Source organism: Vombatus ursinus, unplaced genomic scaffold (genome assembly GCF_900497805.2).
Source record: "Vombatus ursinus unplaced genomic scaffold, bare-nosed wombat genome assembly UNPS02010639.1, whole genome shotgun sequence".
Classification (NCBI taxonomy): Eukaryota; Metazoa; Chordata; class Mammalia; order Diprotodontia; family Vombatidae; genus Vombatus; species Vombatus ursinus.
The window spans coordinates 1200896-1264531 of record NW_020950417.1 but is presented as its reverse complement, the minus strand read 5'-3'; the positions used below and the strand labels follow the sequence as shown (position 1 = coordinate 1264531).

At 44.1% G+C, this 63636-nt stretch overlaps 1 long non-coding RNA gene and 7 other non-coding genes across 8 annotated transcripts; 6 read left to right on the top strand and 2 right to left on the bottom strand.

Moving 5' to 3' along the window:
- Window positions 1-9723: 9723 nt before the first annotated feature.
- Window positions 9724-9795, top strand: TRNAE-UUC. The gene has a single exon. It is a non-coding gene; the product is annotated as a tRNA-Glu (tRNA).
- Window positions 9796-10783: 988 nt separating this feature from the next.
- Window positions 10784-10866, bottom strand: TRNAL-AAG. Its single transcript has one exon. It is a non-coding gene; the product is annotated as a tRNA-Leu (tRNA).
- Window positions 10867-16136: 5270 nt separating this feature from the next.
- On the bottom strand, window positions 16137-16905 carry LOC114037834. Its single transcript, XR_003568516.1, has 3 exons — window positions 16811-16905; window positions 16473-16579; window positions 16137-16290 (listed from the first exon to the last, which is right to left on the bottom strand). It is a non-coding gene; the product is annotated as an uncharacterized LOC114037834 (long non-coding RNA).
- Window positions 16906-22454: 5549 nt separating this feature from the next.
- TRNAE-CUC lies at window positions 22455-22526 on the top strand. The gene has a single exon. It is a non-coding gene; the product is annotated as a tRNA-Glu (tRNA).
- Window positions 22527-26583: 4057 nt separating this feature from the next.
- On the top strand, window positions 26584-26666 carry TRNAL-AAG. Its single transcript has one exon. It is a non-coding gene; the product is annotated as a tRNA-Leu (tRNA).
- Window positions 26667-32041: 5375 nt separating this feature from the next.
- Window positions 32042-32113, top strand: TRNAD-GUC. The gene has a single exon. It is a non-coding gene; the product is annotated as a tRNA-Asp (tRNA).
- Window positions 32114-36176: 4063 nt separating this feature from the next.
- TRNAL-AAG lies at window positions 36177-36259 on the top strand. Its single transcript has one exon. It is a non-coding gene; the product is annotated as a tRNA-Leu (tRNA).
- A 5959-nt stretch (window positions 36260-42218) lies between these two features.
- On the top strand, window positions 42219-42290 carry TRNAD-GUC. The gene has a single exon. It is a non-coding gene; the product is annotated as a tRNA-Asp (tRNA).
- Window positions 42291-63636: the final 21346 nt, after the last annotated feature.

Here is a 63636-nt window from a genome sequence, read left to right as displayed (position 1 = left end):
CCCCCCCCCCCCCACCAGCTCAACAGAGGGGTAGACCTGGTAATAGCTCATGCCTGGGCTAGGTAGAAGAGTTGGGTAGGTGGTAGTTGGAAACCCCCATCTTTCTTGGGTCTCCTTAGTATCTTAGTCACCATGATTTCTTCAAGACCCTATTTCTGCCATTTTGACTAGCTTAAACTAAGGACCAATGTTGCATTCTTTCTTGGCATGTAATGCCTATTGGTCAGGATTTCTTTTTACTGTTCTAGGGACTAGGGAATGGGATTCAGAAGAGAACTGAGACTGAGCCCTTGGAAACCCTGCCCTCCTTCCTTGCTGGCATCTTTCTAGAGAAGGAAGGTCAGAAATGTATCCTGGCTCTTAATCTTATTATCCCTTTATAATGTGTGAAAGAGCTTTCTACAATGGAATTAGAAAGCCAGCTGGCCATTGGCTGGATGAAGATTATACATACATACATACATACATACATACATACCTACATACATACCTACATACACACATAGGTATATATACATACACAATATGTTAGCTAGATTTTGTACCATTACTCTTGTTAAATACTTGTAGTGTTTATTTTTAAATTTAAAATATTTTTATTGATGTCTTTTTATTTTTACTTCATCATAGTTGTCCCCAGTATCTGTCTCCCTCCTCCTCCCAATGAGCCATCTCATATAACAAATAATATTTTTTAAAGACAGAAAAAGAAGAAAATGCCAGCACAACCAAAGCAATACTGAAAGTATTTGTGACATTTCTGTAAACAATAATGGACTTTGAATAAATTGTGGAAAATATCAGAAGCTCCCAAGTTTAGCTCTGAAGTCAATCAACTATATGGATGAGATCTTAGGAGGGGAGGGTTAGTGTTGTGGCTAGTGAGTTTTGGGCATGAAAGAATACTGGAGGGCTATGTGCCAGAGGCTCTCAAGAAGAGAGAGAGCTGTTTCTCCTGAATGTCTGGCCCACATGAGGGATATGTTTGCCTGTTATTATGTGCCAAAGTCATCTTCTCAATCCTGTCACTACTGATGCAGTTCCCGGATATATTCTTGAAGCTTTCTTCTGGACTCTGTGGTTGAGAGAATGCATTTCCAGGTGGAAGACCTTCCTCAGCCCTTTCATTTTTGTCACTTGGGTTTGCTGCAAGGGCCTGGAAAGCTGTAGAGGTGAATGCTTTTTGGGAGGTCCAATGGATGTGATGCTGACCTTATGTACCTCCCACAAATACTCCTCCAGTCCTGCCGAAGGAGGATAGGAGCATTGGATAAGCTCATCATACTCAGCTGCCTTGCTCCAATAGCCTAATTGTCCTCCTTAAAGGACTCAGTGGGTAGTTGAAGGGAGTTTTGTTTCTTCTAATGTATTGCAACCTTTGTTGATAGCCTAAGATTATTTGATTTAAAATGGGAGTCAGGAAAGATTATTCCTACCTAGGAGAGAATCCCAAGTGCCATTCCACCTATTATTCCCTGAGGATGTATACCTTCCATTGCTTATAGTTGAATAATCAGCACTGCCTAGAATTTTGCAGATAGGACTTCTGAGGGAGGATAATCTGATAATCATGTCTCAAAATATGACAAGTAGGCTTTTTATTAATTGGGACTCTATATGTACCCTGGCCTAGCAGTCAACCAAATGTGTCTTTGCAAAAAGAGACCATGGAAAGAGGGCACACAGAGGGTGGTAGCAGCATCCCTTAAGGAGTTTCTGCTGTATGTGCTTTGCAAATCTTAAAGAGATATTTAAATGTTAGCTATTATTACAATATATACAAACATGGAGGAGATATGTTCTGTTTGACTATGTATGTTTGTTACCAGAAATAAATCATTTCTGATAATTTTTTCAGAGTGATTGGGCATTCTGGAGAGCAATTTGGGACTATGCCCAAAGGACTAAAACTGTGAATACAGTTTGATCCAGCAATACCACTATCAGGTCTGTATCCCAAAGAGATTTAAAAGAAAAAAAATTGGGAGGAAAGACCTATTTGTACAAAAATATTTATAGAAGCTCTTGTTACGGTGGCAACAAATTGGAAATTGATAGGATGTGCATTGTTAACAAGATTCTACTGAGCCAGTCTCTAACCTGAGAATGAGGAAACAGCAGGCCAGAAACAAAGTGCCAGTAATCAGGTAGCTGTTTAAATTATTAGTTTCATTGTGGGAACAGATTTGCAGACCCGGAATTCTCCTGATCAGAATTCCACCTTGCTGAAGTGAAGACAGAGATTATATAAATCACCAGTGAGAAGAGAGAGGGGGGAGTGGATTGCAATCATTCCCAGGGCTAGAGTGGTTTCCCACCACAAACCCACAAATGGAAGGCAATACTGGAGTCCTGTGGGAGCAATACTGCTCAAGTCCTTGGTGGTAGTTACATAGTAGGTCACAGGACCAGAGTTCTGTGATGGGAACAGGTTCTACAGTCTTTGATTTGCTTCACTTCAGGTACACAGGCAGAAGGATCTCGGTGACTGTAAGCCTTGTCAAAGTTTGATTGATCACATCAAGCTGCTTTGTGAGGATGACTCACAAACTGGAAAAGGCAATTCTGCAAAATCTAATCTATTAGTATATTCTTTACACATATCATACTGATTATTATAAAAATCAAAATTCCCTCCACACTCTAAAGCTCAATAATTGGTTACAGATGAATAAAGACTGTACCCTTGCTGAATAACGTTTCTGCCTTGAATATTCTTCCCCTCTTGGAGGTAGATAACTCTTTTGTCAGTTGATATATTGACCAAGAGTCTCATTTCACCAGAAACCTCAAACTAGTTTGGTGGTACCAGCTCATCCTGAGCTAGGCCATACAAATACAATATTTCCCATCCCTAACCTTAACTCTAACTAATGCTTTTCCCACCCTAGCCCTCCGTCAGCAGCAGCACCCAGTGAACTCTTTTCTTCTAACTTAATTTGCCCTCTTGTCCTTCACTTCATGAAAATCCGATGGTCTGTCTTGTCACAGGATTAACAGAGGCTATACTCTAAGCAAGCAGCATACTCCTTTCTTTCCTCTACCTCAGATCACAGATTCCACTATGGCTCAGGCCATGTGACACTCCCAATGGGGAGTTTCTAACACTTTCTAGCAATTCCCTGGTTGCTGGTGCTCCTTCCTTACTCAAATACTCTCTCTGCAGTTTGAATCCCTACCCCCTCTCCAGGCCAAGCCTCACACAGAGCTTGGGGTATAAACATTTCAAACTCAACAAGCTAACAAAAGGGGGAAGGGAATAGGGTGGTCACAAGGGAGGGCAATTCAGAGGAGGAATAGTTGGAAGAAAAATGGGCTGCATATTGAATTATGAAATCCTTTTTGAAAAAGCAGGCTGTATGAAATGGAGAGTCATGCTTTCACATATAATCCTACTTTTGTATATTGTATGCATGTGAAGTTGATATTTTATTGTTTACATTCAGAATTTAAAATGAAGTTTAATTTTTAGAAGTGATCTTTTCTTCCATTGAGAAAAAGAAATAAAATATAACATTTAAACTGAAAAGATAGCAAAAACAAAAGAAATAAAAATTTTTTAAACAAAACTCAACCCCCCAAATTGTGACCAAGGATGAGAGTGAAGACCAGAAATTTTTTATTTTTTCTCCTCTTTTAGAAAGACCATGTCTGAGATCTCTATCATAAGGTCCATGGCATGGGTCATACCCAATGGTGGCATTTCACTGTTGATCTTCTAATGTGAGATATTGACCTTGACTGGAATTAGCACCAAGAATATTAGAGTTACAGCAAAAATGCTGCGATTTCTGTCACAGTCACTGATATTTAACCACAGATAGAGTCATCTGTAGTGAGGTGGCTAATAGGTCATTAGTCTCTTGCCTCCAAACAACCTCTCCACAGTGCCAGTGAAGATCACTAAGAATGGCCCTTTACAATGACTCCCCCCAGGGTTCCCACCGACCAGAGCATCCTCTCTCCTGGGCATTCATTTAGAAGAAAAATAATAAATTTCTGTCCTATTAGAGGTCTATTTGAATTCAGGTCTGCTTGACTCTAGGTCCGGCACTGGATCCCTTTTGAGAACTAGATAAAAGAAAAAGGAGAGTAAACAGAGGAATGTACTAATAAAGAAAGGAGATGTACTAAAGAAAAAAAGGAGTGGGAACTTGCTGTCGTAGAGTTATGTGGTGGAAGAAGAGTATACAGACGTGGAGGGAGGGTGGGGGTGGGGAAAAGGAGTCGGTATTAGAGAAATCTTACTCGGATCTGAAAGAGACAAAGGAGGTTTGAGTATATACTCGGAGTTCAGTGCAGACCCAACAGGGAAACAGTTGAGAATGGCAGTGCGGTTAAGAAGGAAGATTCTGCTGTGGAGGGAATAGCAAAAGCAATAAAAACTTCCTGTTCCTGTGGCAGGTATTAAGGGAATAGGAGGTGGGCGGAGAGGAGAACTCTAAGAGCAAAAGACTAAATTCAGAGGTAAAGCATTCCCCTACGCCCGATGTCCCCCTCACTCAGCCTCCCCTCTGCGCACCCACAAGTCCCTGACAGCAGCCTTTCCCATCCACTCCCAACTTCCACGCAAAGTCCTCAATCACCTGTCTCGCCCCTGAGCTCGGGAAAAGGCTCGGGCACTGTGGGCCAGTGCAGAGGAAGCTTGTCCTGAAAGGGAGCAATGTCTTAGAGGCAGCAGCGAGGGCAGAGGCTGGAAGCTCAAGCGGGTCCCCTTGCTGCCTAGACTGCCCCAAAACAGAGGTCCGGCCTCCCGACTGGGCAAAGACCCGCACAAGCACCTCGAGCCATCCTGTTGTTTGCCCTGACTTCCTGTTCCCTGGGTGCCGGTTGAATGGCCCCAGAGCTGAGGCTTCTCTTTCCTGGAGCTCCTGTAGGCAGAAGCCGAGCATCTTCGGGGTCTCTGTGTTGGAGCGCCCCGCCAATGGAGCCATGTGGAGGAATTGCGTGTGGCTCCCGGATGCAAAACAAGAGAAAACAAAAAAGCCAACACGGAATAAAGCATATACCGTCATGCTCCTCGTCGGGGAATCAAACCCCGGTCTTCCGCGTGACAGGTAGAGATACTCACCACTATACTAACGAGGACAAACTTGTGACAATGTCTTACTTGCTGGATAATATTTATGGAGGCCATCTAGCATAGGCAAATTTTTCCTGTACGTCCTATCTTTGCACAGATTTACCCCAGGCCCTTTACAGCTTCTTACTCCTTTCTTCCCTTCTGTGCTGACACATCCAGGAAGGAGAAACGCCATTCTACTCAAAGCCCCATCACGCCCAGACCCTCCTCCATCCTAAACCCTCACAGTTACCATCAGGGCCAGGCCTACAGTCTTCTGCCAAGATTCACCTCTCCCCTCAGGGAACTCTCCCCGCTTCCACCTGCATCCTCGCCACGGGTGGCCTCTGCAACATGGTCGCCATTCCGTACCCTTACATCGCAGCCAATCCCATTTCATGGCAGAGAAGATTATCTGTGGGACTTTATTCCTCACAATGCAATTCACCAGCCTGAAGTTCCCTCACCTGTCATATCAGGGGCTTACATAACGTGTGACGCCTAAGGCTCGCTCCATCCCCAAAACTGGGAACCCGGCTTTCTAACTGCCTGACCTTGGTTAAGTCATTTAAGTTTTCCGTTCTCCCGGGCAACTCCTTCAGGGTATCAAGTTGGACGGCAGTGGCCAATCAGTCTTAGAGGAAGGAACTTCTCGCCTGGGTCTCCAGTATAATGATGAAGCCACCAAAGGTTCTTGGTTCAAGGGCAACATCGACACTATGACTTGGAAGTCTACAACCCCATAGTAGGAGCATTTCTCAAGCAGCTCTTACTATGCCCGGGGCACTGAGCTACAAAGACAAATCCAAGCCCAGTCCTGGCCTTCAAGGACATTCCTACAGGGGTAGTGGTGTTGATGGTGAAGGGTATGCCAGCAGAGATTCAACCTGCAAACAGATACATAGCGATGGGAGGATTTGAAGAAGGGAAGAGCAGTAATAGGGGAGATGTCGTTCAAGGGTCGCCATAGGAAGTGGCGCAGGAGTTGTGCCTGCACAGAATCTGGGAATTCCAAAAGGTAAAGAAAAAAGATTTTCCCTGCTGATTCCACAAATATCGGTCCTGGGGTGACTGACACTTTTCGTGATCTGTTTGGAGCAGTTTACATTTGCCCTTTCTTTGGAAAAGTGTCTGTTTCTGTCTTTGGACCAGGTACCTGTTGGAGTATGGCTCTTGAAATCCTAGACTTTGTCCCTCACACTGGACGTCACACTGGCAGGGTGTGACAGAGTGCTTGGGTGCTTGTACTGAGACCCCACTTCTAAGATCATACTTCTCCCTAGCCTCAAAACACTATCACTGACAGCTTTCTCCCCAGCTCAAAGATCCTATCTCTGCATAAGTGGTCCAGGTGAGACAAACTATCCCTCCCCATTACAAGAACAAGCTGACCTCTGTAGAATTTCCCTAGTACTATTTTGTATCAACAAAACCATCATGCACTGATCCCCACAATTATCCAAACTGATCCAGAGGTCAAGTTATAGACATCAACTCCCAAGCTATCTTTTTACAGACAAAATAGACCAAAAATGCACCCCTACACCCCTTAGGAACCTCCCTTACCAGTTTCCAGTAGTAAATAACACCTGTGACAAAGATTGTATGTTGTTACCTAATTAGCATACTCCTCACTTAATCTACTGCTTTTCCTCCATAAACTTTAACATCATTCCTGTTAGTTGAAATTTCCCTAAAGAGCTCTGCATACCCTGACAAGTTCCCTAAGGAGCTCTGCCCACCTTGTAGAGTTCCGTAAAGGAGTTCTGCCCACCTTTGTTATTGTAATAAACTTTTTGCCACCTGACTGGAAGACTGCTGGAGTCAGTGAACTCTTTCCAGACAACTCCACCCTGTACCTCTGTATTTTGGGGCCCCTACACCCTTAAACAGCATCAGGTGGGGAGGGGTTGTTAGTGAATGCTAATATTTGTCCCAACCTGCAGTTTCTCTCTTTATTTTATCTTCCTTGATTTGTTTCATGGCAAAGGTTACAAACATTATGGAGTCATTTCTGTCTCTTTGGGCTTCTATATGGGGAATCCTCTCTCGCTCTTATTTGGATAAAAATTCTTCATCTAGCCACAGCTGTGAAAAGCACCTGATTCCTATTCCTTTGTATTCTATTTTTTAAAATAACGTTTCCTTCTTCAATGTTGGCTGTCCATTCTGAGATAATTGCATTACAAAGTGTAAGATGTTGGTTACCAACAAGGTCATTGAGTAACAGAGGGACATGGTCACAATGGTGCTATTGGAAGAAAATTTTGGTAAGCTGTGTCAAGAATTGATTGGAGAGTAGAGGAGAGACTGGAAGCCCAGAGAACAATTTGGGAAACTGTTCCCATAATCCAAGAACACCTAAAGTTGACCCTTGGAACTGGGAGGTGGAGAAGGAAATAAATATGAAGAAAGGTGTAGAAGTGAAGACACCAAGACTTGGAAACTTTGGGGATGTGGTTTGAGAGGAAGAGGGAAGGGTGGAGTATGAATTGTGAGGAGGGGGGGAAGAACCAAGGTGACTGGGAAGATGGCTGTGTCCTTCACAGAATTACAGAATTTCCTCTTCCCCAAAGCCCTACACCCAGTGGGAAGTGGCGGGGGTTGGGAGAGGAAAGAGGAGCTTCATTGTGTACTTATTTAATTTGAGATGCAATGGTTTTATTTTGTAGGAACTCAAGAGTGGTATTGGTCTCCGTATACACACACCTCAGTAATTTGCCAAGAAATGGTAGTAACTGAAACCAGGGGAAGAACTGAAGAGATCAGAAAGAGGATGGGGTGTGAATGTCTGCAGAGTTGGAAGACCAGAAGGTCCAGGAATGGATATCCTGGAAGGACACCCATAGTGAGTGGATCTGGATCATGAAGGAAGAAGCCACAGAGAAATGAGGAGAAGCTGGAGAGCCAGGTTAGGGAAGATGATGGAGAAAAGAATATCCAATCAGAGGAGAAGGCATATTAAGAAGGGTTGGGGGGCAGCTAGGTGGCAGTGGATAGAGTGTTGGCCCTGAAGTCAGGAGGACCTGAGTTCAAATCAGCCTCAGACCAAACACTTGACACTAGCTGTGTGACTCTGGGCAAGTCACTTAACCCCAACTGCCTAAAAGAAAAGGGGGAAAAAAAAGAAGGATGGGAGGAGAGAAAGTTGTGGCAGGTCACCTTTTTTCTAGGAGATTCCCAGTAGAAATGTAGAATTCGGGAGGACAACAGAGAACGGATAGCTTCTTGTGAGCTCTTTTTACGAGGAGGTTCTTGGTAGTCTGTGAATGTAGGGCCTGGTTTGTCTGTGTCTGTCCAGGGGAGGGATAAAGGGACTAAAGTCAGACAGCCATCACTTCCCAACCCCCTATCACCAGCTTGATGGTGCACCCAAATAGGAGCCACCCCAATCAAAAACCAGAGCTTCCTTCCAAAGCCTAATTGGGTCGGGGATCCGGGCTGAGGCTGGTTTCCAGGTTGGAAGTTGGAAAGAACCAGGATCCTAGAGTTAGGGCTAGAAGGGGCCCTTGAGGCCCCTGGTTCAGTCTACGCCCCTCATTTGGCAGATAAGCCCCGTGGAAGAGGAGAGGGGAGGGTGAATCCTGGCAGGAGAATCCAGTGTCACTAGTTCCTGAGGATGAGCATGAAAGAGGTTTAATTGGCAGGTGGAAGTGGGCCATCGATATTCTTAGAATTTGGAAGGGGTGAAGGGGTGAAGAATGGAGGAAGAAGGTCCAAAGGAATGGAGGAAGAGAGTGTGGAAAGTAAAGTCAGGACTTGGCGGGGGCATTTCTCCTTCTCAAGGTGCGAAAGAGGTGTCGTGAGGGAAAGGAGTCCCCTTGTCCTGGTCTTTCCTTTCCTTTTCGCTTATCCTCAGTAGCAAGTGGAAAATCGGAGTTCCGTTTTCCAACCGGTAGCACAGGCCTTTTTAATTTTTTCTTGGATTTTTGCTGTTTGTTTTTATTCTTGTTTAGCACCCTGAGCCATAAAAGTTCCTTCACTTCTGGTGGCCTAAGCGATAGTATCGTCCCAGCCCTTAAGGCCACAGGAAAAGAAAGGAAGGGGTCCCTTGAGCCTACTTGGCTCTTGCGTACTAGGACTTTGGAGGCCACAGAACTGAGAAGCACATGATCTTGGGCCATCGAACAGGCACAGGGGGAAGAGGATGCGGATACAAGGGAGGGAACAGCACAGAACTGTGGAGCGGGTCACTGTTTGCCCTTTGGACCCGGTGCTCAGTGCCCTCCCGCCTAGCCGTGGGGGCTCTGGTGTGTGCTATGAGGGTGAGCTCTTAGGCTTAGTGCTGCAGCCGCTCAAGCATTATCGCTGGCAAGGCACTCCTCCTGAGGTCCAAAGTACTGGTGACTCTTCGGGAGCCTAGATGGTAGGAGAAGGATGTGGAGGAAGGTGTGTGGGAGTTGAGAGCACACGGAGAAGACTGGTGGGGGAGTACGTGTGGACAAGAGAGGGCCCTCTGACCTAGGTGTGAGGTATTCAGAATACGTGACTTGGCCTGAAGGGTCAGGATTGCCGGAGGGGCTGAACCAAGGAGATAGAATGTGTGCGCGTTGTGAAGGTTCCAGAGGCTGGGGAAGGAAGGCAAAGGGCGGTTGGTGTAGTGGGACCTTTTGAACTAAGTAGGAGATCCTAGTAAGGGGGGGGAGGTCAGTTGTTATCTGTCCCTGGTGGTCTAGTGGTTAGGATTCGGCGCTTTCACCGCCGCGGCCCGGGTTCGATTCCCGGTCAGGGAAGCTCTTTTGCTTAGCACGCTTTACCTCTTCCTCTGGACATACCCACAAGTCACAATTTCCCTCTCCACCAGCCAATTGATATACATACACCCTCACCAACCTGGACCTCGACCCTTTCACATCGCCTGTCCCTAGGTAAAACACTATTCAAAGCGTTCTGCAAAGCCTGCAAAAGGGTCCAAGTTCGACTGCCCAGCAATTCAGGCTTGCAAGCCTGCCATCCGCCATCTGTCTCAACTCACTTTCAGCGACACCTTTTCCATTTTGCCAAGAAAATTCCCTAACCCGACGTTTCCCTCGTTTTGGAACTACATAACGCTAAGAAAGTCAAAGCCAGACACCTCCTCTGCACACATAAACACCAAAATCTTCCTACAATCTAGTCTGTGAGGGATGATCCAGACTTGACGGAAACAAAGACGAAGCTCCACGACCATATACTGGGCTCCTGAATCTCGCAACAGATAGATGGTCTAAGGAAGGATTCCTAATGGCCCTCCTTAAAAGGGAGGGCCACTAGGAGGAATCTGGAGAAAGAAGGCAAGAAGAATTGTATGAACGGATCCACAGTGAGTTCAGTAGAACCAGAGAAAATAAGAGATGCCGAGACTAGGAAAATGTCAATGACAAGAACCCAAAAAGGAAGCCAAAGGCTCTTGTCGTTCATTTTAAGGCTTAATCTTAGCTTCTAGAAGACCAAAGAAAGGGGCAGGACACAACCAACGCACCTGCCCCTACCCCAGCTCGGACCTGCACAAAACAAGTAAAAGAAGAAGAAGCAGACGAAAAAGAAGAAGGAGTAGGAGGAGAGAGGAAGAAGAAGAAAGAGGTGGGGGAAGGAGGAGAAGGAGAAGCTATGGAGCAAAGGTGTTTGTGCTAGGAGGAGGAGAGGGAGATATGACTGCTAACTGTTATCAGTTATCAGGAGTACCTGGGGTTAGCCTTTTCTAAAAGGAGCGAGATGAGCCAGACAAGATGAAAAGGACTGTGTCAGAAGTGGGATTCGAACCCACGCCTCCAGGGGAGACTGCGACCTTAACGCAGCGCCTTAGACCGCTCGGCCATCCTGACCGCGACAGATCCCTTCCCGCCCTGACCTGCATTGCACTCACCTCAAACCAACCCTCTTAACCCCTTAAAACTTACAGCAGTTGTTTCCTCTCGCTGGGTCCCCATAACCCTCACTGGTCTCTTACTTTCAAGTTGCCTCACCAGAGGCCGACGTCCCGCCGACGCACCCTTCAGTACACTCCTGCAGCCTCCGAGTGAAAACCAACAGGTGGGAACCCAAGCCCCAAAACCTGGCGCGTCTGCCTCCACACAGTCCTCCTGCCAACACCGTCTGTCTGTCCATAGGTCTGACTGGACCCGTGCGCACCCATTTCCACACGGCCTCCAAGTCTTTGAGAAGCAGACATCTTCCTAGGGCAGGCCAGAGGAGATTCTTTCTTATGAGGCCAGGCTATTCCAATATCGGGAGCTCTCCAAGTCAGTTCAGAAACACTCTGTCCTGCTCCAAGCAAGAAGGGCTGGCACCTGGAGGCTCAGCCTTGGAGAAACCGAGCAAATTACCCAATGGCCTGCCTTCAGGGCCATTAGGCTCTCCCCCAGGAAAAAGTGGGAGTAGGCACAAGCCAAGGAGAAGAGCAAACCCAGCAGAGTCTCTGGGGCCAGGCTCCAGGCTCATTTGGCACCAGGGGTCATTAGAAGGGGGCAGGCAAGTGGGTTTGAGCAGGCTTGGAAGGAAAACTTTCTGGTTGGGGGTGATCACTGCAATAAAGGAGACCTGGGCCATGTGCAGAGGTTTTGGAGTGGCATAAGTTTGGAGTGGAAGAGCAGGGGTGCTTTGGGCTGCAATGGCAGTGGGAGAACCCTTGCCAAAGGTACAGAGGCTGCAATCAGTGCTCTGATTTGTGCAGAAAGGGAGGCCAGGTCTGTGTGTCACCAAGGCTGTTATCAGAGCTTCCTACCAGGAAAGACTAAAGTGCAGAGAATCAAATGGACACTCAGATCTTGCTGGAGCTGCTCTTGTTCCAGTAATGTAGGCTGACTAGGAGGAAGTGTTAGGAAGGCCAACACTCCCACTCCCTCAAGTGAACAGGATTTGTCCATTCCTGGCCCTCACCACTGGGGATCTTGGGAAGGCAGTCCTCAGCCTTGCTAAGGGGCTCAAGAGTCACCTTGAGTGGTGGTTGACTAGGCCTAGGCAGAAGGGGAAGCACCATACAAAAGGAAATGCAGGATCTGCCTCATCTCTCTATCTTCATTCATTCACTTACTCATTCCTTCACTCATTCACTTCTGAATGGACTCAGGAAACTCAAGGTTCCAGGACTTTAATGTAGTTTCCCAGGCTCCTGAAGACCTTGGCTTTTCCAGAGGCTGGACAAGGCCTACTGCAGGCTATTGCCCTAAAGATCAATAATTAGGTTCAGCTGAATCAAGGCTGTACCCTTGCTGAATATCATTCCTGGCTTGAATAGCCTTCCTATCTTAGGGCTAAATAACCCTTTTGTCAGTTTTTTTTGTCAGTTTTGTCAGTGTTATCAGCAGAAACGATGACCCCTCTCTCACAGTGATTGATAATTAAGCAGAGATAGAGTCATCCGTAGAAAGGTAGCTAATAGGTCATTAGTCTCTTGCCTGCAAACAACCTGTCCACACTGCCAATGAAGATCATTAAGAATGGCCCTCTACAAGGAGATCAATAAATTGGGCATACAACTAAAAAAATTAGAAAAAGAACAAATTAAAAATCCTCAATTAAACACCAAATTAGAAATATTGAAAACCAAAGGAAAAATTAATAAAATTGAAATTAAGGAAACTATTGAACTAATAAATAAAACTAAGAGCTGGTTTTATGAAAAAAAAAACAATAAAATAGATAAACCTTTGGTTAATCCAATTTAAAAAAGAAAGAAGAAAACCAAATTACTAGTATTAAGAATGAAAAGGGTGAAGCTACCACCAAGGAGAAGGAAATCAAAACAACAATTAGGAATTATTTTGCCCAACTATATGCCAACAAATTTGACAATCTTAGTGAAATGGATACATATTTACAAAAATATAAATTGCCCAGATTAACAGAAGAGGAAGTAAAATACTTAAGAAACCCCATCTCAGAAAAAGAAATCGAACAAGCCATTGATGAACTCCCTAGGAAAAAATCTCCAGGGCCAGATGGATTTACATGCAAATTCTATCAAACATTTAAAGAACAGTTAATTCCAATACTATATAGACTATTTGGTAAAATAGGTGAAGAAGGAATCTTACCAAATTCTTTCTGTGATACAAATATGGTGCTGATACCTAAACCAGGAAGAGTCAAGACAGAGAAGGAAAATTATAGACCAATTTCTCTAATGAATATAGATGCAAAATTTTTAAACAAAATATTAGCAAACAGATTACAGCAACTTATCACAAGAATGATACACTATGACCAGGAAGGATTTATACCAGGAATGCAGGGCTGGTTCAATATAAGGAAAACTATCAGCATAATTCATCATATCAACACCAAAACTAACAGAAACCACATGATCATCTCAATAGGTGCAGAAAAAGCTTTTGACAAAATACAACACCCATTCCTATTAAAAACACTAGATAGCATAGGTATAAATGGAGTCTTCCTTAAAATAATAAATAGCATCTATCTAAAACCTTCAGCAAGCATAATATGTAATGGGGACAGGCTAGAAGCATTTCCAATAAGATTGGGGGTGAAGCAAGGATGTCCATTATCACCACTGTTATTCAACATCCTACTGGAAACGTTAGCTTTAGCAATAAGAGAAGAAAAAGACATTGAAGGTATTAGAATAGGCAAAGAAGAAACAAAGTTATCACTCTGCAGATGATGTGTTGTTATACTTAGAAAATCCCAGAGAATCAAGTAAAAAACTACTTGAAATAATAAACAACTTTAGCAAAGTTGCAGACTATAAAATAAACCCACATAAATCGTTGCCATTTCTATATATTACCAACAAAGCCCAACAGCAAGAGATAGAAAGAGAAATTCCATTTAAACTTACTGTAGACATTATAAAATATTTAGCAGTCTACCTCCCAAAACAAACCCAGCAACTCTATGAACACAATTACAAAACACTTTTCACACAAATAAAGTCAGATCAAAATAATTCGAAAAACATCAGTTGTTCGTGGGTAGGCCTAGCTAATATAATAAAAATGACAATTCTACCTAAGCTAATTTACTTATTCAGTGCCATACCAATCAAACTACCAAAAATTATTTTATAAAGTTAGAAAAAAATAATAACAAGATTCATTTGGAAGAACAAAAGGTTCAGAATATCAAAGGAACTAATGAAAAGAAATGCAGGGGAAGGTGGCCTAGCCATTCCAGATCTTAAATCGTATTATAAAGCAGCAATCATCAAAACTGCTTGGTATTGGCTGAGAAATAGAGTGGTGGATCAGTGGAATAGGTTAAATACGCAAGACACAGTAGTCAATGACTTTAGTAATCTATTATTTCATAAACCCCAAATCCCCAGCTTCTGGGATAAGAACCCACTCTTTGAAAAAAAAAACTGCTGGGAAAACTGGAAAAGAGTATGGCAGAAACTAGGCATAGACCAAAATCTCACACCATATACCAAAATAAAGTCAAAATGGGTACATGATTTAGATATAAAGGCTGATACTATAAGCAAACTGAGAGAGCAAGGAATAGTTTACCTGTCAGATCTATGGAGAACAGAAGAATTCATGACCAAACAGGAGACAGAGAACATTACAAAAAGCAAAACAGATAATTTTGATTACATTAAATTGAAAAGTTTTTGCACAAACAAAGCCAATGCAACTAAGATTAGAAGGAAGGTAGAAAATTGGGAAAGAATTTTTACAACCAGTCTCTCTAATAAGGGCCTCATTTCTAAAATATATAGAGAATTAGGTCAAATTTATAAGAATACAAGCCATTCCCCAATTGATAAATGGTCAAAGGATATGAACAGACAGTTCTCAGATGAAGAAATTAAAGCCATCTATAGTCATATGAAAAATGCTCTAAATCACTATTGATTAGAGAAATGCAAATCAAAACAACTCTGAGGTACCACATCACATCTATCAGATTGGCCAACATGACAAAACAGGAAAATGATAAATGTTGGAGAAGATGTGGGAAAATTGGAACACTAATGCATTGTTGGTGGAGTTGTGAAATGATCCAACCATTTTGGAGAGCAATTTGGAACTATGCCCAAAGGGCTATAAAAATGTGCATACCCTTTGACCCAGCAATAGCACTCCTAGGGCTATATCCCAAAGAGATCACACAAATGGGAAAATGACCTACATGTACAAAAATATTCATAGCAGCTCTTTTTGTGGTGGCAAAGAATTGGAAATTGAGAGTATACCCATCAATTGGGGAATGGCTGAGAAAGTTGTGGTATATGAATGTGATGAAATACTATTGTGCTATAAGAAATGATGAATAGGCTGACTTCAGAAAAACCTGGAAAGACTTGTATGGTCTGATGCTGAGTGAAGTGAGCAGAACCAAGAGAACATTGTACACAATAACAGCCACTTATGTGATGACTAATATTGATAAACTTAACCCTTCCTGGCAATACAAGGATCTAAGACATCTCCGGAGGCCTTGTGATGGAATATGCTATCCACATCCAAAGGAAGAACTATGGAAGTTGAATTGCTATTTTTTTTCTCTTTTATTGAGTTTTGTTTCCTCTTTCTGAAGGTTCCTCCTATTGGTTTTAATTTTCACTTACAACATCACTAATATGAAAATATGTTTAATATGAATGTAAATGAATAACCTATATCAGATTGTGCGCCATCTTGGGGAGGGTGGTGGGGAGGAAGGGGGAAAAATTTTATACTCAAAAGCATATGGAAGTGATTATTGAGAAATCAAAATAAATTAATAAAAAAATTTAAAAAATAAAATCTAAAAAAAAAAAAGAATGGCCCTCTACAGTGACCCCTTCATGGTTCCCAGGGACCAGAGCATTCTCCTCCCTAAGCATTCATTTAGAAGAAGAATATATCTCTATCCTATCAGAGGTCTCTTTTCAAACCCTACACCTTTCTTTCCCTCAGGTTGTATGAGTACTCTCCCTCACCTTCACTAAGGAACTCAGGATTACCATCAAGTCATTGAGGGGATCTCCTATCTTCTAAGACCCTAAACATTCTGCATAGATATCTAGGGACAACTTAGTGAAACTTCCTCTATAGAAAAGGGAGTGGAATAAACATTTATTAAGTGTTTATTACGTTTAAGTCAGACACTGTGGTAAGCACTTCACAACTATTATCTTCTTTTACGTGCCCAATAACTCTTGGAGGTAGTTATTATTACCATTTTACAGATAAGAAAATTGAGGCTGTGACTCAATTTGTGAGGCGCAGGGTTACACAACTAGTAACTATCTGAGGTTGGATTTGAATTCAGGTTCGGCACTAGATCCCTTTTGCGACCTAGATAAAAGAAAAAAGAGAATAAGCCAGGAATGCAATAATGAAGAAAAGAGATGCACTAAAGAAAAAAAAAAAAGAGCGGGAACTTACTATGTCATAGAGTTGGAATGTGGAAAAAGAGTATAGAGACGTGGAGGGAGGGTGGGGGTGGGGAAAAGGAGTCGGTATTAGAGAAATCTTACTCGGATCTGAAAGAGACACAGGACGTTTGAGTATATACTCGGAGTTCAGTGCAGACCCAACAGGGAAACAGTTGAGAATGGCAGTGCGGTTAAGAAGGAAGATTCTGCTGTGGAGGGAATAGCAAAAGCAATAAGAACTTCCTGTTCCTGTGGCAGGTATTAAGGGGATAGGAGGTGGGCGGAGAGGAGAACTCTAAAAGCAAAGGACTAAATTCAAAGGTAAAGCATTCCCCTACGCCCGATGTCCCCCTCACTCAGCCTCCCCTCTGCGCACCCACAAGTCCCTGACAGCAGCCTTTCCCATCCACTCCCAACTTCCACGCAAAGTCCTCAATCACCTGTCTCGCCCCTGAGCTCGGGAAAAGGCTCGGGCACTGTGGGCCAGTGCAGAGGAAGCTTGTCCTGAAAGGGAGCAATGTCTTAGAGGCAGCAGCGAGGGCAGAGGCTGGAAGCTCAAGCGGGTCCCCTTGCTGCCTAGACTGCCCCAGAACAGAGGTCCGGCCTCCGAACTGGCAACGACCCGCACAAGCACCTCGAGCCATCCTGTTGTTTGCCCTGACTTCCTGTTTCCTGGGTGCCGGTTGGATGGCCCCAGAGCTGAGGCTTCTCTTTCCTGCAGCTCCTGTAAGCAGAAGCCGAGCATCTTCGGGGTCTCTGTGTTGGAGCGCCCCGCCAATGGAGCCATGTGGAGGAATTGCGTGTGGCTCCCGGATGCAAAACAAGGGAAAACAAAAAAGAATAAGATACGTGGCATCATACTCCTCGTCGGGGAATCGAACCCCAGTCTTCCGCGTAACAGGCGGAGATACTCACCACCATACCAACAAGAACCCGTTTGGGAGTGATACCTTACCCACTGGTCAACATTATGAGCTCCATAACTGTCCAGTGGGTAAGGTAGTCTCTTTCAAGAGGGTCTTCCTAAGGGAAGCCATCTAACCCAGGAAGAGAAACCTTTCCTGTAAATCACACCCTATCTTTGCAAAGATTCTACCCTAGTCCCTTTGCACCTACTTCCTCCCTTCTCTGCTGGCACCTCCAGGGGGGAGAAGCGCAATTCTGTGCAAACTCCTGTCACGCCCAGACCCTCCTCCACCACCACCTCCTTCACACAAAACCTTCACAGTTACCATCAGGATCAGGCCTCCAGTCTTCTGCCAAGATTCACCTCTCTCCTCAGGGAACTCTCCCCGCTCCCATCCTGTCATCCTCGCCACGGGTCGCCTCCGCAACTTCGTCCCCATTACCTTTCCTTACACTGCCACCAGCCCTGTTTCCCGGCAGAGATTATCTGTGGGACTCTTTTCAGCACACTGCTACTCAGTGGCCTGAAGTTCCCTCACCTGTCAAATTAAGGGCTTACATAACACGTGACGCCTAAGGCCCCCTCCAGCCCCAAAACTAGGAGCCTGGCTTCCGAACGCTGTCTGATCGTAGGTAAGCCATTTAAGTTTTCCCTTCTCCCGGACAACTCCTTCAGGGTATCAAGTTGGACGACAGTTGCCAATCAGTCTTAGTAGAAGGAACTTCTCACCTGGGTCTCCAGTATAATGATGGGGCCACCAAAGGTTCTTGGGTCAAGAGCAACAACATTGACCCTATGACCTGGGAAGTCTGCAGCCCCACAGTGGGAACTTTTCTCAAGCAGTTCTTACTATGCCTGGGGCACTGAGCTACGTGTTGGGAATACAAAGACAAATCCAAGCCCAGTCCTGGCCTTCAAGGACTTTCCAACAGGGGTAGTGGTGGTGGTGGTGAAGGATATGACGGCAGAGATTCAATCTGCAAACAGATACATAGCTATGAGAGGATTTGACGAAGGGAAGAGCAGTAACAGCTAGGGGAGACTTCGTTCAAGGGTCGCCACAGGGTGTGGCACAGGAGTTGTGCTTTGATGGGGATTGTAAGAGATAGGGAAGAAAGAAAGATCCCTCTGCTATATAGGCAAATTCTGTTTGGAGCAGTTTACATTTGGCCTTTATTCTTCGAATAAGTTCCAGTTCCTGTCCTTGGACCACTCACCTATTAGAGCATTGCTCTTTAAGCCCTCGACTTTGTCAGCACCCCCCCTACACATACACACTGGAGTCACACTGGGAGGGGGCTATAGGGGATGCTAATGTTGTCCCAACTCACAGGTTCTCTCATTATTCTATCATCCTTAATTTATTTCATGCCAAAGATTGCAAATGTTATGTACTCATTTCTGTTTTGTTTTGCACTTCTACATGTCATGGCCTCTCTCTTGTTTTATAAGAATTCTTGATGTAGCTGTTTGGGTTCAAGGGAACCCCAAAATATTGGGGTTCACCAGAATGAAGAGGAATAGATGGAAAGGTCACAGAGTCTGTCCTGAAAGTATTCACTTGGACAGTCTCCAAGTTAAAGAGAGGCATTTGTTGGGGCAATTCACCCAAGGGGCTCCCTTCCTTATAGGAGTCCAGAGCAATTAGCCAGGTTAGTTGTCTGGTCTAAATTCAGTTTGACAGAATAGGGGGAAGGGGAGGGGGGAAGAGGATGAGAGGCAAGCATAGCCCTAGAATACCTGGAATATCAGGTAGTCTGGAGGTGTCTTTGTCATACAGATAAGCAAGGGGAATAGGAAAAAGGGAAGGGGAGCTGTTCTAGAATGTCAGGTATTTGAGGAGGGTGCTTTATGAAAGCACACAGATAAGTCCATGGTGGGGGCATCAATGCATAGTGTATGGCTGGTCACATCCTTCATCTTATCTCATTCCTCACATCCTCCATCCTGCCTGCCCCATCTGCCTCTAACACCCTATCTGCCTCATCATAGCCACAGCTGTGAAAAAGCACCTGATTCCTGTTCTTTTCTATTCTGTTTTTTTAATTACATGTCCTTTTGCAATGTTGGCTATCCATTTTGAGATAAATGCATTATATAAGGTGTAAGATGTTGGTTACCAACAAAGTTCTTGAATAAGGGAATGACATGGTCGCACTGATGTTCTTGGAAGAAAAATTTGGCCAGTTGTATCAAGAATTGATTGGAGAGAAGTTGAGGGACTAGAACCCCAGAGACCAATTAGGAAATTGTCCCAATGATCAAAAGAGTAGTGATGAACACCTAAAGTAGGTCTGTGACCCTTGGAGCTGAGAGGAGAAGATGAGTGTGAGGGAAGGTGTGGAAATGAAGAGGCCAAGATTTGGAAACTGAGTGTCGGTGCTTTGAGAGGAAGAGGGAAGGGTGGAGTATGAATTGTGAGGTGGAGGGTAGGAAGCAAGATGACTGGCAAGATGGTCAAGTCCTTCACAGAATTACAAAATTTCCTCTTCCTCAAACCCCTACACCCAGTGGGAAGGTGGCAGGGATTGGGAGAGGGAAAATGAGCTCCAGTTTTTACCTCTTTAATTTGAGATGCAATGGTTATGTTTTGTAGGAACTCAAGAGAGATATTGGTCTCCATATATATATATATAGCTCAGTAATTTGCCAAGAGGTAGTTGAAACAAGGGGAAGAACTGAAGAGATCAGAGAGAGGATGGGGTGTGAATGTCTGCAGAGTTGGAAGACCAGAAGGCCCAGGAATGGATATCCTGGAAGGACCCTCATAGTGGGTAGATCTGGATCATGGGGTCTCCTGAGGCAAGAGAGGTGAAGGAACAGCCCTAGAAAAAGTCAGAAAAGCTGGAGAGAGAGCCAGGTTAGGGAAGATGATGGAGAAAAGAATATCTAAGAGGAGGGATTGCATTGTCCAAAACTGAAGAAAGGTTCAGAAGCACGAGGGAATGGAATCTCTCTTTTCCCCCAATTCTCACTAACCTGGGTGGGTGCAGTTTCAGTTGAGGGATCAGAGGAGGAGGCACATTAGGCAGGGTTGGAGGTGAGTGGGAGGAGAAAAAGTTGTGGCTAGTCATCTGAAGGGCTTTTTCTAGCAGATTCCCTGTAGAAGTGAGGAATTCGGGAGGGTGACAGAGGATGAATACCTTCTTGTGAGCTCTTCTTGCTAAAGAGGTTCTTGGTAGTCTGTGTCTATAGGGCCTGGTCTGTCTGTGTCTGTCCAGGAGAGGGACAAGGGAGTAAAGTCAGACAGCCACCTTCTCCCATTGCCCTATGACCAACGTGATGGTGCACCCAAGCAGGTTCTTGAAGTCCTGGACTTTGTCAGCACTCCACACATGCTAAACATTACACTGGGAGGCTAGGGAGGGAGTGACAGGGGATGCTAATATTTGTCCCAACCTGCAGTTTCTTTCCTTATTCTGTTCTCCGATTTGTTTCATGCCAAAAATTACAAATGTTATGTAGTCACCTTTGAATCTTAGAGCCTATCTCTAAATGTTGATAGGGATGGAGCAGCTGGGGTGAGGCTAATCTCCTCATTTAAGTTTGGAGAGAGCCAGGATCCTGAACTCACTAAGGTGGAAGGGACAGCCCATTCTCCTAACCAAACCAGTTGGAGCAACCCCACATCCAGGTATTTTCACTCCAAAAGCATTCCTCTATGTGTTTCTGTGCTGTGTGAACTTGCAGGCTTGTATGGTGATATAGCCAAAGAGCACGCATGAACATCTTCTGTTCCCCTGCATAAGCAACCGCCCAAATCTCTATCTGGTTTAGGGGAAGACCAGAATCAAAAAGAGAGAGGCCTGTTTCTCCCTCTTCCCTTTCAAGAACAGACAGCTCCTTCAGGACCCTGTAATAGGATCTAACAGAATTCTTCAGGGATGCCCCAATGCCTTGGAGGGGTGGGGAAACTTTGGCCTTGAGGCCACTTGTGGCCCTCTAGGTCCTCAAGTGCAGCCCTTTGACTGAATCCAAACTTCACAAATCAAATACCCTTAATAAAAAGATTTGTTCTATAAAACTTGGACTCAGTCAAAAGGCCACACCTGAGGACCTAGAAGGTCACATGTGGCCTCGAGGCCGAAGGTTCCCCACCCCTGCTAGAAGGCGATCCTTCCTGCTTTCACTGTTTCAGGTGGGGGCCAGCCCTCCTAAGGGTTTTAGGTGGAATCAGTAGAGAAGTAATCTCTAGATCTAGGTGAAGGAGGACTGAGGCCCCACTCTCTCAGGTCCATTAACTGGCAACTTCAGGCATACTCACCACCCCCCCCCCCACTTCATTCCCTTACCTAGGGATTTGGTGGTCTTGAGTGTGAAAAATTAAGGGTAGTGGTCAAAAGCACAATTCTCAAAATAACAATGATAAACTTTATTAACAATCAAATAAAAGCATGTTCTAAAGAAAATCTCAAGGCAATGCAATGGCGAATAACTGTGGTTTCACTTCACCTCCAACTCTCTGGCAAAGATGAGAAAAGAGGGGAACAATCCAAGGTGAAAGTATTATGAAAAGAATGATCCTGGAGAGGAACAGTTCAAGGTGATAGTGGTATGGAAAGAGTGATCCTGCAGGGGAATAATTCAAGGTGTTAATGGTATGGAAAGAGTGATCCTGCAGGGGAATAGCTCAAGGTGAAAGAGTGATCCTGGATTGTACTGTTGACGCTTTGACTTGATCCAACCGTTCTGGAAAGGGTTCAAAGAAATCTCTAAAATGCCCATTTCCTTTGATTTGGAGTATTCCATTGCTAGATATGACCCTCCAATCCATTGAGATCACTGGCAAAAAGGGAGGAGAGGCATATAAAGCAAAATATTCACTGCTGCAAGTTTTGCGCTCCTCAGGCAGAGGCCAAAAGTACCAGTGACTTCCCGGGCCTAGATGCTAGGAGAAGGGTGTGGAAAGTGTGTGGGAGTTAAGGATGCCCAGGAAAGACTGGAGGCCGAGAGTGTGTAACGAGAGAGGAGCCGCTGATCTAGGGGCGAAGTATCCAGAATGAGTAATTTGGCGTGGAGGGTCAGAATTGCCGGTGGGACTGAGCCAAGGACATAGAATGTGTGTGAAGTGTGAAGGTTCGGGAGGCTGAGGAAAGAAGGGGAAGGGCAGTTAGTGTAGTGGAACCTTTACACCAACTAGGAAACCGTAGTGATGGGGCAAAGTTAACGCTTCCGGGTCCCTGGTGGTCTAGTGGTTAGGATTCGGCGCTCTCACCGCTGCGGCCCGGGTTCGATTCCCGGTCAGGGAATACTTATTTTGCTTAGCCCGCTTCGCGTCTTTCTCGGGCCATCCCCACAACTGACAATTTCGAAATCGCCATTAGAAGGAATCCAAAGAAAGAAGAGAAGTGTTGTATGAACCGGATTCACGGTGAATTCAGCAGAACCAGAAGAAGTAAGACATATGGAGACTAGGAGTTCACGACAAGAATGCAAAAAGGAAGCCAGAGGCTCTGTCTTTCATATTAAGAACTCAACTCCGAGAAGACCAAAGAAACGGACGGAACACAACCAAAACGGACCCGCCCTCACCCACTCGCACTAAACAAAAACAAAAAGAAAAGAAAAAAATCAAACAAATAAAAGAAGATTTAAAGGAAAGGTCTTTGTAATGTATGGGAGGAGTTGGAGAGGAAGAAGAAGATAAAGGAAACGCACGGCAGGGGAGCACTAGCACCTGTTACTAGGTCGAGTACCTCCCCTGACGTATCCTAAGGGCTTATATTGAGAAAGAGACTGATCTATTTGGAAAGTTCAAGAGTGAGGTTGGGGGTCTAGGAATAAGGGAAGCCCAAGACCGACGGTTGCTGGCCTTGGTAGAGCTATAGCCCTAAAAGGGTCTGAGCCGGGATTAGAAGACTGTCAAGCCCAAAGGCCAAAGTGGGAGACTATACTTTTTTAAAATAGTATTTTCCTGATCAGTGACTAAACCCAGTGACTGTTGCCTGGTGCTCATCAGCTCCCATACCTTTTCTTTTCTTTTCTTTTTCTTGTCTTCTTTCTCCTCCCAAACTTCACCCCAGACCCTTTTCCTCTTCCTCTTGTTTGCCTGTTTGTTTGGCGGGTGTAGGAGGTGGGGATGGTGAAAAGGGCGCAAGTGACCATGCAAAAGACATTCCTGACTGGCACCTAACCGGGCAGTGACTCTTTTTTTTTCCTCGTCAAGCTATTTTTTAAAAATTAATTTATTTTTAGTATTCAACAATCACTTCCACATGCATTTGAGTTTTAAATTTTTCTCCCCCTTCTCCCCCTCTCCCCACGACGGTGTGCAATTTGATATAGGCTCTACATATACATTCCTATTAAACATATATTCACATTAGTTATGTTGTAAGGAAGAATTAGAACCAATAGGAGGAACCACAAAAAAAGAGGACACAAAACAAAACAGAAGAGAAAAAAAGAGCAAATAGTATGCTTCGATTTGCATTGTAACTGCATAGTTTTTTCTCTGGATGTGGATAGCATTTTCCACCATGAGACTTTTGAAGATGCCATTGACTCTTTTGACTCCTAACCACCAGACCAGCCGAGAGCATGCACAAACAGACACTAGAGCCCAGCAGTCACGGGACACTTGGCTTTGTCCACAGAAGCTTCAACATAACAACCACCCAGCTCTTAACCAGCCTCCGATATGTTGACTCAGCCAACCTGCTCTAACTTCCCAGCTCAACTCAGCCCACGATCTCAATATGCCACGAACTCTCTTCTCCCTCGCTCCGTGTCCACGCTTCCTGGCACATCCCTGACCACCATTCTCGCCTATCCACTCCCAACTCCCACATACCCTTCCTTTTCCTCCTGGTCCCTAGATTTGTGAAGAGGTACTTTCAGCCTCCTCTAGGAGGCGTGTCCTACCCCGGACAAAGCCTGGAGGGCTGGAATCGCGTTCTTTGAAGCCTGAGAGGTCTAGTTGCTGACCTGGCAGCCTCTCCATCAGAGCTCCACCATGCCCGGCGAAAGGGCGCTGAGCTAGGGACCCGCCTCACACTCTCGTGCTATCCCCTCTCTCGTCCGCATGTCTTTTCCCTTCCTCTCCCTTTGGATGCCCAAGAGCTACAGCTTTCAGGTCTCGTGGCCTTCGAATCTACGTAGGCAGGAACCAAGCAGCCGCAGGACAGCCCACTTTTGCCCCTCCTGTGGGCTTGTGGGCTGAGGTATCCTCGCTACTGGCGCCAGCGTGAGGGAAGGAACTCTCCATGGCTCCCAGGTGCTAAATAGCAAGAAAAGACAAATAATAACCAAACTACCCTCCTCCTGGGGGAATCCCAGTTTGACAGGAGGGGATGCACCACCAACGAGGACCCACGACACAATTCCTTACCCAAGGAAATTCCTTGCTCGCCAAACAACTTTTGTACACATCACTTGGCCCAGGCAAGAAACGCTCCCCACCCTCCGCCCCTTCCAAATCACGCCTTGCCTTTCCACAGCCACTACTTCAGCCCCTATTCCTCACTTCCCCGCGGCCAAATGCAGAGAAGGGAAGCAAATTCAGAAATGCCGGGATTGGCACTCCCCTCCCCGTCATCGCCACCGCAGCCTTTACGGGTTTAGCACCCTTCTGCCCAGTCAACACAATCACGTGATTCCTGCGAAAGTTTTCACCTAGCCACCCAGGAACAGTTTCTCACCACCATGCGTGCTGCCGCTGCCACTCCCTGCAACCTGTCTAGTCCCTGGGCCACCGGTTTTCCGTCATAGAAGATTATCTGGTACTTTATTCGATACTCTTCAATTCACTGGTCTGAAATTACCTAATCTGTCAAATGAGGGGAGTAGACCTCAGAAGTCTCTTCAAAGACTACTTGCAGAGTCTAATCTGAGATCCCAGGTTCACAAAGCCGGTTGACCCCAGGCAAATCACTTAAACTCTTCATTCTCCCAGGCACCTCCCTCAGATTTTCAAATTGCATAGCACTTGCCTATCGGTCTTGGGAAATAGAACTTCTCACCTGGAGTTCCCCAGTGTCACATAGACAAAGACAACGTAAAAGAGTAATATTATCGATCCTGTAACCCAGAAGCTCGCTATCCCACTATGCTCCAGGCACCGTGCTAGGCGATGGAAATCGAAAGAGAAATCCAAGAACAGTCCTTGCCTTTAAAGAGTTTCCAATCTTGCAGAGAGAGAGAGAGAAACTGAGGGAGGGGATGGATGGCCAGCGATTCAACCCGCCAACAGGTAAGTAGCTACAGGAGTATTTAAGGAAGAACACTGCTACCTAGGGTGAGATGTCGGAAAAGATGCACAATAGGAGGTGGCACATGAGCTGACTCTTGAGGAAATATGGGGATTGTAAGAGGTAGAGGGAAAAACGGAGTGCTCACCAGGCCTAGGGGAAGACCTGTGCCAATCTTAGTGAGGAGAGAGATCATCAAATTCCTGTGTAGGGAAGGTCAAGCGGGCAGGTTTTTCTGGGTTCTGATGCTGTGGGGAAGGGTGATTGGGTAGTGCAGAACTGTATTTTTTCAGGTCTGGCTCAACACAGGCTGGTGCCACCAGACAAGTTCTGTTTCACACAAATTAAGATTCTCAGTCCATCAATCAGTTGCCAAAAGGAAGAGTATTTAGTCGCAACAGGAGAAGGCTATTTAGAGCTAGGAACGTATATTCAGCGAAGATAGAGTCTTGATCTAATTGAGCTCAGCTCTCCCGCTTCAAAGCAATAGCCCATAGTGGGTTAGACGTAGATGAAAGGTGCCCTCTGTTTCCTAGTGTCCGACAACTATCCCCCTCCCCGGGTTGGGCCACAGTCAAAGTGTTGGCACCTTTTGTGCCTCCAGGGAAGATGGCAGCTGCCTGGGATTGCCTTTCCAAGACTCCTCCCCTCCTCGCGTTAAGGGCTAGGAGAGCACAGACCTCAGTTCACTTTCGAGCCTGAGAAACTGAGAAGATGGTGTTGTTCCCTACAGTAACAGGGAAGGTAGGAGTGGGGGAGGGTTTGGGGAAAGGTGAGTTCTATTTTGGACATATTAAGTTTAAGATGTTTGCTGGACATCCAGACAGACGAAAAGACGGAGAGACAGAAAGACGACTGTGACAGCAGGGGAGGGTATGTGGGAGAGCCACCTTTTAGATGCTTCCCCCTCCCCCCGGATGAACGGAAGGGACTGGTCCTGTGAATGAAGAGGTCGGTAGGAGTGCGTCTGGTGAGGTAACTTAAAACTAGGAGACCATTTGGAAGGATGAAGACCCAGCGAGAGGAAGAAACTGTTGTAGTCTTCTAAGGGGCGAGGGGGCGCGAGTTTGAGGCAACGGTGAGGAAAATCAGGCTGTAAAAAAAACATTATGTAGTGGTCAGGATGGCCGAGCGGTCTAAGGCGCTGCGTTAAGGTCGTAGTCTCTCCTGGAGACGTGGGTTCGAATCCCATTTCTGACACAGTCCTTTTCATCTTGCCTCGCTCATCTCGCTCCTTCTAGTAAAGGCTGAATAACTTATGCCCCTAGCAGCCAAAGGCAGGCTACCCCACTACAGAAACTCACGCCAATCTCAGGTTGGCTACTTGTCCATCTTTTCACCTCGTAACCTTTCGCAAGGTGCTCTCCGGAGTGCCCCTTCTCTTTCTGGCCCTTCTTCCTTCCACTCTGCCGGGACACACTCCCACATCACCACTCTACAAAGCCCATCGTTCTCTGGTGATCCCCAGACCACCGGCAAAGGCGTTTTGGGGAGTAGTGCAATGCCAGAGAAAAGAAAGGCTGCTCCAGGCCAGAGAAGAGAAAGGCTGCTCTAAACTGGATCCGCACTGTCCCAGAAGATCTGTCATTCTCAAAGCCTCAGGGTACCCCAGGGAAGGGACTCAACCTACTAACAGGAGTCTTATCTCCCTCCCCTCCTGTCAGCACAAACACCTTTCCTCCCCAGCTTCTTTTATTTTTTGACTTCTTTTTGTGCAGGTCCGAGCTAGGGTGGAGGCAGATACGTTGGTTGTCTCCTGCCCCTTACTTTGGTCTTCTAGAAATCAAGACTAAGCCTTAAAAAGAACGACAAGAGCCTTTGGCTTCCTTTTCGGGTTCTTGTCATTGACATTTTCCTAGTCTCTGCGTCTCTTACTTTCTCTAGTTCTGCTGAACTCAATCTGGATCCGTTCATACCATTCTTCTTGCCTTCTTTCTCCTGATTCCTCCTAATGGCGGTTTAGATCAAGGGCCATTAGGAATCCCTCCTTATATCATCAATCTGTTCTGAGGTCCACGAGCCCAACATACGTCCTGGGGCTTCGTCGTTGTTTCCACCACATCTCGGTCATTCCTCGCAGACTCCGAGCAGATTGTAGGAAGATTTTAGTGTTTATGTGCGCAGAGGAGCTGTCTGGCTTTGATTTTCGTAGTGTATATAGGCACAAAAGGAAGGGAGATGTAAGGGTAGGGAATTTTCGCGGCGAAAAGGAAAGGGTATCGCTGAAAGAGAGTTGAGACAGATGGCGCAAGGCAGGCTTGCAGGTCTATATTTTGGGGCAGTCGAACTTGGACCCTTCTCGGGTCCAGGGTTTTGCAGAATGCTTTGAATATTGTTTTTCCTAGGGACAGGCGATGTGAAATGGTCTGGTCCGAAGTTGGGGAGGGTGCATGTATTTCAATGGGTTGGTGGAGAGGGAAATTGTGAGTTGTGGGAATGTCCAGAGGAAGAGGTAAACCGGACCAAGCAAAATAAATTACTTGACCGGAATTCGAACCAGGGGCGCGGCGGTGAAAGCTCTGAATCCTAGCCACTAGACCACCAGGGACCGGTGGTCCCCTTCTTACGGTCTCCTACTTAGTGTAAAAAGCCCCACTACACCAACTGCCCTTCGACTTCCTTCCCCAGCCTCTGGAACCTTCACAACGCGCACACATTCTATCTCCTTGGTTCAGCCCCTCCTGCAATCCTGATCCTTCAGGCCAAGTCACGCATTCTGAATACCTCACCCCTAGGTCAGCTGTCTCTCTCTTGCCCACACTTACTCCCCCACCAGTCTTTTCCGTGCACTCTCAACTCCCGCACACCTTCCTCCACATCCTTCTTCTACCATCTAGGCACCCAAAGAGTCATCAGTACTTTGGACCTCAGAAGGAGCACCTTGCTAGGGATAATGCTTGAGCGGCTGCAGCACTAAGCCTACGAACGCCCCCTTACTTCCCACACTGCCCGGGGGACCAGAGCCCCCACGGCATGGCAGGAGCGCACTAAGAGCCGGGCCCATAGGGCTGACAGTGACCCGCTCCACAGCCCTGTACTGCACCCTCCCTTGCACCACCATCCTCTTCCCTCCCTGCCTGTTCGATGGCCCAAGACCATCTGCTTCTCAGTTCTGTGGCCTCCGAAGTCCTGGTAGGCAAGAGCCAAGTAGGCTCAAGAGACCCGTTCGGTGCTTTTCCTGTGTGCATGTGGGTTGGGGCGAAACCATGACTTAGGCCACCAGGAGTGAAGGAACTCTGTATGGCTCCCAGCTGTTAAACACGAAGAAAAGCAAACAACAAGTAGACAAGAAATAAAATTTTTAAAGGCCTGTACTCCCCGTCGGAAAACGGAACCCCGATTTTCCACTTAGCATGTGGGGATAAGCCAATACAAAGGAGGACCCAGGATAAGGTGACTCCTTACCCTCACAACAACTCTTTCGCACCCCACCTTGAGCAGGAGAAATGCCCTCGCCAAGTCCCATCTTTACTTTACACACCCTCTTCCTCCATTCGTTTGGTCCTTCTTCCTACATTCTTCACCCCTTCATTGCCAAATGCAAAGGAAAAATTCAATTCTAAAAATATCGATGTCCCACTTCCACTTACCACTCTTTCATGTTCTTCCTCAGGAACTAGCAACCCTTGATTCTTCTGCCAGGATTCACCTTCTCCTCTCACATTTTTAGGGGATTTATCGGCCAAATGAGTGGCATAGACTGAAGGAGGAGCCCGTTCTAGCCTTAATTCTAAGATCCTGGTTCTTTCCAACTTCCAACCTAGAAATGAGCTTCAGCCTCGATCACCTACCCAATTGCTTTTGGTGGGAGGCTCAGGTATTCAACTGTGGTGGCCCCTATTTGGTTGCACCATCACCTTGGTTATAAGGAGTTGGGAAAAGGTGGTTGTTTGACTTTACTCCCTAGGCCCTCTCCCGGACAGACACAGATAGACGCAGGCCCGACAGGGGCAGACTACCAAGGACCTCCTTAACAAGAAGAGCCCACTAGAAGCTATCCATTCTCTGTCACCCTCCCGAATTCCTCACTTCTACAGGGAATCTCCTAGAGAAAGCTACAACTTTCAGATGACTAGCTACAACTTTCCCTCCTTCCACTTGCCTCCAACCCTCCCTAATGTGCCTCCTACTCTGATCCCTCAACTGAAACTGCACCCACCCAGGTTAGTGAGAATTGGGGGAAAAAGAGAAATTCCATTCTCTCATGCTTCTGAACCTTTCTTCAGGTTTGGACAATGCAACCCCTCCTCTTGGATATTCTCATCTTCCCTAATCTGGTTCTTTCTCCAGCTTTTCCAACTTTCTCTAGGGCTGTTCCTTCCCCTCTTTTGCCTCAGGAGACCCCATGATCCAGATCCACTCACTATGGATGTTCTTCCAGGATATCCATTTCTGGACCTTCTGGTCTTCCAACTCTGCAGACATTCACACCCCATCCTCTCTCTGATCTCTGCAGTTCTTCCCCCAGTTTCAGTTACTACTGCTTCTTGGTAAATTACTGAGATGTGTTTAAATGGAGACCAATATCACTCTTGAGTTCCTCAAGAGTGCATTGCATCTCAAATTAAACAAGCAAAAAATGAGGCTCCTCTCTCCTCTACCAACCCCTGCCACCTTCCCACTGGGTGTAAGGCTTTGGGAAAGAGGAAATTTTGTAATTCTATGAAGGACACAGCCATCTTCCCAGTCACCTTGCTTCTTCCCCCCCTCCTCACAATCCATACTCCACCCTTCCCTCTTCCTCTCAAAACACATCCCGGAAGTTTCCAAGTCTTGGTCTCTTCACTTCCACACCTTCCTTCACACTCATCCTCTCCTCTCAGCTCCAATGGTCACAGACTTACTTTAGGTGCTCATACACACTCTTTCAGATCAATGGAAGTTTCCCAATTGGTCTCTGGGCTTCCAGTCCCTCCTTTCCTCTCCAATCAATTATTCATGTAACTTGCCAAAATTTTCTCCCAATAGCACCAAGGTGACAATGTCACTCCCTTATTCAAGGACCTTGCTGATAACCAACATCTTACACTTCATAATGCAATTATCTCAGAATGGATACCCAACGTTGAAGAAGGAAATGTTATTTTAAAAAATAGAAGAGAAAGGAATAGGAATCAGGTGCTTTTCACAGCTGTGGCTAGATGAAGACTTCTTATCCAAATAAAAGTGAGAGAGGACAACACCAATAGAAGCTCAAAGAGACAGAAATGACTGCATAACGTTTGTAACTTTTGCCATTGAAATAAATCAAGGAGGATAGAATAAAGAGGGAAACTGCAGGTTGGGACAAATATTAGCATCACCTATCATCCCTTCCCCAACCTCCCAGTGTGAAGTCCAGGATGTGGGAGGAGGAGGGGAGGAACTGAAAAAGTTCAGGACTTCTACAGCCATACTCTAACAGATACCTGGTCCAAGGACAGGAACCAGAACTTTTCCTAAGAAGAAAGGCCAAATCTAAACTGCTCCAAACAGATCACGAAATATCTTAGTCCTCTCAGGGCAGACATTCATATATGGCCAAAGGATCTTTTTTTTTCTTCCCCTACCTCTTACAGTCCCATCAAGGCTGAATTCCTGTGCCACATTCTATGGCGATGCTTGAACCACATCTCCCCTAGCTGTTACTGCTCTTCCCTTCTTCAAATCCTCCCATAGCTATGTATCTGTTTGAATGTTGAATCTCTGCCAGCATACCCTTCACCACCACCACCACCACTACTCCTCTTGAAAAGTCCTTTAAGGCCAGGACTGAGCTTGTTGTCTTTGTATTCCCATCGCCTAGCTCAGTGCCCCGGGCATAGTAAGAGCTGCTTGAGAAATGCTCCTACTATGGGGTTGCAGACTTTCAGGTAATAGGGTGGATGTTGTTCTTGACCCAAGAACCTTTGGTGGCCTCATCATTATACTGGAGACCCAGGTGAGAAGTTCCTTCTACTAAGACTGATTGGCAACTGTCGTCCAACTTGATACCCTGAAGGAGTTGTCCGGGAGAAGGGAAAACTTAAATGGCTTACCTACGATCAGACAGCATTCGGAAGCCAGGCTCCTAGTTTGGGGGTTGAAGCGAGCCTTAGGCCTCACGCGTTATGTAAGCCCCTGATTTGACAGGTGAGGGAACTTCAGGCCTCTGAGTAGCAGTGTGCTGAAGAGTCCCACAGATAATCTTCTCTGCCAGGAAACAGGGCTGCTGGCAGTGTAAGGGTAGGGAATGGGGACGAAGTTGCAGAGGCGACCCGTGGCGAGGGTGCCAGGGTGGGAGGAGCAAGAGTTCCCTTAGGGGAGAGGTGAATCTTGGCAGAAGACTGGAGGCCTGGCCCTGATGGTGACTGAGAGCATTAAGGGTGGAGGAGGTGGTGGTGGAGGAGGGTCTGGGCGTGATGGGGCTTTGAGTGGAATGGCGTTTGTTTCCCCTGGATGTGTCAGCAGAGAAAGGAGGAAGGGAGGAAGAAGGTGCAAAGGGGCTGGTGTAGAATCTGAGCAAAGATAGAATGGAATTTACGGGAGAAGTTTCACCTACTGGACTAGATGGCCTACATAAAAGTTACATAGCGTAAGATAGTGTCACACGTGAGTCCTCGTTAGTATAGTGGTGAGTATCTCCGCCTGTCACGCGGAAGGCCGGGGTTCGATTCCCCGACGAGGAGAACGATGGGATTCGTTTTGCTCCTTGCTGGCTTTCCTTTTTCTCTTCTTGTTTTGCATGTGGGAGCCACACGCAATTCCTCCACGTGGCTCCAGTGGCGGGGCGCCCCAACGCAGAGGCCCTGAAGATGCTCGACTTCTGACTACAGGCACTTCTGGAGCCCCAAGAAAGAGAAGCCGCAGCTCTGGGGTCATCCAATCGGCACCGAGGGAACAGGTCAAAGGACAGGGTGGCTCGAAGTGTTCGAAGTGCTTGTGCGGGTCGTTGCCCAACTGAGAGGCTAGACCTCTGTTCTGGGTCAGTCTAGGCAGCAAAGTGACCCTCTTGGGCTTCCAGCCTCAGCCCTCGCGGCTGCTTCTAAGACATCGCTCCCTTAGAGGGCAAGCTTCTTTCAGAAAGGCCGAGAGATCTGGAGCCTAGGGGCGAGACAGGTGGTGATTGAGGACTGTGTGGAAGTTGGGGGTGAACGGGAAAGGCTGCTGTCAGGGACTTGCGGGTGTGCAGAGGGGAGGCTGAGTGAAGGGGACATGGAGTGTAGATAGGGGTAGGCTGTTGAATTTAGTCCTTTGCTCTTAGAGTTCTCCTCTCCTCCCACCTCCTATCCCCTTAATACCTGCCACAGGAACGGGAAGTTTTTACTGCTTTTGCTATTCCCTCCACAGCATAATCTTCCTTCTTAGCCCTACTCCATCCTCAACTGTTTCCCTCTTGGGTCTGCATCAAACTCCGTGTGTATACTCAAACCTCCTTTGCCTCTTTCAGATCCGAATAAGGTTTCTCTCACAACGACTCCTTTCCCCCACCCCCACCCTTCTTCCGCGTCTGTATACTTTTCTTCCACATCCCAACTCTATGACATAGCAAGTTTCCACTCCTTTTTTCATTAGTGCATCTCTTTTCTTTATCCTTTTACTCTCCTTTTTCTTTTATCCAGGTTGCAAAAGGGATCTAGCGCCGGACCTAGAGTCATGCAGACCTGAATCCAAATCCAACCTCAGACACTTACTAGCTGTGCGACCCTGTGCAAGTCGTTGCCCCAACTTTCTTATCTGTAAAATGGTGATAATAATAACTACCTCCAAGAGTTGTCGTGCACGTAAAAGAAGATAAAAGTTGTAAAGTGCTTACCACAGTGCACAGAATTATTCACATACATAATAAGCGCTTAATAAATGTTTTTTCCTTCACTTCCCTATTGAGGAAAGTTCACTAAGCTGTCACTACTTGTCTATGCAAAATATTTATGGTCTTGGAAGAAAGGAGATCCCCTTGATAATTTGATGGTAATATCGAGTTCCTCAGTGAAGGTGAAGGAGAGTGCTCATACAACCCGAGGGAAAGAAGGTTGTACGTATCATTTCACAAAAGCCCTCCAATAGAACAGAGAGATATCATTTTTTTTGTAAATAAATGCTCAGGGAGGAGAATGCTCTGGTAGGTGGGAACCCTGAGGGGGTCATTGTAGAGTGATTTTCCTTGGCACTGGGACAGGTTGTTTGCTGGCAAGAAACTAATGGCCTATTAGCTACCTTACTACAAATAACTCTATCTCTGGTTAAATATCAGTGACTGTGACAGAAGTTGCAGCATTTTTGCTGTAACTCTGATATTCTTGGTGCTAATCCCAGTCAAGGTCAATATCTCACATTAGAAGACCAACTGTGAAATACCACTATTGGGTATCACCTATGCCATGGACCTTATGATTGAGATCTCAGACATGGTCCTTCCCAAGAGGGGAGGCAAAACGAAAAATTTCTAGTCTTCACTTTCTTTCATCTTTGGTCACAACTTGGGAGGTGGGGTTTTGTTAAATTTGTTTGTTTGTTTCTTTTGTTTTTGCTATCTTTTCAGTTTAAATGTTATATTTATTTCTTTTTCTCAGAGGAGGAAAAGATCACTTCTAAAAATTAAACTTCATTTTAAATTCTGAATGTAAACAATAAAATATTATCAACTTCACATACACAGCAACATACAAAAGTAGGATTATATATGAAAGCATGACTCTCCATTTCATACAGCCTGCTTTTTCAAAAAGAATTTCATAATTCAATATTCAGCCCATTTCCCTTTCAACTATTTCCTCCTCTAAATTGCCCTCCTTTGTGATCATTCATGCTTCTTATTCCTTTCCCCTTTTTGTTAGTTTGTTGAGTCTGAAGTGTTTCTGCCTCAAACTCTCTGTGAGGTTCTGCTTGGAGAGGGGTTAGGGATTCAAACTGCAGAGAGACATTTGAGGAATTAAGGAGCACTAGCAACCAGGGAATTGCTAGAAAGTGGTAGAAACTCCCCATTGGGAGTGTCCCATGGCCTGAGCCATAGTGGAATCTGTGATCCAAGGTAGAGGAAAGAATGGAGTGTGCTGCTGGCTTAGAGTGTAACCTATGTTAAGCCTGTGAGGAGGTAGACTATTGGATTCTCATGAAGTGAAGGATTAGTGGGCAAATTGAGTTAGAAGAAAAAAGAGTTCACTGAGTGCTGCTGCTGATGGAGGTCTGGGGTGAGGAAAGGGTTAGGGTTAAGGTTAGGGATGGGTTAATATTGTATTTGTATAGTCTAGCTCAGGAGGGTTGGTACCACCAAACTGGTTTGTGGTTTCTGGTGAAATGAGAATCTTGGTCCGTGTATCAATTGGCAAAAGGGTTATTTAGCCCTAAGATAGGAAGGCTATTCAAGCCAGGAATGATATTCAGCAAGGGCACAGCCTTGATTCAACTGAACCCAATTTTTGATCTTTAGGACAATTGCTTGCAGTAGGCCCTGTCCAGCCTCTGGAAAAGTCAAGTTCCACAGGAGGCTGGGAAACTATATTAAAGACCTGGAACCTTGAGTCTCCTGAGTCCATTCAGAAGTGAATGAAAGAAGGAATGAGTGAGTGAATGAATGAAGATAGAGAGATGAGGCAGATCCTGCATTTCCTTTTGTATGGTGCTTCCCCTTCTGCCTAGGCCTAGTCAACCACCACTCAAGGTGACTCTTGAGCCCCTTAGCAAGGCTGAGGACTACCTTCCCAAGATCCCCAGTGGTGAGGGCCAGGAGTGGACAAATTCTGTTCACTTGAGGGACTGGGAGTGTTGGCCTTCCTAACACTTCCTCCTAGTCAGCCTGCATTTCTGGGACAAGAGCAGCTCCAGCCAGATCTGAGTGTCCATTTGATTCTCCTCACTTTAGCCATCCCTCCTAGAAAATCTGATAACAGTTTTGGTGACAGACAGACCCAGCCTCCCTATTTCCACCAATCATTGCAGCCTCTGTACCTTGGAAGGGATTCTCCCACTGCCACTGCAGCCCAAAGCATCCCTCCTGCAAACCTCTGCCACTCCAAAACCTGCCCATGTGGCCCAGGTCTCCTTTATTGCAGGCATCACCCTGACCAGAAAGTCTTTCCTTCCAGGCCTGCCCCCTTCTAATGGCCCCTGGTGCCAAATGGGGGTGTCCAGCCTGGTGCCTGAACCCAGAGCCTCTGCTGGGTTTGCTCTTCTCCTTGGCTTGTGTCTATGCCCACTTTCTCCCTGAAGAGAGCCTAATGGCCCTGAAGGCAGGCCATTGGGTAATTTGCTCGAGTTCTCTGAGGCTGAGCCTCCAGGTGCCAGCCCTTCTCGATTGGAGCAGGACAGAGTGTTTCTGAACTGACTTGTAGAGCTCCTGATATTGGAATGGACTGGCTTCATAAGGAAGGTTCTACTCTGGCCTGCCCTAGGAAGATGTCTGCTCCTCAGAGACTTGGAGGCTGAGTGTGGAAATGGGTGCCCACGGGTCCAGTCGGAGTGACAGATAGACAGACAGACAGACGCTGTCAGCAGGAGAACTGTGTGGAAACAGACCCGCCAGATTTGGGGGCGTGTGTTCCCGCCCGTTGGCTTTCACCCCGAGGCTGCGGGAGTGTACTGAAGGGTCGGTCTGGAGGACGTCGGCCTGTGGTGAGGCAACCTGAAAGTAGGAGACCAATTAGGGTTATGGGGACCCAGCGAGAGGAAGCAGCTGCTTTAAGTTTTAAGAGGTCAGTAGAGTAGGTTTGAGGTGAGTGCAATAGGGATCAGGGTGCAAAACTGCTTGTCGCGGTCAGGATGGCCGAGCGGTCTAAGGCGCTGCGTTAAGGTCGCAGTCTCCCCTGGAGGCGTGGGTTCGAATCCCACTTCTGACACAATCCTTTTTATCTTCCCTCGCTCAACTCGCTCCTTCTAGTGAAGGTTGGACCACAACAACACAACACATCTAGAAGCTCATGCCAATCCAAATTTGGCTACTAGGATTCCATCTTGTTACATCGTTACCCTTCCCCCTTCTCCTTCTGGCCCTTTTTTCCTTCCACTCTGCTGGGAAACACTCCCACCTCACCACCCTGCAAAGCTCAGGAACCACCGTTTTCTGGTGGTTCCCAAACCACCGGCAAAGGCATTTTGGGGAGTGGTGCAATGGCAGAGAAGAGAAAGGCTGCTGCAGGCTGGATGCGAACTTTCCCAGCACATCTGTCATTCTCAAACCCCCAGGGTACTCCAGGGGAGGGACTCAACCTGCTAACAGTTAGCAGTCGTATCTCCCTCCCCTCCTCTCAGCACAAACACCTTTCCTCCATAGCTTCTTTCATTTTTTGACTTCTTTTGTGCAAGTCCGAGCTAGGGTGGGGGCAGGTGCGTTGGTTGTGTCCTGCCCCTTACTTTGGTTTTCTAGAAGTTAAGACTAAGCCTTAAAATGAACGACAAGAGCCTTTCGCTTCCTTTTCGGGTTCTTCTCATTCTCTGGTTCTGCTGAACTCACTCTGGATCCGTTCATACCATTCTTCTTGCCTTCTTTCTCCTGATTCCTCCTAGTGGCGGTTTAGGTCGAGGGCCATTCGGAATCCCTCCTTAGACCACCTATCTGTTCCGAGATTCACGAACTCAACATACGTCTTGGGGTTCCATCGTTGTTTCCACCACGTCTGGATCATCCTTCACCGACTCGCAGCAGATTGCAGTAAGATTTTGGTGTTTATGTGAGCAGAAGAGCTTCCTGGCTTTGAGTTTCTTAGGGTATGTAGAACCAATAGGAACAGAGACATCGGGGTAGGGAATTTTCTCGGCGAAAATGGAAAGGGTGTCCCTGAAAGAGATTTGAGACAGATGGCGCGTAGCAGCCTTGCAAGCCTGTATTAAGGGACAATAGAACTTGGACCCTTTTCGGCCTTGAGCACTTTACCGGAAGGAGGGTACAGGTTTTGCAGAATGCTTTGAATATTGTTTTTCCTAGGGACAGGCGATGTGAAATGGTCTGGTCCGAGGTTGGGGAGGTTGCATGTATTTCAATGGGTTAGTGGAGAGGGAGATTGTGAGTTGTGGGAATGTCCAGAGGAAGAGGTAAAGCAGGCCAAGCAAAAGAGCTTCTTCCCTGACTGGGAATCGAACCGGCCGCGGCGGTGAAAGCGCCGAATCCTAACCACTAGACCACCACGGACTACAAAGTGCTGACTTCACCCCCTTACTAGGGTCTCCTACTTAGTGTAAAAAGCCCCACTACACCAATCGCCCTTTGCCTTCCTTCCCCAGCCTCTGGAACCTTCACAACCCACACATATTCTATCTTCTTGGTTCAGCCCCTCCTGCAATCCTGACCCTTCAGGCCAAGTCACGTATTCTGAATACCTCACACCTAGGTCAGAGGGCCCTCTCTTGCCCACACGTACTCCCCCACCAGTCTTCTCCGTGTGCTCTCAACTCCCACACACCTTCCTCCACATCCTTCTCCTACCATCGAGGCTCCTGAAGAGTCGACAGTACTTTGTACCTCAGGAGGAGTGCCTTGCCAGCGATAATGCTTGAGCAGCTGCAGCATTAAGCCTAAGAGCGCCCCCTCACTGCCCACACTGTCTGGGGCACCAGAGCCCCCACGGCTAGGCGGGAGGACACTGAGCGTCCGACTCAGGGCGGACAGTGACCCACTCCACTTGCACCACCATCCTCTTCCCTCCCTGCCTGTTCGATGGCCCAAGACCATCTGCTTCTCAGTTCTGTGGCCTCCGAAGTCCTGGTAGGCAAGAGCCAAGTAGGCTCAAGAGACCCCTTCCTTGCCTTTCCTGCGTTCTTGTGGGCTGGGGCGACACCATCACTTAGGCCACCGGGAGTGAAGGAACTCTGTACGGCTCCCAGCTGCTAAACACGAAGAAAAGCAAACAGCAAGCAGACAAGAAAAAAATTTTTTAAAGGCCTGTGCTCCCAGTAGGAAAACGGAGCCCCGATTTTCCACTTAGCATGTGGGGATAAGCCAACACAAAGGAGAACTCGGGACAAAGCGACTCCTTACTCTCACCACACCTCTTTCGCACCCCACCTTGAGCAAGAGAAATGCCCTCGCCAAGTCCCGTCTTTATTTTACACACCCTCTTCCTCCATTCGTTTGGTCCTTCTTCCTCCATTCTTCACCCCTTCATTGTCAAATACAAAGGAAAAACTCAATTCTAAGAATATCGATGTCCTACTTCCACTTACCACTGTTTCATGCTCATCCTCAGGAACTAGCGACGCTTAATTCTTCTGCCAGGATTCACCTCCTCCTCTCACATTTTTACGGGACATATCTGTCAAATGAGTGGGGTAGACTAAACGAGGAGCCTGTTCTAGCCTTAACTCTAGGATCCTGGTTCTTTCCAACTTCCAATATGGAAACCAACCTCATCCCGGATCCCCGACCCAATTAGCCTTTGGAGGGAGGCTCTGGTATTCAATTGTGGTGGCTCCTATTAGGGTGCACCACCACGTTGGTGATAGGGGATTGGGAAAAGGTGGTTGTCTGACATTACTCCGTTGTCTCTCTCCTGGACAGACACAGACAGACCAGGTCCTACAGGGACAGACTAAAAAAGACCTCCTTAGCAAGAAGAGCTCAGTAGAAGCTATCCATTCTCTGTCATGCTCCCGAATTCTCACTTGTACAGGAATCTCCTAGGAAAAGCCCTTCAGGTGACTAGCCACAACTTTCTCTCCTCCCACTCACCTCCAACTCTTCTTAATATGCCTTCTCCTCTGATCCCTCAACTGAAACTGCCCCCACCCAGGTTAGTGAGAATTGGGGAAAAAGAGATTCCATTCCCTCATGCTTCTGAACCTTTCTTCAGTTTTGGACAATGCAATCCCTCCTCTTGGATATTCTTTTCTCCATCATCTTCCCTAACCTGGCTCTCTCTCCAGCTTTTCTGACTTTTTCTGGGGCTGTTCCTTCACCTCTATTGCCTCAGGAGACCCCATGATCCAGATCTACTCACTATGAGGGTCCTTCCAGGATATCCATTTCTGGACCTTCTGGTCTTCCAACTCTGCAGACATTCACACCCCATCCTCTCTCTGATCTCTTCAGTTCTTCCCCTGGTTTCAATTACTACCACTTCTTGGCAAATTACTGAGATGTGTATACATGGAGACCAATATCACTCTTCAGTTCCTACAAAACAAAACCATTGCATCTCAAATTAAACAAGTACAAAATGAAGTTCTTCTCTCCTCTCCCAACCCCTGCCACCTTCCCACTGGGTGTAGGAAGAGAAAATTTTGTAATTCTATGAAGGACACAGCCATCTTACCAGTCACCCTGTTTCCTATCCTCCACCTCACCATCCATACTCCACCCTCCTCTCTTCCTCTCAAACCACATTCACTCAGTTTCGAAATCCACATCTTCCACATCTTTCTTGACATTCATCTCCCCCCCCCCCATTCTAAGGTCACAGACCTTCTTTAGGTGATCTTGGATAATGGGAACAATTTCCTAAATTGGTCTCTGGGCTTCCAGTCCCTCCCTTCTTCTTCAAATAATTCTTGACACACCTTTTCAAATATTTTTTTTCCAAGAGCACCATTGTGACCATGTTCCTCTCTTACTCAATGATCTTGTTGGTAACCAACATCTTACACTTTATAATGCAATTATCTCAGAATGGATAGCCAACATTGAGGAAGGAAACATTATTTTAAAAAATAGGATAGAAAGGAATAGGAATCAGGTACTTTTTGCAGCTGTGGCTAGGTGAAGAATTTTTTTCTTTTTTAAATTAATTTATTTTGAATTATTAACAATCACTTCCATAAGCTTTTGAGTTTTAAATTTTTCTCCCTCTCCCTCCCCACCTGCCTTCCCAAGACAGCATGCAATCTGATATAGGCTATACATGTACATTCCTATTAATCATATTTTCACATTAGTGATGTTGTAAGTAAGAATTAGAACCAATAGGAGGATCACCAGAAAGAGGAAACAAAACACAACAGAAGAAAAAAAAATAGCAAATAATATGCTTGCATCTGCATTAAAACTCCATAGTTCTTTCTTTAGATGAGGATAGCATTTTCCATCATGAGGCCTTTGGAGATGTCTTAGATTCTTGTATTGCTGAGAAGGGTTAAGTCTATCAATATTAGTCATAGTACAAGGTGGCTGTTTCTGTGTACAATATTCTCCTGGTTCTGCTCATTTCATTCAGCATCAGACCATGCAAATCTTTCCAGGTTTTTCTGAAGTTAGTCTGTTCATCATTTCTTATAGCACAATAGTATTCCATTACATTCATATACCACAACTTGTTCAGTCATTCCCCAATTGATGGGCATCCTCTCAATTTCCAATTCTTTGCCACCACAAAAAGAGCTGCTATAAATACAAATGCTACATAGCATTTGTAACCCTTGCCCTGAAACAAATCAAGGAGGATAAAATAAGGAGAGAAACTGAAGGTTGGGACAAATATTAGCATCCCCTATCACCCTCCCCGGGTGATGTAGGGCATATGGAGTCGGGGAGGGGAGGTACTGACAAAGTTTAGGACTTCAAGAGCCATTCTCTAACAGATATCTGGTCTAAGGACAGGAACGGAAACTTTTTTTCTTTAAAGGCAATTGGGGTTAAGTGATTTACCCACAGTCACACAGCTAGTAAGTGTCAAGTGTTTGATCTGAGGCCGCATTTGAAGTCAGGTCCGGTGCTCTATCCACTGAGCCACCTAGCTGCCCCTGAACCGGAACTTTTCTGAAGAAGAAAGGCCAAATATAAACTGCTCCAAACAGATGAGGAAAAGTGTTAGTCACCTCAGGACCAATATTTGTGGATTCAGCAGGGAAAATCTTTTTTCTTTACCCCTTGGAATTCCCAGAATCTGTGCCACCTCCTATGGCGACCCTTGAACGACATCTGCCCTAGCTGTTACTGCTTTTCCCTTCTTCAAATCCTCCCATAGCTATATATCTGTTTGCAGGTTGAATCTCTGCCCGCATATCCTTCACCACCACCACTACCACCAGTACCCCTCTTGAAAAGTCCTTGAAGGCCAGGACTGGGCTTGGATTTGTCTTTGTATTCCCAACACCTAGCTCAGTGCCCCGGGCATAGTAAGAGCTGCTTGAGAAAAGTTCCCACTGTGGGGTTGCAGACTTCCAGGTCATAGGGTCAATGTTGTTGCCCTTGACCCAAGAACCTTTGGTGGCCTCATCATTCTACTGGGGACCCAGGCGAGAAGTTCCTTCTACTAAGACTGATTGGCAACTGTCGTCCAACTTGATACCCTGAAGGAGCTGTCCGGGAGAACGGAAAACTTAAATGGCTTACCTACGGTCAGACGGCGTTCGGAAGCTGGGCTCCTAGTTTTGGGGCTGGAGGGAGCCATAGCGTCACGTGTTATGCCCTTGATTTGACAGGTGAGGGAACTTCAGGCCGCTGAGTAGCAGTGTGCTGAAAAGAGTCCCACAGATAATCTCTGCCGGGAAACAGGGCTGGCGGCAGTGTAAGGGTAGGGAATGGAGACGAAGTTGCAGAGGCGACCCGTGGCGAGGGTGCCAGGGTGGGAGGGGCGAGAGTTCCCTTAGGGGAGAGGTGAATCTTGGCAGAAGACTGGCGGCCTGGCCCTGATGGTGACCGAGAGCATTAAGGGTGGAGGAGGGTCTGGGCGTGATGGGGCTTTGAGTGGAATGGCGTTTGTTTCCCCTGGATGTGTCAGCAGAGAAAGGAGGAAGGGAGGAAGAAGGTGCAAAGGGACTAGTGTAGAATCTGAGCAAAGATAGACTGTAATTTACAGAAGTTTCGCCTACTGGGCTAGATGGCCTACATAAATGTTACATAGCGAGTAAGACCGTGACGCACATGCGTCCTCGTTAGTATAGTGGTGAGTATCTCCGCCTGTCACGCGGAAGACCGGGGTTCGATTCCCCGACGAGGAGCACGACTCGATATGCTTTATTCCTTGCTGGCTTTTCGTTTTCTCTTCTTGTTTTGCATCTGGCAGCCACACGCAATTCCTTCAGGTGGGCCGCCCTAACACAGAGGCCCTGAGGATGCTCAGTTTCTGCCTGCAGGCTCTTTGGGAGCCACAGAAAAGAGACACCTCAGCTCTGGAGCCATCCAATCACAGAGGGAACTGGAAGCCAGGGCAAACGACAGGATGCCTCGAGGTGCTTGTGCGGTGCCCACCAATTGGGAGGCCGGACCTCTGCTCTGGGGCAGCCTGGGCAGCAAGGGGACCCGCGTGAGCTTCCAGCCTCAGCCGTTGACTGCCCGGAAGACTTTAGTCCCTGCGAAGACTGGACAGATCCCGAGCCTAAGGACAAGAAGGGGACTGACGACTTTGTGTGGAAGTTAGGAGTGACCAGGAGAGAGTGATTACGGTACTTATGACCGCGCAGAGGCGAAGCTGAGCGAGGTGGAATCGAGTGTGTTGTATGCATGGGCAGACGAAGGATAATTTATATGGAGGGGTTTATTGATCGAGACAGGGCGGCTGTGATTGCTGAGTTCACGGTGATTTGGGGGCTCAAAGGTGGTTTAAGAGTTAAACTCTGGCGTTTTCATAGCCAGGACCTAGGTTCGATTTTCAGCGAAGGAGCATCTTTTGTTTGTTTGCCTTCGAGTACCTGCTGCTTCTTTCCCTCAGGTAGCAATTCCACACTCCACCAGGCTTGGTAGTCCTTAACATCCTCACCAGCCAGGGCCCAGGCTCCTCCAGCTCAGCCTTCACCAGGCCAAGACACAGTTAGACAATTCCTCAGAACTCGCAACCGCCTGCCTGAAAGGTGGTCAATGTAGAAAAGGGTTCACCTTCGAAGGGCTATGCGGCAAGACAAGGACAGTATCTATACACTCATATAATATTATATATACATATATACTGCATATGTATATATTATGAATATGTGTGTAGGCCCATACACACGCGCGCACACACACACACTGTACCCTATATCCAGTGAAAGGGGCTGGCACCTGAGAAAACGGCCCGGTTTCTTGCCTTCAGGGAGTTTAGGCTGTCTCCTTCAGGAGAAACAGAATGTAGGCAGAGGCTAAGGTGGGGGGGACAATCTCATCATAGCTTCTTCGGAAGGCACCAAGGGGTGCCTTCGGGGCTATCAGAAGTGGGCAAGATGGGAAGTTTGGGCAGGCCTGCCCGGGAAGATTTTCTGCTCTGGGTACTGCTGGTGGCGATAAAGAAGGTGTGGCCTGGGATGATTTCTTAGGGGAGCTTCTGTATTGGACTTAGTGGAAGTGTGAGTCTAGTATCACATCAGGGCTCCATTGCCGACTCTCAGACTATTGACTGGAGGGAGAAAGTGGGCTGAACAAAATCAAGTCATCTTCTGCACTGCTTAGAACTCCTGACTTTGGATCAGTCCTATATCTGGAGATTGTTAGCTGTTCTGAAAGAAGTTTCAGACATGCCACCATTGGGTAGATCTTCTAGTAATATCAGTTAGCATTTAATTCGATGCCTATTTTATGCTAAGCACTGTGCTAAGTACTTTACAAATACTATTTCATTTGATCCTCAAAACAACCCTTACATTGGCTTGCCCTCATGCCCAGAACTCTCTCCCTCCTCCTCATCACCTCGCTTCTCCGATTTCCTTCAAGACTTGGTGCAAATGGTACCTTTTGCAAAAGGTACTTTCTGGTCAGCTCCATTGCTATGTCTTCCCTCTGAGATGACTTCCCAACTACACAATACAAAGCTTGTAGTTACATGGTTGTTCACATATTTTCTCCCCCATTAATCAGTCAGTTAATGAATAAACGTTATTAAGCAATTTCTATGTGCCGTGTACTATGCTGAGGGCTGGGGATACAGAAAGAGACAAAAGACAATAACTGTTCCCAAAAAGCTCACAATCTAAAGGGAAAACAATAAATATACAAATATGTACACACAAGCTATATACATGGTATGTTGGAAATAATTAAAAGACAGAAGGCACAAGATTTTAGGAGGGGTTGAGAAAGGCTTCCTGCAGAAGATGGAATTTTAGTTTTGATTAAAAGGAAGCCAGGAGGCAGAGATGAGGAAGAAAATCATTTCTAGTGTGGGAGACAGCCAGGGAAAATACCCAAGGTGAGAGATGGAGTGTTTTATTTGTGGAACATCAAGGAGGACAGTGCCTCTAAATTGAAGAGTACCTGGCTGAGAGTAATTTGTAGGAGACTGGAAAAGTGAGAATAGCTAGATTAAGAAGGACTTTAAATGCCTAACAGAGGATTTTGTGTTTAATCCTAGAGGAAAAAACAACCACTGGAGTTTGTTGAGTATTGGGGGGAGGGAGGCAGTGGCCTGTAATATGGTCAGACCACAGGTTCCCAAATTTATTTGGCCTATCGCCCCCCCTTTAAAAAAATTTACTTTGTGCACCCTGGAAATCTATTTTCTTTAACCCTTTAATGGTTTTTTTATTTGTGTCATTTCAAAAAATATAAAATATCTTTTTGAAATGACACACCTTAAATTTAATAATTTATTGTAAATTTGTGGGTTTTTTCCGGATTGAAATTTTGATGACACAATATTGCATCATGTAGCCATATAGTATGGTATTGCAAACAAGTCATTACACACACACACACACACACACACACACACACACACACATATTCCTGCTGATGTATGCTGGATTTCCCCAAAATGCCTGCCAACACATGCTTGTTAAGATCTGTCATGGGATTTGACCACTGATTGGTAATAACTTGGATTTTGTGTGTTCATTTGGAAAATAATGTAATCGCTGATTTTAACTCTGTTACACAACAGATGAAACATGTACCAATGGTTTTTCAAAATTTTCTTCTCTTCTTTCCTTATGCTTCCACCATCCTCTTATTTTTATTCAATGCCCCCCAATTGCATCTGAGGCTACTACTGCCCCTCCATCATTCCAGGGCCCTTCAGGCAGCAGTATCACCCACTTTGGGCACATCTGGGTCAGACCTTTAGACTGTGAGCTCTTTGAAGGCAAGGAACCTGCTTTTGCCTTTCTTTACATCCCCAGAACTTAGCACAGAGAAAAATGGAACAATACGTACTTGAGACATTGACTCTCTCTTAGTCAACAGCTTCATCATTATATCTCTGACTCCTGAGGAAGATCAAGGACTCTCCCATCCAGTGGTTTCTTGGATCTAGCTTCCAGAAAGACTAATCTAATAAATTGGTATTTCTTTTGGATAAAAGACCATCTCCTGACTTTCCTTAGTCCCTTCCTGGTCCAAAGTGACCAAGGTCTTAGGTTCCCTGTCCCTTCAGAGGGCTCCATTTCTCCTGGGTAAACAACTCAGGACACCCTCCACTGGCAGGTCTGCATTCCTTTGGGTTGGTTGGAACAACTTCTTTCCAGAAAAGGCTTGGGGAACATAAGGGTGGTCTTGGTCAGAGGGGCTATATTATCATCACCAAGGACCTGAAGCTATCACTACACGTTTATGCTGAATGTTTATTGACCTGTATGAAAGGGGATCCCCTCAATGATTTGGTGATGATCAAGAATTTCTCAGTGGGAGGAGAGAGAGAGAAAGAGAGAGAGAGAGAGAGAGAGAGAACTAAGTAGATGCCCAGGGAGGAAAATGGTTTGGTTGTGGGAACCCTGAGGGGATCATTCTGGAGGGTACCTCTTGTGATCTTCACTGGTTGCTTGAAGGCAAGAGGCTAATGACCTCTCAGATAACTTACTACAGATATCCCTGACTTTGATTAAGAATTAGTGACTGTGACAGAGGTGTCTTCAAGTGTGCTGTAACCCTTGATATTCCTAATTCCTAATCATGATCCAGGTCAATATCTCAAATCACAAAAATGTGAACTGTAACCATTGGGCATCATCTACCCCATGGACCAGATGGTTAAGAGCTTGTACTTGATTTTTCCAAAGAGGTAAGGCAAACCTAGAATTTCTGCTCTTCATTCTCCTCCATGTTTTGTCAAAATTTTAGGAGGGGTCATTAATTTTTTGTTTGTTTCTTTTATTTTTACTATTTTAGAGTTTAGATGTTGTTTTATTTTTTTCAAGGGAGCAAAAGATCACAATTTTAAAATTAAATTACATTTTAAAATTCTGAATGTAAACAGTTAAAATTAGCATTTTCATAAACACAGCAGCACACAAAATCAGATTCTTTATGAAAGTATAAGTCTCCATTTTACCCTGCCTGCTTTTCCAAACAGGATTTAATACATTAAATATTTACTTCATTTAGTTTCCAATTATTCCATCCTCCATATTGTCCTCTTCATAATCACCATTCTTCTTATTCCCTACTATTCCCCCATCACTATCCATTTGTTTTCTTGTGGAGTTTAAGGAGTTTCTTCTCCAAGCTGTGTGTGTGTGTGTGTGTGTGTGTGTGTGTGTGTGTTCTCCTCAGGACTCTGTGAGCCAGCCCCTTACTGGATGCAATGTCTAGCACTTCAAGAATGAAATAAATTTTCTTCTTTTTCCTTCTAGCTTCATGTTGTTTGCAAGAATTGCTATTCTCTGAGAAATGCTGGAAGGGGATGTGAAATAATAGGTACACTAATGGACTGTTAGTGGAGTCCAAGTATTCTGGAGAACTATTTGGAACTAAGCCCTAAAAAACTTCACAAAGCCTTTGACCTCTACTAGGTCTATAACACAAGGAGATCACCAGAAAAGGAAAAGGACCCATATATACAAAAATATTTACAGCAACTCTCTTTGTGGTGGCACAGAATTGGAAACTGAGGGGATTCTCATCAACTGGGGAATGTCTGAAGAAGCTATGTATATAAATGTGATGGAATACTATTGTGCTATAAGAAATTACGAAGGGAACAGTTTCAGAAAAACCTGGGAAGAATTATATGAACAGATACAAAATGAAGTGAGAAAAACCAGAACAATCTACATAGTAATAGCAATATTTTAACTATAATCAACCATGAAAGATTTAGTAACTCTGATCATTACAGTGATCCACCACAGTTCCAAAGGATTCCTGATGTAAAATGCTATTCACTTTCAGATAGAGAACTGATACACTCAGAGTGCAAATTGAAGAGAAATTTTTCCTTTCTTTCATTTTCTTGCTTTTTTCTCCTTCCAGAACATGACTAATGAGGAAATGTTTTGTGTGACTTTATATGTAGAATGGGTATCCTATTTCTTGCCTTCTCAATGGTTGGGGGAGGGGCTGGGAGGAGGAAGAAGATTTGGAACCAAAAATAAAAAGGAACAAAAATATAATGAAAAACAAAAAAAGAAAGAAAAGGTTGTCTCCCCAACACAAAAAATTATCATCCTCTAGTATAGGAAGGGAGTAATCCAGTACAGTGTCATAGTGCCCATAACTGAGCCAGCTTAGCCAAATGCTTTCCCTGTGGGAGCCCTCTGGACCCAAAGAGTGAATGGTTGTGGATATAGTGGGATTCCCCAAACTGCCTCCTAGAGTTAAATGAATATTGACATTGAGCATGTGCCCCAGCGCCAGCATCTCTGGGTAGCCACCCCATGTGCTATCCTGTCCTGCTCTGAAGAGAAACTCTTTCACATCACCCTCAATGAGGAGTCTAAAGAGGTCAAGGTTCCTAGCCATGTAGTTGACAGTCTTTTCCCGAAGCTCCTGGTACTGGTCCTGGTGTCCATAGACTGCCTTGCTGACAGCCCGGTAAAGGCAGTTCCCATCAGGAATGATGTGGAAACGGTACTTCATCCTCTCCCGCAGGTACACATCCTGTTTTTCTATTTCCTCCAGTCTCTGTTGCTTGCTTGAAATCATTGTATTGGTGCTACTTCTGTGCAGGGGCCAAAGAGAGCACCTTTTCAGGTTGAGTCTCTATCACTACAAACTCTGAAGGGTAGGTGGCTTGCTTGGTGTGTTTCCTCCCCTGGAGGCCTGCTCTCCAAAGTCTGCTGCTCACCCCCAGGAGCTTCTTGGGAATAGGCTCCAGGCCTCCAGACAGGCAACCAGGGCCTGAGTCCTTGGAAGACAGAGCTTGGGGCTGTCTGTGCTTGCTGTGATGGACGTTTCTCTTGGTCTGATTCTCCTGGAGATACAGCTGTTGTTGCAGTTGCTCAGGCTCTGATTCTAATTTTGCTTTGTGCTCTTGCTTTTGTTTCCTGCAAAGACAAAATGAAACAGATTTTAAAATTTAATACAATATTTAAACTCTCAAACAGAGAGAAAAAAATCATAGCACTCTGTTAATTAGCTGGTAATTAGCTGGTTTTAAACCAGCGGCTAACTTAACACTTAAGCAGAGGTTGGGCTTTCTGGCTAACAATATCTTCTTATCAATGACTAATTAGCTCCTGGGCTCCTAGTGGTTAACGAAAAATTCAGTTTACTGGAAACATTTGGATAGCAAAATGGTAGATTCCACCCTACTGCCTAGGAATAGACAGACAATGGAAAAGGAAATTAGAGAAAGAGCTGACCTTTTCCTGGGTTGTATCTCAGTCTGAGACCTCCACTCTGAGATACCTTCAGACCCAATTGCTCTCTTCCAGACCTCCCTTGTCAAGACTCCCCTTGTACCTTAGAGGCGTGCTACAATTGTCTTCTTTGCTCCAATCTCTGATCTTCTCTCTGACGGCTTCCCTTTCCTTTTATTTGAATTCTTAAAGATGTGTACCGATTCTCACAATTGGCTTCGATTTAAACGAGGTACTCAGAGTTTAGTACCTTTTAAAAGGTGGGAAATTATTCACTTGGATAACAAGGAATTCACATTTTACAGAGTGATAAACTCAATGATATAGGATTTGGGGATTCATCCTGAAACCTCATTTGCCAGGCTTCTCACAACTTGCAAATCTTTCAGTTGGAAATGGCCATACTTTTTCTATACTTTGAAGGCCATTTATTGAATATAATTTTTATTGAATTAAGACCCAAAAGGGATATATTTGATTTTTCTGCATGTGTCTGCCCTAATACATGGTCAGTTTTTGTGAAGATGCCATGTATTCCTTTCTATTCTCATTCAGTGGTCAGCTATTTACATTTTTGTAATTGCAAGTGTCAGCTGTCCTCTATGAATGTAAAAATATTGATATTGCTTGCTAGAGATTGTATACATGCATACCTAACTATACTGGTAAATTAAGGTTTTCCCTACCTCCTCAACATTAGAATCATTGCAAAAACTCTCCCTTCCCTTCAAAAAAACAAACCAAAACAAAAACTTCTCCCTCCCTATCTTACCTAGGTCCACATGCATAGGTAGGACACAAAGGGGAAGCTATGACTCCTTAAAACAAAGGTAACATGGTTCTTCCCTAGAAGCAAGTCTCAAAGTCAGTTACCTTGGCATTGATCAAACTGGTTAGAGACCAAAACAACAACCATTATAAAACACCTCCTTAGAATTGGAAATTGAGGGAATGTCAATCAATTAGGGAATGGTTGAACAAATTGTATATGACTGTGGTAGAATGCTATTGTGCTATAAGAAATGATAGTCAAGATGCTCTCAGAAAAACATGGAAAGACTTATATGAACTGATGCTAAGTGAAATGAGCAGAACCAGTAAAAACTTGTACACAGTAACAGCAATATTGTATGATGCTCTACAATGAACAACTTAGCTATTCTCAGCAATACAATGATCCAAGAGAATTCGGAAGGACTTATGAGGAAAGGTGCTGTTCATTTCAGAGAAAGAACTAGTGGAGCCTGAATGCAGGTCAAAGACACTTTTTCTTTATTTTTCTTGGGGGATTTTTGTCTATGTTTTTTTCATAGTATGACTTACATGGAAATGTGTTTTGCCTGACTACACATGTATAACCTATATAAAATTGCCTGCCTTCTCAATGGGAGCGAGGGGAGAGAGGCAAAGAATTTTGAACTCAAAATTTGGAGAAAGAGTGTTAAAATTATTTTTTACATGTAATTGGGAAAATAAAATGTTAAATTTTTCAAAACCTCCACCTCCTTAGTATATTTAGAACTGTTTTCTGTTTGCCTATGTGAGTATTCTAATTTCATCATTTTGCCTTATATCCCTAAACCTTTAGGAAGACCTGTCTCTCCAAAATTGTGACATAAGTGAAATAGTTTGCAGTAGTAACCTACAGGTAGTTCCTGTAATATTTGCATCCTAAATAAAGATTAGAAAGATGAGCTCTCCAGTCTTTTTTTTCTAGGAACAAAAACCCCCAGAAAGTTATTTTTATATCTAAAGGAAAAGCTTGTGATCTATATTGGAGGATGAGTTGCAGTGATTCCTATGGTGTTCAAACCTGGGGGTTTTAAGCTGCTACCTTTCCCACAACTCATTCCTTTGGTGCTAACAGTGGCTAACATGGCTTCTAGCACCATCTTAACCCACCCCCTCCAATAGCTGCCTTCAATAGCCAGTCTCTGGACTGCCCACATAGCTAGTGGAAAGATATCTCTGGTGCCACTACTCTCCCCAGGATCCCTGGGTGTAACAACTTTTCCCCCATTGGCCAATATGACATTTCTGACCTCAGAGGGCTGGTAGGAAACCAACTCAAGACATTGACCTAAGGAACATTTCATTTCATCTCCTTCTATCTGTGGAGTTCTAATATCTACAGCTAATATACTCTAGTGAATCTTATTATAGAAGTTACAAGTTTATATATGTGAGCTGTTTCCTCTGAGGCCCCCTGCCCCACCCCTGTATGTAGTGATTAGTTTATCACAAAATTGCTCACTTAGAGGACACTTTCCAATAAATGTAAGAAATCAGTCAATAAGTATTTATTGTCCCAAATACCGTACTAAGTGCTGGGGACACAAAGAAAGACAAAATTTTTGGAGTCAACAAGGCTGAGGCTTGGCAAGGCACAATTGTCAATATGATAAGAAGACCAGAGATTAAGGAGAAAAGAACAGTGTAGAGTTGAACTGATTCACTAAGGGGTCAAGATGGGGAAAAGAAGAGAGTGATTTATGCAAGAGGGATGGACTAGAAGAGAACTGAGGGGTCAAGGGACTGGAAATGATGGTTTGAACAAAGAATAGAGTTTGGCATAGGAAGAGGGAGAAATGGAAAGCCAATAGTTTGTTACAATGTAAGGAAATTTCAGTTCCTGAACATGGAGGTGGGATTTTGCTGAGAGATACAAAATGAAAAATATGATCATTTTTCTGTGTGATGGAAGTGGGGTGGATGAATGGGTATTAAGAATTGAGTAGGTTGAGAAACTGGGAGGTTAAGGGTTCTGAGAGAGTATCAACACATATACTGAAGTCCTCTAGCATGAAGCCAGGAGTTAGGGAGGAGAGAAAGATTATGAGTTGGGTACTAAATTTGTTGAGAAAGGAAACTGAGTGTCCCAGGAGGTCTATAGACAATAGCTGTCATGATTTTGATAGGGTAGAAAATGTGGATTATATGGGCCTCAAATGAAGGGAGGTTTCTGAGTGATGATGGTGAGGGGTGAACCTGGAAATGGCAATGGGGAGTCAAGAGTATTCCAACTTCTTTACTTCAACCAGTGAACTGAGGTGAATGAGCAAATGTGAAGCCAGTACTGGAAAGGGCAGTCAGGGAGGCTGTGTTATCAGTAGGGAACCAGATCTCAGTGAAAGCCAGAAATGGAAGTTGTGGGAGAGGAAAAAATTTAAGATGAAAACAAGTTTTTGCCTATGAAGCAGGCATTCCAGAGGGCACAGAAGAAGGGGAGGGAAGCATTTTGGTTGGGACTTTGGATGGGTTGAGGAGATAGGAATAAGGAATCAGGTAGGGGATGGGGAATGGGTTTTGGATGATTACTACAAGGGATTCCAAATCACTGGGATGTGTAGGGAATGACCAGATGAGAATATGTCAATCATTAAATGAAAGACATCTCTCCTCTTCCCAATGGAAGCTGGAGATGAGGGAGGAGATATACATAGTACAAGTTGGAAGGTGCTATTGGAAGGCAGGCAGGCAGTAGAAAGCACCCTCCTTTTTGTCCTCTACTCTTCTTTCTGGAGCCTGGAGATCAGGCAGAGGAGAAGGAAGTGGCAACCTGTGCTTTTTTTCTTCTTCCATATTCTCATGAATGTGGTGATCTGATTAATCTTCCTTTCCATTTATTTCCTGCAAACACCTAAAGTAAGCCTGACTTATCTGAAAAAAGGACACTAAAAGACCCTTGGTTGCTGTATCTCTCCAATTGTCAAGGATGTTGGGTTTGCTGTGTGAGATGGATTCTGGAGTCTCTTGGCTTTCTCATTACGGCAGCTGTATTATATCAATTAAAATTTTCTAAGAAATGTTATGGGCAGCTAGGTGGTGCAGTGGATAGTGCACTGGTCTGGGAGTTCAGACCTGGCCTCAGAAGAGTACTGGCTATGTGACCCTGGGCAAGTCACCTAACCCTGTTTGACTCAGTTTCTTCATCTGTAAAATGAGCTAGAAAAGGAGATGGCAAACCACTCCAGTATGTCTGCCAGGAAAACCCCAAGTGCATCAGACATGACTGAATTACAACATTCAATCTTAGTCATATACCCATAGATGAGTATACAATATTTCTTCATTATTATTAATTTAAAAAAGAAATCTTCATAATCAGTAAATGTCTTTACTTTTACGTATGTCCTATTTTTCTAAGTTAGTGGCTTATATAAAATTGGTGCTATTGTACATGACATACACATCATAACCTCTAGTTTGCTTTTTTTCATTTCTTCAAATATGATGTTAATTTTGACCTTTTTTCTGACCAGTCAGTGATCTGACTGAATGAAGGTAACATATTTTGAAATTACTTTCATGGTAGTAGTCAAATCAAATCAACAAACATTGGTGGAGGAGGGGTGGCCATCAGGAAATTTTATTTTCCTCTCTCTTTAAAAATAATTTTATTTACTTATTTTTAGTTTTCAACATTTACTTTTATAAGATCTTGAGTTCTAAATTTTTCCCTCTCCTTCACCTCCCCGCCAAGATGTCATGCAATCTGATATAGGTTATACATGAACAATCACGTTAAACATATTTCCACATTAGTCATGTTGTGAAAAAAGAATCAGAACAAAAGGGAAAAAACATGAGAAAGAAAAAAACAATAAACAACAAAGAGAGAAAATAGTATGCTTCAATCTGCATTCAGACTCCATAGTTCTTTCTCTGGATGTAGGTAGCATTTTCCATCATGAGTCTTTTGGAATTGTCTTAAAATATCATTGCACTGCTGAGAAGAGCTAAGTCTATCAAAGTTGGTCATCACACAATATTGCTGTTACTGTGTACAGTGTTCTCCTGGTTCTGCTCACTTCACTCAGCATCAGTTCATGTAAGCCTTTCCAGGTTTTTCTGAAGTCTGCCTACTCATTATTTCTTATGGAACAATAGTATTCCATTACATTCATATACCACAACTTGTTCAACCACTCCCCAGTTGATTGGCATCCCCTCAGTTTCCAATTCTTGGCCACCACAAAAAGAGCTGCTATAAATATTTTTGTACATGTGGATCCCTTTTCCTTTTTTGTGATCTCTTCAACAAGCATTTATTAAGCACCTACTCATGCCAGGCACAATGCTTGGTGCAGGGAGGTGGATGAGGGAGGGGGGAGTGGAGGTTGTACAAAGAAAGGCAAAAAGCAATCCCTGCTCTCAAGGAATTCACAGTCTGATGGAGGAGATGGCATGCAAATAACTACGCAAATGAGATATATGCAGCTATTAATATACAAGTTATTAGTGCTTAAAACTTCACTTAGGCTTTTGTAATACCCTGTACAAGATAAATTGGAGATGACCAACATTAACCTAACATTAAGAGGAGCTAGGAAAAACTTCTTGTAGAAGGTGGGGTTTTAGATGGAACTTGAAGGAGGCCGGGGAAGGCAGGAGACTGAGATGAGGAAGGAGAGGATTACAGACTAGAGGCGCAACCAGTAGAAATGCCTAGATCAGAGATAGAGAGTCTTGTTTGTGGAACAACAAGGAGGCCAATACCATTAGCTCAATGAGTACGTCGGAAGTATAGGTGTAAGAAGACCAGAAAGGTAGGGAGGGGCAGACAGCCTATTATTTTTGGTTTATTAACATAGTCAATTGCTTTTTAAAAATGTTTTGTACTCATCACCAAACTTGGTGGCAAAATGGATTCAGCCCTGGGCCTGGACTCAGGAAGAACTGAGTCCAAATCCAAGTCACTAAAGCTCTCTTTGCCTCAATTTCCTCAACTGTAAAATGGGGATAACAACAGAACCTACCTCCCAGAGTTGTTGTGAGGATCAAATGAGATCATATTTGTAAAGCTCTTAGCAGTGCCCAGCACATAGTAGGTACTTCATAAATGCTTGTTTCTCTCCTTTATTATATCTGATGTCTTCTAACTCTCTTATTAAACTATGTGTTCATGATTATGGTTGTGAGAATTCTGAGCAATTTATAAACTTTGGACTTTTTTTTCTTTTCTTAAACCATTTTTTCCAACATATTTTTTCACATGGTTCTTTTTGTACCCACCTTCACACTGAAGTTACCAAGTATCAAGGTATATGTCAACATGATTTGGTGACTCTTTTTAAATTTTTTGTGAGTTTCTCTACTTCAATTCCTTGCAACAATAGATATACAACTAATGAGCATAATTAAGTAATGTATTCATTTACTTTACTATTTTATTATCATCATTTATTTATTTGCTATTAATATACATTTGCTATTTGCTACAAAATTCTGATGAGATTTAATAATTCTATCTACATCTACTCTGTCAGAATTATTCTGTAATTAATGCCCAGCTGAATATTCTAATAACATTGCTCTATTAATTGTTTACACTAACCTAATCGGTCTATTTTTCTCCATATTTGTAATTTCATTGGCACAGGATAGTGGTTCTCAAACTTTTGGTATCAGGACTGCTTTGTACTCTTAAAAATTATTGAGGATCTCCTAAAAAGTTTTTATATGGGTCATATTATGTTATACATATATGTGTGTGTATTTTTGCTATATTTGAAATTAAAATATCTTAGTATCACGATAATAGTTTTGACTTCAAAGTCAAAAAAGGTCTCAGGAACCCCTAGGGGTCCCTAGATCCCACTTTGAGAACCACTCATGTGGGATAGTCCCAGTGAGAAAACTCTATTAATGAGATCAGCAATTTTCAGTTCAGAGAGTTTACTGGAGCTTTGAGAGATCAAGTGACTTGCCCAGGGTCACATAACCAGTATTCCAAAGTTAGAAACCCAAGTCTTTCTAACCCTCTATCTATACAGTACTGTATCTTCAAATAACCCCAATATTTCAATGAAAGGCTTCCTTATAATAACTAATCAGAGATCATCCTGTGCTGCCTTGCCCATCCCAGAGTGAAGTCTATGGAGCAGGGTGGTTAGTTTTTCTCTAAGATGGTGCTAAGCTTTTGGCTAAGCATTGGAGAGGCACAGGTGGAGGGCTTTTCAGTGCATCACACCCCAGGCCAGGGACCAGATGACTGACAAAAATGCAGGGGTGAAAGCAAGAGGCTTGTATGAAGCCTAATGACGACATCACTACCAGGTGGGTGAGTCAGAGTCCTAAAGAACTAGAAGCAAAGATTTTTGTCCCTATGACATGAGCAGCAGGTCAAAGGGCCCGTACAGCCATAGGATTCAAAGGGCAAAGCTGAAATCAGGGTTAAAGGTCAATGGCCAAACTCTTACAAAACGGAAGAGAAAGAGTATAAAAGACTCCCACATCAGGGAACCTGCGGATGATTTGGTTTTTGCAAATGGCTGAAGCATCCACTGGTTTTTGTTATTGGAGAGTTTATGAATTTTACATTATTGACGTCTTTTGTTTTTATATCACCTTCACCATGACCCCTAACTACCCTTCCACACTGCCACTCTCACAGGACCAATGCCGGGCTCCATACCAGTCAATAATATTCACCCGTCCTCTGGCTACTTTCTGATGCCCCCTAAAAAGCAGCAGGTCCAGGAAGTCTGATGGAGTAGATCAGGTGCTGGAATTGGAAATCAGGAAGACCTCCATCCAAATCTGCTTCTGACACTTACTAGCTGTGTGACCATAGACAAATGACTTAACAGTTGGGAGTCTCAGTTTCCCCACCTATAAAATGAGGGGTAGGGACGATGGACTCGAGCCTTTAAGGTCCCCTCTAGTTCTAAGTCTTTGATCTTAAAAATACTTCCTGTGCAATTATAACCATTTATCCTTATTGTTGTAAGGATCAATACTGTTGTTTGTTGTTTCCAAAATGGCGGGATGTGGGAGTGGCCTATGTGCAGAGTGAGTATGGGACAGAGAATTTAAGTAAGCTACAATGCATTTAGGAGTTGCCTGGGAGATTAGAAATCGTGCGTGGGAATAAGATTCGCTTGTGCCCTTCACGTGGAACATACCAGTATGGGGTGAGCCATGATAAGCTATAACATCAGATAATTTATATTTTGAAAGGAGAGTTCTCTAGAGTAGGAGGAAGGGAGACACTGAGCATCACAAAAGTTGCAGTGAAAATGTAATGGAGGCAGCTATTCCTCCCTCCCTCTCTTACCTCGGATGGGTTAGTCAGGCTGGTGTAGAGCCTGGAGGAGCAGGCGGGCCGGCTCTAAGTGTTTACAGTTATTCTTTTGGCTCAAAAGATCACCCAGGCAGGTGATGCTGGCCACTCCCATGTTACTGGCTAGGCTGCAGAAACCAGTCATTATATCCCTGTCCTTTTCCCAGAGAAGGCAGGAAAAGACTCCAGCATTGAGGGACAGGAGGAGAACAGTACCATCCAGTCTTCAGGACGTAGTCCTCCAAATTTTTAACTGATCAGAAATGAGCGACCTTTGCAATTGAGAAGCTACCTAGAATTTGCAGGATCATGAGATCACAGAGTTAGAAGGAACCTTGAGTATGATTAAGTGCAATCCAAATATCTGAGAATAAGTAAGAAATTTCCTCTACGGCATCCTTGCAAGTAGTCAGACAATCCCTGCTTGAAGACCTCCCGTGATGGGAAGTCCATCCCTGCTCCCAAGGTAGCTCATTCCAACTTGAGAATGTTAGTGCTCGGCTGCCACAATAATCTTTCTCATGCATTGATTTGACCATATCACCCTCTTGTTCAAACGCCTTCACTGGCTCCCACTTGCTTAATGAATAAAAAACAAAGTGTTCAGTCTAACATTTAAGGCCCTTGAAAATCTGACTCTAACTTGCCTTTCCAGCCTGATTTCATGCTGATTCCCTTCCCACACTATACATTCCAGCAGAACTGTGCTACTGCTCTCTTCCTGCCATTGTACATTATTAGACCAGGCTGTTCTGAATGCTAGGAATGCAATTCTTCTTCATCTCTGCCTATTGAAGTCCTTTTCTTCTTTCAAGACCCTGGGATCAAATGAGATCATATGTGTAAAGTGCTTAGCATAGTGTCTGACACATAGTAGGAGTTTAATATATGCTATTTCCCTGGTAAATGTTTGAGGGGATGTAGGAAAACTAAGACATTAATGTAATTTTGGAGAAGTTGTGAACTGATCAGCCATTCCGGAGGGTAATTTGGAACTATGCCCAAAGGGCTATAAAACCGCATACCCTTTGACCCAGCAATATCACTGCTAGGTCAATATCCCAAAGACAACAAAGAAAAAGGGAAAGGACCTATTTGTACCAAAATATTTACAGCAGCTCCTTTTGTGGTGGCTAAGAATTGGAAATCAAGAAGATGCCCATCAATTGGGGAATGGCTGAACAAGCTGTGGTATGTGATTGTGATGGAATATTATTGTGCTATCAGAAATGACGAGCAGGATGATTTCAGAAAAACCTGGAAAGACTTAACTGATAGAAAATGAAGTGACCAGAATCAGAAGATTAACAGCAATATCATACAATGATCAACTGTGAACGACTTAGTTGTTTTCAACAATACAATGACTCAAGACATTCCCAAAGGACTTATAATGAAGCATGCTATCCACATCCAGAGAAAGAACTGATGTTGTCTGAATACACAGACTGAAGTATACTATTTTTCTCTTCCTTTCTTTCCTTCTTTCCTTCTTTCTCATTCAAGTTTTCTTGTACAAAATGACTACTACTAGGGCAGCTAGGTGGTGCAGTGGATAGAGCACCGGCTCTGGAGTCAGGAAGACCTGAGTTCAAATTTGGCCTCAGACACTCGATCACTTGATACTTACTAGCTGTGTGACTCTGGGCAACTAACTGCCTCGCCAAAAAAAAAAAAAAAGACTACTATGGAAATGTTTTAAATGATTGCACATGTATAAACTATATCAGATTGCTTACTGTCTTAGGGAGGGAAGGAAGGAATAGAATTTGGAACTCAAAGCTTTTTTTTAAGTTTAAAAATTGTTTTAACATGTAATTGGCAAAAAAATAAAATATTATATAAAATAAAAAAATAAATAAATGATATTCTCTCCCTTCACCTCCTTCACAATGCTGTTCCCTGACAACCCCACCCTGAGCTGAAAATGAACTCTTCCCACTAAAATTTTATTTATTTTTTGATTACTCTTTGCCCATATCAGATTCTACAATGTATCCTATTTATTTGTGTATCCACTCTTACCTTATACATTATTTAAGAGTAAAGTACAAGGGGCAGCTAGGTGGCACAGTGGATAGAGCTCTGGCCTTGGAGCCAGGAGGACCTAAGTTCAAATCATCTCAGATACTAGACACTTACTAGCTGTGTGACCCTGGGCAAATCACTTAACCCCAATTGCCTCACCAAAAACCAAAAAAACAAAAAATTACAAACGTGGTGCCTTACAGACAGTAGACAATAAATGTGTGTGGCATTGGATGGATGGAGAGGTCCGCTGCACCACTACATATCTATTGTTAGAGGATATCTCTACCCAAATTTTGAATGACTCCAAGGTTGGCCACAAGAAGATGATTTTTAGGGGGTGGGGGGGAAGCACAGCAATGAAGAAATCCTGCTTAATAAAGTATGGAATTATTGTAATCCATGATATTGGAGGGAATAATAATTGTAATAACAGCTCACATTTATGTAATGCTTTAAGGCTATGGGAGTCACACTAATACAATGTTTTAAGTACCTAGAGGACTGGTCCCACCCTGTCATTCCCCTCCTTAATGAGTTCCAGTGGCTCCCTATTGCCTCCAAGATAAAATAAACCTTCATTCAGCAATTTAAGCCCTTTACAACCTTTCCAGACTAATCATACATTACTTTCAGATATTCATATATTCTATATTCTAGACAAACTGGCCTACCTGCTACTCCTTGTACACCACAATCCATGTTCTGTCACTGTAACTTTACAGAGGCAGCCTTCCATACCTGCAATGTACTCTCTCCTCACTTTCAACTCTTGGGATCCCTGGTTCCCTACAAGAATCAGTTGTAGGGCTACCTCTTACCTACAGCCTTTCCTGATACCCCTAGATTGTAGAGCCCCCTGAAATCACTTTATATTTATTTCGTATTTACTTATATGTGTATATGTTCTTTCTCTTAATAGTGTTAGACATTTTAGGATAGGAACTGTTCTTTCTATCTTCTGTTCCGAGGAAGGTATTCGGCACATAGTAGGCACCTAACAAATAAATGCTTGCTATACCACTACTAGGTCTGTATCCTAAAAAGATAAAAAATAAAAAGGAAAAGGGCCTATGTATACAAAAACATTTATAGCAGCTCTTTTAGTGGTGGCAAAGAATTGGAAGTTGATGGGATGTCCATCAATTGGGGAATGGCTGAACAGTTGTTGTATATGATTGTGATGGAATACTGTTGTGCTTCAAGAAATGATGAACAGGATGCTCTCTGAAAAAGATGGAAAGACTTGCATGAACTGACGCAAAGTGAAATGAGCAGAACTAGGAGAACATTGTACACAGTAATAGCAATATTGTATGATGATCAACTATGAACAACTTAGCTATTCTCCGCAATACAATGATCCAAGACAATTCTGTAGGACTTATGATGAAAGGTGCTATCTATCTCCAGAGAAAGAACTAGTAAAGCCTGAAAGCAGATCAAAGATACTTTTTCTTTATTTTTCTTTGGGGGTTTTTGTCCGTGTTTTCTTTCACAGCATGACTTGCATGGAAATGTGTTTTGTTTGACTACACATGTATAACCTATGTCAAATTGCTTGATTTCTCAATACGGGGAAGGGGAGAGAGGGAGAGAATTTAGAATTCAAAATTTGGGAAAAAAAGAATGTTAAAATTGTTTTTATATGTAATTGGGAAAAAATAAAATATTAAATAAGGAAAAAGTGCTTGTTGATCCATTAGTTGTTAAGGTTTGTTGGTTGTTGTTTGTCTTTCATTCTCCATTCTCAAAGAGGACCATGACATCAGGGAGATGATGCCATGACTTGCAAGTGAATTGGATTTGAGTGAGAGAGGGCTGTACAAAGTCTCCAGCCTCATTTTCTTTTCCAGAGTCATCTTGGTCCAATGGCAAGATATAGATCAGGAGGACTAGAGATGGCCCCAGATGCAGTGGGAGACATTGGCCTTTTTAAGCTAAGGTCTTTTGAGTTTTCACTTTGACTAAGGCAATGCCGTTCAATTGCACTTTAAATACATTCTCTTTTTGTATTTTTTTGGTGGGGAGGCAATTAGGGTTAAATAACTTGCCCAGGGTCACACAGCTAATAAATTTGTGAGGTCACATTTGAACTCATCATTCTTCTGACTCCAGGGTTGGTGCTCTATCCACCGGGCCACCTAGCTGCCCCAGTGCATTCTCTTTTGATCCTCACTACAACTATATGAAGTATTATTATACCTTTTTTTTTAAAGATGGTGAAACTGAGGCTCAAAGTCAAGTGACTTGCCCAGGGTGACACAATTAGTGAGGATCTGAGGCCAAATTCAAACCCAGATATTGCTGATTCGAAGTCTAGTGCTCTATCCAGACTCTGACATCTCTCACATTGAGGCAGTCACAGACATCTTGAAGTGTAGAAGAAGGTTGTCTCTAAAAGTTGTCATTTACAAAAGTTTTCCCAAGTCACATATCCAAATACTTAGGTTCTATCTAAAGGTACATATTTTCTATGTTCCTTTTAAGGAGTTTTCCCCCAATGTTATCACTATTTTTGCAGATCCCCTGCAGAGTACCTTCAGCATGTTTTACTGGGTTGTGACTATTTTATGGCATTATGAAAATTCAACAAATGAAGTTTTCATTCTGAACTGTAACTGAAAAAAGAGTATAAAAATCAGTAATATGTTAAAAGTCAATTCTATTAGTGCCTACTATGTGCAAAACAACACAGGTTGTTTATCCCCAGTAGAATGTTAAGTCCCTTGACTTAACTTATAGAGGCTATCTAGTTCAATTCCCTCGTCTTATTAATGAGAAAACTAAGACTTTCTGGAGGTTAAGTGATTTACCCAAGATCCTACAGATGAGAAGCATAAGAGATGGGATTTGAACCCAGGGCCTCTGTATTCAAAGACAGTGAATGTTCTTTCCATCATACCACATTATCTTTTTTTCAGTGTTGTTGACTTTCTATCCCCAGTACTTAGGACAGTACCTAGCAGAGAGCAAGCATTTAATAAATGTTTAATGATTTCAACTGAATACAAAGACCAAAAAAAAAAAAAAAGGGATAAATATCCCTTGCCCTCAAGAAGTTTACATTCTGATGCAAGACTACAACATATAAAAAGAGAAGTAAGAAGAAGATAGTTTAAGGAAGGAGATAGTCCGAAAAATTGGAGTATCAGAGGACGTATCCTACAGAAGGTAAAATCTGAGCTAACCCTTGAAGGCAGCTAGGGATCCTAAGAAATGAAGATGAGAAGAAAAGGCCCATAATAGATAAGTTTGGAGAATTCTTCCTATAGATATCTTTCCTAAGACTGAGGAAATCTTATTCTTGTTCGGCTTATTGCAGAATTTTAGGAGATCAGTACCAGTCATTTACACTTCTTAAATTCTTGAACAGACACACACACACACACATACACACTCAGACAAGGTTTCCTTTTGCCGCTTGAGTGAACTGGTCATTTTTCACAATTTAATGAAAAATAAGTGTCTTGACACTAATACATTATTGGTGGAGCTGTGAAATAGAACAACCATTTTGGAAAGCAATGTGGAATTATGCAAATAAACTGACTAAAATGTCCATAGCCTTTGAACCAGAGATTCTATTACTGGGCTTATACTCCAAGGAAGCCACTAATAAGGAAAAAAGTTCCCATTTACTTCAAAATATGTATAGCAGCACTTTTCGTGATAGCTAAGAACTGGAAACAAAGTAGATACCCATTAGTTGGGGAATGGACAAATTGTGGTACATGAATATAATGGAATGCTATTGTACAATAAGAAATTATGTGTGTGATGAATATAAAGAAGCATGGAAAGATGTACATGACCTGATGCAGAGTGAAGTAAGCAGAGCCATGAGAACAATATAGTAACTACAACGATATAAATGGAAAGAACAATAACACACCAAATAATCAAAAGCAAATGTAACGAAATTTATAAAGACCAAGTGGGACTCGAATGAAGAGATATGAGAAGACACCTTCAACCTACCCCTTTGTGGAGGTGGGAGGTCCACACATGTTATACATTACACAAATTTTTGAACTTTTTCAATGTATTGATCAGTTGTCCTGTTTTTCCCCCACTCTAAAAAATACTGCCTGTCATAAGACATGACTCTTGGGAAGAAGGAGGAGGAAAGATACATGGGATATGATATAATGTGTGATGGAAGAAGCAGAAAATATCAATAAAAACTGATTTTTTAAAAGAGAAAGTGGCCTGAATTTGGCTTCACAGGTCCCAGCTGTTGTGGTATTTTTCTGTTGGATTCAACTTTAACTTATTAATACTGTCAAAACAATTCATTGGAGCCTGGAGACCTTAGGGTCAAAATGAGACACCTACAGATTGAGTACTTCAACTGTCAGATCAGTGAATATCCTAAGGACACATTTAAAGCTATGAGTAGAGTCTGGATTCCCACAGTAATCACATATGCCCAGCATGCTTCCTAAATACATCAAGAATGAAACAATCTGCTCTCTATTTTTTTTTTTTACAGCTTTGATTACTGTAATGTGAGAAATGGCTTTTTAAACAAGTAGAAACTCCCACCTGCTTTTAGACCACAATACCCAACAGACTACAGTTGGGGCTCCCATCCAGTCTTCTACTGGACAATTGACCTTTCATGGAAATAAATTATACTTTGTATCTTTGGTAGGCAAAGGCACTGAAGTCTCAACATTATTTTCCTTGAACTTTTTTTTTTTTTTTTTTTTTTTTTTTTTACTGTTTCTCAATACAACTCATGAAAGGATTACTTCATTCAAACGT